Below are 72,089 nucleotides of genomic sequence, written 5' to 3'. Positions count from 1 at the left end.
AGTACTGTATCATTTTAATCATTTTAGTCAATAAGATTCTTGCTACGTAGCTTAACTTTCTGAACATTCGAGACGTGTAGTCCACTTGTCATTCCAATCTCCTTTGCATTAGCGTAGCCTCTTCTGTAGCCTGTCAACTATGTGTCTGTTTATCCCTGTTCTCTCCTCTCTGCACAGACCATACAAACGCTCCTCACCGCGTGGCCGCGGCCACCCTACTCTGGTGGTCCCAGCGCGCACGACCCACGTGGAGTTCCAGGTCTCCGGTAGCCTCTGGAACTGCCAATCTGCGGTCAACAAGGCAGAGTTCATCTCAGCCTATGCCTCCCTCCAGTCCCTCGACTTCTTGGCACTGACGGAAACATGGATCACCACAGACAACACTGCTACTCCTACTGCTCTCTCTTCGTCCGCCCACGTGTTCTCGCACACCCCGAGAGCGTCTGGTCAGCGGGGTGGTGGCACCGGGATCCTCATCTCTCCCAAGTGGTCATTCTCTCTTTCTCCCTTACCCATCTGTCTATCGCCTCCTTTGAATTCCATGCTGTCACAGTTACTAGCCCTTTCAAGCTTAACATCCTTATCATTTATCGCCCTCCAGGTTCCCTCGGAGAGTTCATCAATGAGCTTGATGCCTTGATAAGCTCCTTTCCTGAGGACGGCTCACCTCTCACAGTTCTGGGCGACTTTAACCTCCCCACGTCTACCTTTGACTCTTTCCTCTCTGCCTCCTTCTTTCCACTCCTCTCCTCTTTTGACCTCACCCTCTCACCTTCCCCCTACTCACAAGGCAGGCAATACGCTCGACCTCATCTTTACTAGATGCTGTTCTTCCACTAACCTCATTGCAACTCCCCTCCAAGTCTCCGACCACTGCCTTGTATCCTTTTCCCTCTCGCTCTCATCCAACACCTCCCACACTGCCCCTACTCGGATGGTATCGCGCCGTCCCAACCTTCGCTCTCTCTCCCCCGCTACTCTCTCCTCTTCCATCCTATCATCTCTTCCCTCCGCTCAAACCTTCTCCCACCTATCTCCTGATTCTGCCTCCTCAACCCTCCTCTCCTCCCTCTCTGCATCCCTTGACTCTCTATGTCCCCTATCCTCCAGGCCGGCTCGGTCCTCCCCTCCCGCTCCGTGGCTCGATGACTCATTGCGAGCTCACAGAACAGGGCTCCGGGCAGCCGAGCGGAAATGGAGGAAAACTCGCCTCCCTGCGGACCTGGCATCCTTTCACTCCCTCCTCTCTACATTTTCCTCCTCTGTCTCTGCTGCTAAAGCCACTTTCTACCACGCTAAATTCCAAGCATCTGCCTCTAACCCTAGGAAGCTCTTTGCCACCTTCTCCTCCCTCCTGAATCCTCCGCCCCCTCCCCCCTCCTCCCTCTCTGCAGATGACTTCGTCAACCATTTTGAAAAGAAGGTCGACGACATCCGCTGGTTCTGCTCACACTGCCCTACCCTGTGCTCTGACCTCTTTCTCCCCTCTCTCTCCAGATGAAATCTCGCGTCTTGTGACGGCCGGCCGCCCAACAACCTGCCCGCTTGACCCTATCCCCTCCTCTCTTCTCCAGACCATTTCCGGAGACCTCCTCCCTTACCTCACCTCGCTCATCAACTCATCCCTGACCGTTGGCTACGTCCCTTCCGTCTTCAAGAGAGCGAGAGTTGCACCCCTTCTGAAAAAACCTACACTCGATCCCTCCGATGTCAACAATTACAGACCAGTATCCCTTCTTTCTTTTCTCTCCAAAACTCTTGAACGTGCCGTCCTTGGCCAGCTCTCCCGCTATCTCTCTCTGAATGACCTTCTTGATCCAAATCAGTCAGGTTTCAAGACTAGTCATTCAACTGAGACTGCTCTCCTCTGTATCACGGAGGCGCTCCGCACTGCTAAAGCTAACTCTCTCTCCTCTGCTCTCATCCTTCTAGATCTATCGGCTGCCTTCGATACTGTGAACCATCAGATCCTCCTCTCCACCCTCTCCGAGTTGGGCATCTCCGGCGCGGCCCACGCTTGGATTGCGTCCTACCTGACAGGTCGCTCCTACCAGGTGGCGTGGCGAGAATCTATCTCCTCACCACGCGCTCTCACCACTGGTGTCCCCCAGGGCTCTGTTCTTGGCCCTCTCCTATTCTCGCTATACACCAAGTCACTTGGCTCTGTCATAACCTCACATGGTCTCTCTTATCATTGCTATGCAGACGACACACAATTAATCTTCTCCTTTCCCCCTTCTGATGACCAGGTGGCGAATCGCATCTCTGCATGTCTGGCAGACATATCAGTGTGGATGACGGATCACCACCTCAAGCTGAACCTCGGCAAGACGGAGCTGCTCTTCCTCCCGGGGAAGGACTGCCCGTTCCATGATCTCGCCATCACGGTTGACAACTCCATTGTGTCCTCCTCCCAGAGCGCCAAGAACCTTGGCGTGATCCTGGACAACACCCTGTCGTTCTCAACTAACATCAAGGCGGTGGCCCGTTCCTGTAGGTTCATGCTCTACAACATCCGCAGAGTACGACCCTGCCTCACACAGGAAGCGGCGCAGGTCCTAATCCAGGCACTTGTCATCTCCCGTCTGGATTACTGCAACTCGCTGTTGGCTGGGCTCCCTGCCTGTGCCATTAAACCCCTTCAACTCATCCAGAACGCCGCAGCCCGTCTGGTGTTCAACCTTCCCAAGTTCTCTCACGTCACCCCGCTCCTCCGTTCTCTCCACTGGCTTCCAGTTGAAGCTCGCATCCGCTACAAGACCATGGTGCTTGCCTACGGAGCTGTGAGGGGAACAGCACCTCAGTACCTCCAGGCTCTGATCAGGCCCTACACCCAAACAAGGGCACTGCGTTCATCCACCTCTGGCCTGCTCGCCTCCCTACCACTGAGGAAGTACAGCTCCCGCTCAGCCCAGTCAAAACTGTTCGCTGCCCTGGCCCCCCCAATGGTGGAACAAACTCCCTCACGACGCCAGGACAGCGGAGTCAATCACCACCTTCCGGAGACACCTGAAACCCCACCTCTTTAAGGAATACCTAGGATAGGTTAAGTAATCCCTCTCACCCCACCCCCCCCTAAGTTTTAGATGCACTATTGTTAAGTGACTGTCCCACTGGATGTCATAAGGTGAATGCACCAATTTGTAAGTAGCTCTGGATAAGAGCGTCTGCTAAATGACTTAAATGTAAATGTAAATGTAAATGGAGAACGCTACCTGCCCTAATGAGTAGTGCCAACTGTAACGTTTGGGGGAGGATGAATAATGGTCTAGGGCTATTTTTCATGCTTTTGGCTAGGCCCCTTCGTTACAGTGAAGGGACATCTTAATGCTACAGCATACAATTACATTTTAGATGATTCTGTGCTTCCAACTTTGTGGCAAAAGTTTGGGGAAGGCCCTTTCCTGTTTCAACATGTCAATGTGCACAAAGCGAGGTCCATACAGAAATGTTTGTCGAGATCGGTGTGGAAGAACTTGACCTGCTTGCACAGAGCCCTGACCTCAACCCCATCAAACACCATTGGGATGATTTGGAACGCCGACTACGAGCCAGGGCTTATCGCCCACCATCAGTGCCCGACCTCACTAACACCGAGTGGCTGCTGCCAACACACTGTCATTGACACTGACCCAACTCCAGCCATTTTAATAATGGGAATTGATGGGAAATGATGTAAATATATCACTAGCCACTTTAAACAATGCTACCTTATATAATGTTACTTACCCTACATTATTCATCTCATATGCATATGTATATACTGTACTCTACATCATCGACTGCATCCTTATGTAACACATGTATCACTAGCCACTTTAACTATGCCACTTTGTTTACTTTGTCTACACACTCATCTCATATGTATATACTGTACTCGATACCATCTACTGTATGCTGCTCTGTACCATCACTCATTCATATATCCTTATGTACATGTTCCTTATCCCCTTACACTGTGTATAAGACAGTAGTTTTGGAATTGTTAGTTAGATTACTTGTTGGTTATCACTGCATTGTCGGAACTAGAAGCACAAGCATTTCGCTACACTCGCATTAACATCTGCTAACCATGTGTATGTGACAAATAAAATTTGATTTGATTTGATTTTGATTTGATTTAATGCTCATGGCTGAATGGAAGCAAGTCCCCGCAGCAATGTTCCAACATCTAGTGGAAAGCCTTCCCAGAAGAGTGGAGGCTGTTATATAAGCAAAGGGGGGACCAACTTCTATTAATGCCCACGATTTTGGAATGAGATCTTTGACTTGTAGGTGTTTGCATACTTTTGATAATGTAGTGTATATTTCACAGATTTTTAGATGGTACAATAATTCTCTACACTATACTTGCCTGTGTTCTCACATAAACTGAAATTAGACAACTATTAGAATTTTATCAACCAGGAAATGGCAGAGCCATTTCTGTATAGCGCATCTTTAAATTTGGTAAGAGAATAAGACATTGCCTTTGGTGTATTAAAATGAGCTGCTTATTGTGGTTTCACATACATCCCCAATATGCTGGCTTCCTGGATTCAAGTGTTTCACGATTTTCTGTTGACTTCAAAATAGCTTGCTACCTCCTTAGTTGTGATACTGAACACTCATGGCCATTGCGTCAATAAGGTGTAGGGTGAAGTTTACCCAAAACACTAGTCATGGGTCAGTTTTGCATTATCCCAATTCATGGTTAAGGTTAGGATTGTGGGAAGGGAAGCTGATCCTAGATATATGCCTGGGTCAACTTCAGCCCAGAGCAGTGATATGGTCCACTATCACATAGTGTTATCAAGATAACATGAGGACATTGAATACATTTAAATGCACACTAATAATTTGATATTAAACTGATTATGGCAGTAGGCAGATTATGCAATAGCCATGTAAACATCTTACTCTGCTTATCTTAATCGGCATAAGGTAAAAATTGAAGTAAGCGTACATTGAGTAAAACACCTGGGTTTCTGAGCAATATTTTGAATTAATAGGTAAACACCTTAATTGCTGTTCCAGTGGTGTATTTGATCTGTGGATGTCCTAGCACCAGCCAAGCGAGCCTTCCACTTTACCATGAGTGAAGGGTGTTCGGAACACTGAATGTATGCATCTTAGAAGTGGTTTTCACATACAAACTGTATACATCCGAACTCAGAATCAAATATGCTCCCCAAAAGTAACATGTTCGCTGTGGTGGAATGTTTATTTTGATTGACGATTTTCAGTCATCAGGTAGCCTGATTTCAGATGTGTCCATGTAAACAGGATCATTTTTTATTCTTGCAAAACATGTCAATGTTTTAATCAAACTATTATGCTAATCAGACTATCCACAATAATCAAATTATTGTGTGCATGTAACCACACTCACTGAGAATCCCAGAGTAGAAGTCTACATTACACATTGTCACATTATACAGTGGTTAATAAACACCTCAGCTACCCTGTAAGTATCAGAAGTGTAATTATACCAGTGGAGGCTCCTCGGAGGTGGAAGGGGAGGACCATCCTCCTCAATGAATTTATTAAAAATGAAAGTAGTGAAACATTAAAAAAGTGATCCTTTTGAGATAAAACTATACAAAATATATTCACGTCACCAAATAATTGATTAAAACACGCTGTTTTGCAATTAAGGTCTACAGTAGCCTCAACAGCACTCTAGGGTAGCACCATGGTGTAGCCGTAAGACAGCTAGCTTCCATCCTCCTCTTGATACTTTGACTTCAATATAAAACCGAGGAGGCTCTTGGTTCTCACCCCCTTCAATAGGCTCACAGAGTAATTATGAAAACTTCTGGAGGACATCCTTCAACCTATCAGAGCTCTTGCTGCATGAACTGACATGTTGACCACCAAATCAAAATATCAGAGAATGAATCTAGTACTGAAAGCATAAACTACAGCTAACTAGCACTACAGTGTATACAATATGGTGAGTAGTTGACTCAAAGAGAGGGAAAGTTTTTTCACCTGGTCACAGACAGCTGGTGTGTTGTGCACTGAAGTCCACATGCAACGGGGAAAAGGGAGAGGATGAGAGCGCGTAGTTGCGAGAAGGATTTATACAACGATTTGGCTGCTATGAAAGTGAACTGTGTTTGTGTGTGATCATTCTGTTGAAAAACATTTCTTAAACGGAAACAAACAGAACCAAACATGTATAAACATACCTGAATTTGTCCAATAGAAACTCTTGTTTGCAAATGTTGGAGTAATGATTACACCCTAGATCAGCTAGATGCAGGGAAGATTGTGCAAGACGGTATTGAATGGGGCAACGTCTGTCACCTTGATTACTCAAATTTCTCTCGACCTGTGCACCTACGTTGTAAACTTTCATTCATAGGCTTTGTTGTAGCAATCTCACAATGGGTATAGGGAACCTATCGATGTTACATTGAGCTGGGTGAATGGATTATGAATAACAGTCATCCAATATGTGTAATAGAAATAAGGCCATGCGCATAAAAAAATGACTAGCAAAGAACCATGGGATATTGCCGTTTACCTCTGCTCATTGGCTATCTACCCAGCTAGATTTCAAGACAGTCAGTGGTCATTGGGTTAAAATACAGTCAATCAACGAGACAGCGGTCATATAATTAGTGCACAATGAGCTCGTCACTTGTTGTCTTCCAATCGTTTTTTCCGGGTCAATACATCCCGCAAAATGACCCATCTTTTTGGTTGTGTTACAAACAAACAGTTGATTGCAAACATGACTGGATAAAGTCATGGAAAGTCTGTCTATTTTACGTTGGATGTTACGTCGAAAATTGAATGACACGAAATTCAACAAGATAAGCGTTCACAAAATGTTTCGTGTTAGGCTATAAAAATGGATTTAACCGAACAAAAGACCATTAATTGTGTAACAATGAGCCTTAGGGTTTGCAACCAGGGCAAGATCTTCAAAGATAAACAATTTATTTCAATGCAATCTATGATTTTGTTACGCAAGTGCTGGTTGAATAAGTAGTTTGATATGGGGTCTGTGCTCAGATAATCGCAGCGTATTCTTTCGCAATGAATCATTTTAAAAATCTGACAACGCAGTTGGATTAGCAAGATTCTAGGCTTTCGAAACCATGTGATACACTTGTATTTTCATGAATGTTTAATATGACTATTTATTTCGCAATCACCGTATGTTGTCGAATTTAATCCCGCTAACGGGTTCGGTGCACAGAGAGGTTAAATGACCTGTTCAACCTTCAACAAAGTACCTGTTCGTGTATCAGGTATTACCTATCCTAACTGCCATTGACAATAGATGATTGACTATCTGTGTATGGGTTCACAGAAACATGTATGGAGCCAGTACATGGAGACTTGCAAGATGATGTGATGAAGTCCAGGCTGACAGACAGCTTGATACTGATGTCTTTGAATGGAGAGAGACCTGGCACTCTGCATATCTTTTACAAATTGTATCAATCAAGCACGGAGGGTCTTGCGTTGTTTGTGTTGTTTGTGCTATTCAACGCAAATATATAATATGATGTGATTGGCCTATAGTAATTACACTACGATGACTCAGCTTGTCAGCCAGACATTGCCTCAACAACTAATTTTGTTAAATCACTCTAATAAACCAGTACATGTCACGTTCTGACCATCGTTCGAATGTGTTTTCCTCGTTTTAGTGTTGGTCAGGACGTGAGCTGGGTGGGCATTCTATGTTGTGTGTCTGGTTTGTCTATTTCTATGTTTGGCCTGATATGGTTCTCAATCAGAGGCAGGTGTTAGTCATTGTCTCTGATTGGGAACCATATTTAGGTAGCCTGTTTTTTGTTGGGTTTGGTGGGTGATTGTTCCTGTCTCGGTGTTTGCACCAGATAGGACTGTTTTTGGTTTTCGCACATTTATTGTTTTGTTAGTTATTTCATGTATAGTTCCTTCATTAAAGAACATTAATAGCCGCCACGCTGCATTTTGGTCCGCCTCTACTTCACCACAGGAAAACCCTTCAAGTACATTCTATTTTGTTACAATCACAGTAATAAATGACGTTATTTGAACCAGTAACACCTGTTTTGTTACTATCTACTATTAGTGATTTATTACAGTATGCCACATGATAGTATTTTGTATGTAATAAAGCAGTCAGATCAATGTATCCGTAACATTTGAATACTGAAGTTATATTGGTAAAACCCCAAACATCAGAGTATACCTATGTAATGACAACAATCGATGAACTGGCAAAGACCGCTATAGATTTTTTACAACACAGACTTGGGGTCTGTATAATGAACAATACATAGTGTAGACAAGGCATTCTCAAAATTCATATCAATATAATGTCAAATATACAATAAAATAGACAGTATAAATTAGATATGCTTTTATGTACAGTAGTAGCCTACATTGAATGATTTTTTTTTCAAATGCTATAGATGCAGAGTGATAAGGACCAGAAGCTAACAAATTACGTTACAATATAATGTGTTTGTATTAGGTTGTCGTGCAAGGAGGACCATGTTGGGATGGGGGCCATGTTGTTAACCAGACCACAGCCTTTTCCAACGGATTTTGGCTCCTAGTATTTCAATTATTTGTCCATGAGTCTCTGTAAGACACGCTCCATCAGGTCATTCCTGAATTTTTGAGTGATGGGCGATATATTGGCTAGGCAACCCATTGTTTTAATTGTTTAGGGTAAACAATGCATCTTGGAGTGCCTGAAATTAGGAAAGAAAGGAACATAAACCAGTGAATACAATATAAACACAAGGACACTTCTTGGTTTCCTACATTGCACTCGGGCTGGATGCAAATGATCAGATAAGTGTAGTGATTAGTGTAGTGGAGATAGTCAGGCCCCCGTATCCCCATCAGAGGAAAAAAGGGTGCCCCTGAACACAATTGAAAGGGAGCACCATCCCCCAAGGAAACCCCCCACTTTCCCCAAGCCAAGCCATGTTAGACTAGATCTGTCTGGACAGGCCAATGATTGAATTCCCATGCCAATATGACTGGTGCCAAATAGACATTAAGTATTTTGCTTTTGAACACCTACACACAAATCAGAGCACAATAATAATAGGATTCTAAGAAAGAATTTCTCATCAGTGAAAAGGAAAGGTTATATGTGTGTTTCATTTGATATACATGCTAATTCAATGAGGAAGCCACCTGTGTGTTTAAACAGTGCCATCTGATCAAGATCCTTCTGCAGGTGTTTGTCCATGACCAGAGAGTACAGTGTTTTGTAGGTTGATGAATCTTCCTGTAGCCACCTCTACTTCCTCTGCTGATCCTCTGTTAGCTATCCATTGTAACAGTGGCATTCCACTCCGTCCTCTTACCAGCGATGGACCCAACAGATCTGATGGAGCATTGACTTGAACTCCAGTGTCATGTTTGTCATTTATTATCATGTCTTGTCCCTGTGCTCCCCATTCTATTCGTTTCCCTCTGCTGGTCTTATTTGGTTCTATCCCTCTCTCTCCCCCTCCCTCTCTCACTCTCTCGCTCTCTCTTCTCTCTATCGTTCCGTTCCTGCTCCCAGCTGTTCCTATTCCCCTAATCATCATTTAGTCTTCCCACACCTGTTCCCGATCCTTTCCCCTGATTAGAGTCCCTATTTATTCCTTTGTGTTCCGTTCCTGTCCCGTCGGTTCCTTGTATTGTATTCACCATGCTGTGATTGCGTTTCGCCCTGTCCTGTCGTGTTTTTGCTGTGATTGTGTATCGCCCTGTCCTGTCGTGTTTTTTTTGCCTTCATCAGATGCTGCGTGTGAGCAGGTGTCTCTGTCGACTACGGCCTGCGCCTACCCGAAGCGACCTGCAGTCTGTGGCCGCTTCTCCAGTTATTTCCCCTCTACAAGTCTAGAGGATTTCTGTTATTCCCTGTTTGGACTTTAATAAACTCTGTTTCTGTTAAGTCGCTTTTGGGTCCTCTTTCACCTGCATGACAGAAGGAACCGACCAAGTAATGGACCCAGCGACTTCAGACGCTCGTTACACTGCCGTCAAGATCCAAGGAGCCATGCTCGGCAGACACGAGCAGGAATTGTCTGCTGCTCGCCATGCCGTGGAGAACCTGGCCGCTCAGGTTTCCGACCTCTCTGGACAGTTCCAGAGTCTACGTCTCGTGCCACCTGTTACTTCCTGGCCTGCCGAGCCTCCAGAACCTAGGGTTAATAACCCACCTTGCTACTCCGGGCAGCCCACTGAGTGCCGCTCCTTTCTCACGCAGTGTGAGATTGTGTTCTCTCTCCAACCCAACACATACTCTAGAGAGAGAGCTCGGGTTGCTTACGTCATTTCACTCCTTACTGGCCGGGCTCGAGAATGGGGCACAGCTATCTGGGAGGCAAGGGCTGATTGCTCTAACAAGTTCCAGAACTTTAAAGAGGAGATGATTCGGGTTTTTGACCGTTCAGTTTTTGGTAGGGAGGCTTCTAGGGCCCTGGCTTCCTTATGCCAAGGTGAACGGTCCATAACGGATTATTCTATTGAGTTTCGCACTCTTGCTGCCTCTAGTGAGTGGAACGAGCCGGCGCTGCTCGCTCGTTTTCTGGAGGGACTCCACGCAGTGGTTAAGGATGAGATTCTCTCCCGGGAGGTTCCTTCAGATGTGGACTCTTTGATTGCTCTCGCCATCCGCATAGAACGACGGGTAGATCTTCGTCACCGGGCTCGTGGAGGAGAGCTCGCATCAACGGTGTTTCCCTGCTCCGCATCGCAACCATCTCCCTCCTCTGGCTTTGAGACTGAGCCCATGCAGCTGGGAGGGATTCGCATCTCGACTAAGGAGAGGGAACGGAGGATCACCAACCGCCTGTGCCTCTATTGCGGAGTTGCTGGACATTTTGTTAATTCATGTCCAGTAAGAGGCCAGAGTCCATCAGTAAGCGGAGGGCTACTGGTGAGCGCTACTACTCTGGTCTCTTCATCTAGATCTTGTACTACTATGTCGGTCCATCTACGCTGGACCGGTTCGGGTGCTACATGCAGTGCCTTGATTGACTCTGGGGCTGAGGGTTGTTTCATGGACGAAGCATGGGTTCGGAAACATAACATTCCTTTCAGACCGTTAGACAAGCCTACGCCCATGTTTGCCTTAGATGGTAGTCATCTTCCCAGTATCAGATTTGAGACACTACCTTTAACCCTCACAGTATCTGGTAACCACAGTGAGACTATTTCTTTTTTGATTTTCCGTTCACCGTTTACACCTGTTGTTTTGGGTCATCCCTGGCTAGTATGTCATAATCCTTCTATTAATTGGTCTAGTAATTCTATCCTATCCTGGAACGTTTCTTGTCATGTGAAGTGTTTAATGTCTGCCATCCCTCCCGTTTCTTCTGTCCCTACTTCCCAGGAGGAACCTGGCGATTTGACAGGAGTGCCGGAGGAATATCATGATCTGCGCACGGTCTTCAGTCGGTCCCGAGCCAACTCCCTTCCTCCTCACCGGTCGTATGATTGTAGTATTGATCTCCTTCCGGGGACCACTCCTCCTCGAGGTAGACTATACTCTCTGTCGGCTCCCGAACGTAAGGCTCTCGAGGATTATTTGTCTGTGTCTCTTGACGCCGGTACCATAGTGCCTTCTTCTTCTCCGGCCGGGGCGGGGTTCTTTTTGTTAAGAAGAAGGACGGTACTCTGCGCCCCTGCGTGGATTATCGAGGGCTGAATGACATAACGGTTAAGAATCGTTATCCGCTTCCCCTTATGTCATCAGCCTTCGAGATTCTGCAGGGAGCCAGGTGCTTTACTAAGTTGGACCTTCGTAACGCTTACCATCTCGTGCGCATCAGAGAGGGGGACGAGTGGAAAACGGCGTTTAACACTCCGTTAGGGCATTTTGAGTACCGGGTTCTGCCGTTCGGTCTCGCCAATGCGCCAGCTGTTTTTCAGGCATTAGTTAATGATGTTCTGAGAGACATGCTGAACATTTTTGTTTTTGTCTATCTTGACGATATCCTGATTTTTTCTCCGTCACTCGAGATTCATGTTCAGCACGTTCGACGTGTTCTACAGCGCCTTTTAGAGAATTGTCTCTACGTAAAGGCTGAGAAGTGCTCTTTTCATGTCTCCTCCGTTACTTTTCTCGGTTCCGTTATTTCCGCTGAAGGCATTCAGATGGATTCCGCTAAGGTCCAAGCTGTCAGTGATTGGCCCGTTCCAAGGTCACGTGTCGAGTTGCAGCGCTTTTTAGGTTTCGCTAATTTCTATCGGCGTTTCATTCGTAATTTCGGTCAAGTTGCTGCCCCTCTCACAGCTCTTACTTCTGTCAAGACGTGTTTTAAGTGGTCCGGTTCCGCCCAGGGAGCTTTTGATCTTCTAAAAGAACGTTTTACGTCCGCTCCTATCCTCGTTACTCCTGACGTCACTAGACAATTCATTGTCGAGGTTGACGCTTCAGAGGTAGGCGTGGGAGCCATTCTATCCCAGCGCTTCCAGTCTGACGATAAGGTTCATCCTTGCGCTTATTTTTCTCATCGCCTGTCGCCATCTGAGCGCAACTATGATGTGGGTAACCGTGAACTGCTCGCCATCCGCTTAGCCCTAGGCGAATGGCGACAGTGGTTGGAGGGGGCGACCGTTCCTTTTGTCGTTTGGACAGACCATAAGAACCTTGAGTACATCCGTTCTGCCAAACGACTTAATGCCCGTCAAGCTCGTTGGGCGTTGTTTTTCGCTCGTTTCGAGTTTGTGATTTCTTACCGTCCGGGTAGCAAGAACACCAAGCCTGATGCCTTATCCCGTCTGTTTAGTTCTTCTGTGGCTTCTACTGATCTCGAGGGGATTCTTCCTTATGGGCGTGTTGTCGGGTTGACAGTCTGGGGAATTGAAAGACAGGTTAAGCAAGCACTCACGCACACTGCGTCGCCGCGCGCTTGTCCTAGTAACCTCCTTTTCGTTCCTGTTTCCACTCGTCTGGCTGTTCTTCAGTGGGCTCACTCTGCCAAGTTAGCTGGTCATCCCGGTGTTCGAGGCACTCTTGCGTCTATTCGCCAGCACTTTTGGTGGCCGACTCAGGAGCGTGACACGCGCCGTTTCGTGGCTGCGTGTTCAGACTGCGCGCAGAAGAAGTCTGGTAATTTTTTTTCTGCTTCTGCTCCTGGTCTTGCTGGGTCTCAGTCTGTTCCCTGCCATCGCATCTCTCCTGTTCTTGTTCCTGCCCTTGCTGTGTCTCAGTCTGTCCCTAGTTCTCATTTTTTTTTTTTAGAGTAGTACCCTAGTTTCCCTTTTTATCGTTTTTCGTTACGGTCCTGAGGAGAGGAGTTGGGTTCTTTCTCGGGACGTGCTGGACCGTTTGATCTATGATTTCCTCCGTTGCCGCCAGTGTTCCTCCTCGAGAGCGCCAGGAGGCGCTCGGTGAGTGGGGGTACTGTCATGTTTGTCATTTATTATCATGTCTTGTCCCTGTGCTCCCCATTCTATTCGTTTCCCTCTGCTGGTCTTATTTGGTTCTATCCCTCTCTCTCCCCCTCCCTCTCTCACTCTCTCGCTCTCTCTTCTCTCTATCGTTCCGTTCCTGCTCCCAGCTGTTCCTATTCCCTAATCATCATTTAGTCTTCCCACACCTGTTCCCGATCCTTTCCCCTGATTAGAGTCCCTATTTATTCCTTTGTGTTCCGTTCCTGTCCCGTCGGTTCCTTGTATTGTATTCACCATGCTGTGATTGCGTTTCGCCCTGTCCTGTCGTGTTTTTGCTGTGATTGTGTATCGCCCTGTCCTGTCGTGTTTTTTTTGCCTTCATCAGATGCTGCGTGTGAGCAGGTGTCTCTGTCGACTACGGCCTGCGCCTACCCGAAGCGACCTGCAGTCTGTGGCCGCTTCTCCAGTTATTTCCCCTCTACAAGTCTAGAGGATTTCTGTTATTCCCTGTTTGGACTTTAATAAACTCTGTTTCTGTTAAGTCGCTTTTGGGTCCTCTTTCACCTGCATGACATCCAGAAAATGACATTTGATCACAAACAGGCATGAGTTCAAAAGACAAGCATTGCTGATATCTGCACACTGTTCTGGGGAATTAAGTGGTGAAAGAGTGGGGACTCTCACTCTCATCTCAGTTTTTGGCTCCTGATATACAGGGCAGATTTATGTCCCTAGACCTGTCACAAACACTTCAACGTGGTCTGAGACCAACTGAGGGGAGTGAGACATGGGTGGGGTTGTTTTTCTACAGTTACACTATTGATTTATGTATTTACCTCCATCTCCTCCACATGAGCTACAACTCCACCACAGATGAATGCATATATTCTTCACCCAAGGCATAAGGTCTTTGTGTTTGGCCAGAGCCACCAATTTCCTCTTCAGTCCTATTTTTCAACAGAGAAAAATGGCATGGCAGAGTAAATTGAGACTAATCAACTAATTCAATACGCTCTAGCTGGAAGACAAAGGTTGTATGTTGAATAAACATAAGACATTGACAGTATTGACTATTAACCTTTATGTGAACAAGCTTAAAGGCTTGCCATTTTTTTCCGTTACAGCCTTACTCTGAAATTCATTACATTGTTTTCCCCCCTAATCAATCTACACACAATATCCCATAATGACAAAGCAAAAACAGGTATTTAGAAATGTAAAAAACGGAAATATCACATTTATATAAGTATTCAGAACCTTTACTCAGCACTTTTTTTAAATCACCTTTGGCAGCAATTACAGCCTCGAGTCTTCTAGGGTATGATGCTACAAGCCTGGCACACCTGTATTTGGGCAGTTTCTCTCATTCTTCTCTGCAGATACTCTCAAGATATGTCTGGTTGGATGGGGAGCGTCAGCTCCATAGATGTTGTATTGGGTTCAAGTCTGGGCTCTGGCTGAGCCACTCAAGGACATTCAGAGACTTGTCTTGAAGCAACTCCTTTGTTGTCTTGGCTGTGTGCTTAGGGTTGTTGTCCTGTTGGAAGGTGAATCTTTGCACCAGTCTGAGGTCCTGAGCACTCTGGAACAGGATCTCTCTGTACTTCGCTCCGTTCATCTTTCCCTTGACCTTGAGTAGTCTCACAGTCCCTGCCACTGAAAAACAAGCATGCTGCCACCACCATGCTTCACCGTAGGGATGTTGCCAGGTTTCATCCAGAAATGACGCTTGGCATTCAGGCCAAAGAGTTCAATCTTGGTTTCATCAGACCAGAGAAAATATTGTTTCTTATGGTAGGAGAGTCCTTTAGGTGCATTTTGGCAAACTCCAAGCGGGCTCTCATGTGCCTTTTACCGAGGAGTGGCTTCCGTCTGGTCACTCTACCATTAAGGCCTGATTTATGGAGTGCTGCAGAGATGGTTGTTCTTCTGGAAGGTTCTCCCATCTCCACAGAGGAACTCTGGAGCTCTGTCAGAATGACCATTGGGTTGTTGGTCACCGCCCACACCAAGGATCTTCTATAATAATAATAATAATATATGCCATTTAGCAGACGCTTTTATCCAAAGCGACTTACAGTCATGTGTGCATACATTCTACGTATGGGTGGTCCCCATGATTGCTCAGTTTGGTCAGGCAGCCAGCTCCAGGAAGTGTCTTGGTGATTCCAAACGGGTTCCATTTAAGAATGATGATGCCACTGTGTTCTTGGGGACCATCAATGCTGCAGAAATGTTTTAGTACCCTTTCCCAGATCTGTGCCTCGGCACAATCTGGTCTTGGAACTCTACGGACAATTGTTTCGACCTCATGGCTTGATGTTTGCTCTGACATGCACTGTCAACTGTGGGACCTTATATAGACAGATTTGTGCCATTAGATAAAATAACAATTTATGAACCAAGATGTGTTGTATGACAGGATTGGATGATGCAAGCAATTTCAATTGCATTTGAGTTGCTTCTTTTATCAGAAATTTGCATGAGATGGTGTGACTTGCAATTTGAATCTGCAACAGAAACTGCATCCAAATAGACACACACTGTATGACATGGACAGCCTATCCACAAGAAAATTGACAGTCCTACCACATTTTATCATGAGAACAGCTGCTATTCAATCAATCAATCAGATAATGTTAGATCAACTTCACACTTATTCCCAGTATTTGTTCTCACGTGTATAGAATGCCCACTGCTTTTGGACAACACTGTGTACTGGTTGGACTTGTGCATTGATCTGGTGGGTGGCGACAGAAAATAACCATGCCACAATATAGCAGGCTTCAACCCCAAAACCTTTCCTGTCCACAAAGGCATATTTATAATCTCTAGGAACTGTACTTGCCAGACATAATGTGAAATGTGTCCCTCGCTATCAAATAAACATATGAATCCAACTTGTCCAAACCGCACCATATTCCCGCTGTGTATATAGGGATAGATTTCGTGGTAGGAACTCTCGCTTGAAGTGCGTGGTCGCCAACCCGCTGTCTAACTCGGTCTAACTACGTGAGCTAGCTAGCTAGCTACTTTCTAACGTAAGCTAACAAATAGCTTGAAAATACTTCCAGGAGTGACAAATCTTCAGTCAAAGTTGCAAGGTAAAAATATTGCTTTGGATGAGCAATGGCAGCAATGTTGATGTACTCTTCCCACACTTTGCTTACTTGATATCTAGCGAACTCAGTCAAAACTGTCTTAGCTGGCCAACTATGTTAACACTCCAGCACAGCCTAACCTTGTGTCCACTGTCTCAGCGAATGAATAAAGTGTGTAGTTCCGATTAAAAAATGTAAAAATAAATGATTTCAAAATAACCATAATCAAAACATTAGGAGTTTAGATATACTTGTAAATAATACTTAGTGTACAAAGTGCTAGCCACAAAGCTTTGGAGTAGTTAGAAGGTCTATTGCTCTTCTTTTGAGAGGAGGTGGCAAGTACACACCAATTGACTTTCAGCAATTACACTAAGCTAACGATACAGTGAGGGAAAAAAGTATTTAGTCAGCCACCAATTGTGCAAGTTCTCCAACTTAAAAAGATGAGAGGCCTGTAATTTTCATCATAGGTACACTTCAACTATGACAGACAAAATTATTTAAAAATCTAGAAAATCACATTGTAGGATTTTTAATGAATTTATTTGCAAATTATGGTGGAAAATAAGTATTTGGTCAACTACAAACAAGCAAGATTTCTGGCTCTCACAGACCTGTAACTTCTTCTTTAAGAGGATAATCTGTCCTCCACTCGTTACCTGTATTAATGGCACCTGTTTGACCTTGTTGTCAGTATAAAAGACACATGTCCACAACCTCAAACAGTCACACTCCAAACTCCACTATGGCCAAAACCAAAGAGCTGTCAAAGGACACCAGAAACAAAATTGTAGACCTGCACCAGGCTGGGAAGACTGAATCTGCAATAGGTAATCAGCTTGGTTTGAAATCAACTGTGGGAGCAATTATTAGGAAATGGAAGACATACAAGACCACTGATAATCTACCTCGATCTGGGGCTCCACGCAAGATCTCACCCTGTGGGGTCAAAATGATCACAAGAACGGTGAGCAAAAATCCCAGAACCACACGGGGGGACCTAGTGAATGACCTGCAGAGAGCTGGGACCAAAGTAACAAAGCCTACCATCAGTAACACACTACGCCACCAGGGACTCAAATCCTGCAGTGCCAGATGTGTCCCCCTGCTTAAGCCAGTACATGTCCAGGCCCGTCTGAAGTTGACTAGAGAGCATTTGGATGATCCAGAAGAAGATTGGGAGAATGTCATATGGTCAGAGGAAACCAAAATATAACTTTTTGGTAAAAACTCAACTCGTCGTGTTTGGAGGACAAAGAATGCCGAGTTGCATCCAAAGAGCACCATACCTACTGTGAAGCATCAGTGGAAACATCATGCTTTGGGGCTGTTTTTCTGCAAAGGGACCAGGACAACTGATCCGTGTAAAGGAAAGAATGAATGGGGCCATGTATCGTGAGATTTTGAGTGAAAACCTCCTTCCATCAGCAAGGGCATTGAAGATGAAACGTGGCTGGGTCTTTCAGCATGACAATGATCCCAAACACACCGCCCGGGCAACGAAGGAGTGGCTTCATAAGAAGCATTTCAAGGTCCTGGAGTGGCCTAGCCAGTCTCCAGATCTCAACCCCGTAGAAAATCTTTGGAGGGAGTTGAAAGTCTGTGTTGCCCAGCAACAGCCCCAAAACAGCACCGCTCTAGAGGAGATCTGCATGGAGGAATGGGTCAAAATACCACCAACAGTGTGTGAAAACCTTGTGAAGACTTACAGAAAACATTTGACCTCTGTCATTGCCAACAAAGGGTATATAACAAAGTATTGAGATCAACTTTTGTTATTGACCAAATACTTATTTTCCACCATAATTTGCAAATAAATTCATTAAATATCCTACAATGTGATTTTCTGGATTTTTTTCTCTCATTTTGTCTGTCATAGTTGAAGTGTACCAATGATGAAAATTACAGGCCTCTCTCATCTTTTTAAATGGGAGAACTTGCACAATTGGTGGCTGACTAAATACTTTTTTGCCCCACTGTATGTTACATTCAACTTCCTTCAAACTGCATGCAAAGACATACGAATGGTGTCAATGACTTTGTCTGACTCTGGGTAAGTAGGAAATTACCCAAAAATCACAAAATCACAAATTATCCCTTTAAAACAAATCCAATTTTAATGGTCACACACATTTTTAACAGATATTATCTTCAGAAATGACTGTCAAAGCAACAACAAACATGGGCTTTATAGGGCTGGGCGGTATATAATATACCGGTATTGATGGACAGACTTTGGGTTTTTACTTTACATTGTATAACGGTATTTCAATGTCTGTTTTGTTAACCCATTAAGGGTCTATCAGAGTACAAAACGTGCACACGTATGCACAGCAGTGTTCTAGAATATTGGACCGTTGACTTTCATACTTTTCGAATTCTCAGCGCAGCCCAAGCAATTTCTCCAACTGTTAACACATTCAAATTAAATAAAAGATGCATTGGTTGGGAATTTAATCGCAGCATTTGTTTTTTTTACAAGTGTACTCTGTTCCTTCCTTGTCAAAGAGAACTCCATCACTCCATCACTCCATCACTCCATCAAATTTAGCTAAAACATTGCTCTTTCCTTGGCTCTAATGTTAATGTTTGTGATGCATCCTTGGCTGCAACAAGACACTGCAATTCCTTGAAGGCTTCATCATTTAGCCTACTGACATACAGTTGGCATCAGCCTAGTGACTGGCAACAACTGGAGCAAGGCGTGAGTGAGCCAACAGGAGGAGGGAAATGTCCTTTTAATTTTTTTATGATATTAGGCCTAGCCTACACACATATTTTTTAATACTCCTCACATTACATATTTCCAGCAAAATAACTATTCCTATACTGCCCATTCCTGTAACCTGTTTGTCTTGTCCCAGAGTTGACTCCATAACTTCCCTCATGTCAACCTCTAGTCCACACACGCGCACCCTGCCGTGAAGAAGCCGCGACAGAGGCTGAAAAGGTTTGGCATGGGCCCTCAAATCCTCAAAAAGTTCTACAGCTGTCCCAATGAGAGCATTTTGACCGGCAGCATCAATGCTTGGTATGGCAATAGCAACGCCCTCGATTGCATTGTCGACAACAGAAAGAGGATTGAACACGCCCCCATTATCATCGACGGGGCTGTAGTGGAGCAAGTTGAGAGCTTCAAGTTCCTTGGTGTCCACATCACCAACAAACTATCATGGTCCAAACACACCAAGAAAGTGTTGAAGAGGGCTCGACAACGCCTATTCCCCCTCAGGAGACTGAAAAGATTTGGCATGGGTCCTCAGATACTCAAAAAGTTCTACAGCTGCACCATCGAGAGCATCCTGACAGGGTGCATCACTGCCTGGTATGACAACTGCTCGGCCTCTTAGCGCAAGGCGCTACAGAAGGTAGTGCGTAAGTGTCACGCCCTGGCCTTAGTTATCTTTGTTTTCTTTATTATTTTGGTTAGGCCAGGGTGTGACATGGGTGATTTGTGTTTCGTCTTGTCCAGGGGTTTATTAGATTAATGGGGTTGTGTTCAGTTTAGTTGTCTAGGTAAGTCTATGGATGCCTAGAGTGGTTCTCAATCAGAGGCAGGTGTTATTCGTTGTCTCTGATTGGGAACCATATTTAGGCAGCCATATTCTTTGGGTATTTTGTGGGTGATTGTTTCCTGTGTCAGTGTTTGTGCCACATGGGACTGTTTCGGGTTTTTACGTTTCTTGTTTTGTAGTTGTGTTCATGTTGAGATTTTCTTATTAAAAGAACCATGGACACTTACCACGCCACATATTGGTCCTCCGATCCTTCTCGCCTCTCCTCTTAAGATGAAGAGGAGGTAAACCGTGACAGTAAGTCTCAGTACATCACTGGGGCTGAGCTCTCTGCCACCCAGGACCTCTATATCAGGCGGTGTGAAAGGAAGGCCCGGAAAGCCATTAAATAGTCCAGATACCCAAGCCATAGACTGGTCCCTCTGCTTCCGCACGGCAAGCAGTACCGGTTCATCAAGTCTGACACCAACACGGTCCTGAACAGCTTCTATCCCCAAGACAAAAGACTGCTAAATAGCTAACAAAATGGCTACACAGACTGAGTTGACCCTTGTAATTTATTTGTGCACTGTCTCTATGCACACTCACAGGGCCCTACACACACATTTTTTTTACATTTACTTAGAGCAAACGTAGCTAGCTAATACAGACTGATTCTAGTACTGGTGTAAGCTTAGATCGGCATGTTGTTTATGCAATGGTATATACTAAATCAGAGAGGAATAGGCGAAGCATCAATATTTTAACTACATCAAAGCTACATTAGGTAAGATAAAACCTTTAATATAACATCTAATTAGGGTCCACACTGAACAACAGCCTGTCATAATAATCCCTCCTTGTCTTTTTCATTTGTTTACATGTCAAACAAAAAACACTATATTCCAACGTTTGGTTGAAGTTCAATTGAACTGTATAAATGATTGACAATAATAAACAATCAGAATTGTTAAAAACACTTAGAATATACGGTGCCTTCAGAAAGTATTCACACCCTTGAGTTTTTCCAGATTTTTCCCCCCACTGAATCTCCTTTTGGATACTTGGTAACAATTAGGATGGGAAAATGTTAGCTAAGTTGAAGTGAGTGCTCATGATCATCTTTATCCTAGTTTGTTCATACAAATCTCACTAGAGCTAAACACAGACAAAATCCTAGAGGAAAACATAGTTCAGTCTGCTTTCCAACACTGTATTCAAAGTGCCCACTATATTCACCTTTCAACATGACAATAACCTAAAACACAAGGCCAAATATACACTGGAGTTGCTTACCAAGAAGAGATTGATTGTTCCCGAGTGGCCGAGTTACAGTGTTGACTTGAAAATCGTCTTGAAAATCTAGGGAAAAACTTGAAAATGGCTGTCTAGCAATGATCAACAACCAACTTGACAGCGCTTGAAGATTTTTTAAAACAATAATGTGCAATTATTGTACAATCCAGGTGTGCAAAGCTCTTAGAGACTTAACCAGAAAACCTCACTGCGAATGGTGATTCTAACATGTATCGACTCAGTGGTGTGAAACTTGTGTAAATTAGATATATTTCTGTATTTCCTTTTCAAATCTCTAAAAACGTGTTTTCACTTTGTCATTTATGGGATATTGTGTGTAGATGGCTGATAAAAAAATTCAGGCTGTAACACAACAAAATGTGGAATAAGTCTAGGGTTATGGATACTTTCTGAAGGCACTGTATATGTTGCTACCCTAGTGTCATGCACTGCTCATAAAGCATATTTAGAACTATGTCGCCCAGCCCTAGGGCTTTACAATGATTGTGACATTTTGAAACATTTGGGGATTAAGAGGTTTGAAATCTTCCTAGAAGTGACACAGGTTTGGAGGGACATGTCAAAATGCAGAATTTTAGCACTTTAGCAAGCCTTTATTCATATACAACAAGTGTATTTCTTGAATTCTCCATGTGGTATATATTAAATGGCAATTCATGTATTATGACAGGCTTTAAAATACAATAATTGGTCCACAATTTTCTACTTAAAATATCTAAAAGGCACTATTATTGTGGAACAACCCAGAAGGTAACACTGGACCAAAGTCTCTATGGTTATTGCTGTACTGTAGGGCCTTCTCTACTATGTGGGACACTATCTTCTGTTTCTAAGGCTGTCCCAGACAATAATTGTGCGACCAAAAGCTGTCTGTTCTTTTGAGCCATCAATTGGTAAAAAAATTTAAACAAGTATTTTTCGATATATAGACACACCCTATGTATTTGAATTAAATCAACTATAGGCACTGAGTTTGTTGGATGCTTTAAGCACACTGTTTGATCAAATAAGACATACAAATGACTCAAGAGGGAGACAGATCAAGATAATGAAAAGTATTAATATTTTAGGCTCCATTCTCTTCTCTGTGCTGGAGTTCTTTTGCAAATTGTTGCTTACTGGAACACCCAAAATCATCCATTTGCTATAATAGGATTTGAAGCAATAGCCTACCCGCGTGTGGTCAACTATTTCAGCACCATTCGTGCTGCTCTGAGACAAGCATGGGGACTGGTCTTGATAAATCAATGAGATGTTTTATTATCACTGAATCTTCATATTGGTTAGCCTACAATTAGGGTGTGGAAATGTTAGGATTATTTAGCTCTTCACTCGCAGTCACTTAGTAGCCTACTCCCGACCGGTCATGTTGCACAGTGCCATATTGTCCTGACGGAAACCCTGAGGGTTTAGTTTTTTGTTTTTCTTGAAATAGAAACACCATAATATTAATCAAATTAATCCCATATACTGTGTGTGCTCTTCTGGACTTAATGAAAACATTTATAGGGCTTTCTATTCTTCTTTGCTTCTTTGTGCAATAGTGCGATAAGCTGTTTGCACATATTCCAATCCAGTGCTGAGCTGGTGTCCGGACGATGCGCTTACCATGGTCCTGAATACACCTGGTGTGCCAGTACTGTAGATCACTCATTTGAGTGGTAGATCTGATGATTATTTCATGAGCTCACAACATGACAGACTGGATACTTCATCCATTTGTGACAGTACAATTTTATCACTGCACTTGTCTGCTGCTGAATAATCTCCCTCTCTCTTTCTCTTTGAAAATGTAGGTGATAGACATGTTGTGTATTTCATTGTTTGTTTACTGTCTGACTTGGACTGTCAGCCTGTTTTGTCAGCGGTGTTGTTGTAAGCGGTTGTCTAGTTGCACACTTCCGCTGCCTACTTAATAATAATGGCGAAATTGGTTGTTTTTTGGTCATATTTCTCGTGTTGTGTTAAATGATGCAATATTATTGCCCAAACTTAATGCTCACTGATGCTGTTACGAATCCCTTTTGGCCCGACAGTCTAGGGGGGATGGTAATGAGACCCGTAACATAACTCATGCAAATTATTATTGTGACAAAGTAAAAGTGTGCACGAAATAACCACGACAACAGAAATATACCGTCAAACTCCAGGTTTATTTATAAACACACGGTAATGGGGGGAGCAGGAAAAGGGGCTGAGCTGGACCCAAGGAAAGAAACAATAAATATACAAAAACACACCCCTAAGCTAGACTAGCCTACTTTAACAGCTAACTAACTAACCAAAAATACAGTGGGTGGTCCGCCCAGTTTTACCTAGTGTATTTAACAAAGTTCACCTACGGGTAGTGTATGCCCATGGGCGACTTGTCTTGGTTTCCCCCTTTTCCCACGAGCAACAAACAAACACCATAACCAAAAACAATACTCACAGGTGATGACAAAGTGCTATGGAGGTGCTTTAAACAAAAGAGAGGTTTAAGACACAAAGCGAGAGTGAAACACAGAGACCTACAGACATGGCATTTACAGAGAGATTGAGCTAGAGATTGAGCTGAGCTGAGCTCTAGAACAAACGATGGGGTTTTTAAACCATGGGGAAGGAACTGTGATAGGTCAGGAAATAGGAGGAGGTGTGTCTTCTGATTGATGATTGATTGTTGACTGATTGGGGAGTGATGATTTTCACCTGTGAGGGGAGAAGGAGAGAAAAGAAACACACACACACAGGATACACACACACACAGGATAACTGTATCCGTAACAGATGCATAACAAGGTAGTTTAGTGGAAGTATATGACGTATCAATTATGCAATACAATAGAGAAATCATGCACAAAGTAGCCTACACAAAAACAAATCACGTGAAATATTTAAGCAATAAGGCCAGAGCGGGTGTGGTATATGGCCAATATACCACGTCTAAGGGTTGTTCTTAGGCACGACGCAAAGCAGACGCAGCCCTTGGCCGTGGTATATTGGCCATATATCACAAATCCCTGAGGTGCCTTATTGCTATTATAAACTGGTTACCAATGTAGTTATGTTTTGTCATACCCATTGTATACGGTCTGATATACCCCGTCTTTCAGCCAATCAGGATGCAGGTCTCGAACCACCCAGTTTATAATTGCCAATATAGCATATGCCTATATTATTCTGTACCAGGGGCAGGTAATGCGGCTTGGCAGGCGCTGGCTGAGCCCGTGAATATCATATCAAAGATTTCAGCAATGGACAGTTCCGCACTCCGCTCTATACTCTGACTCTTGATATTCGCAGTAACAACAAGAATTGTGAATTTATTCCCATGTCATCTCATGAGTTCTACAGTTTAGCCTCTTTATTTTGCTTCTCGATAGAAGAGCTTTAGGGACAGGCTATGAGGTTTATGCCAGGGCACTGACTTGATTGGTGGCGATCACTAGCCTCGGTCTACAGAAATCAGACTACAGCCTAGAAAAGTTAGGGTAGAAATATCTGGAAACCATGGAGTATGGAACTGAATGTAGTATAGGCCTTTTTTGTAACCCATAAACCTCCTGTAGCAAAACACACAATTCAGAGATCAGCAGCAACTGGCATCCAACTGGCATTCAGCTGCTGGCAAAGTGTAGGAACCCCTTGAGTACCCCGTTCTCATGTAACACACCACCACGGAAATCTGTTCAATTTCTTACGTCCGTGTTTATCTGGTCCCTTAGCTTAACATATCAGCCATGACTTAAATGTAAATGTAAATAAGTGCTAGGTCTATTATTTAATTCTGGATATAATGGTGGATGTATTTCTCATTGCCATGATTTTAGGTCATTCAGAGTAGCCTACATCTGTTTCTCATAGAATTTTTCACACAAGTCGCCTTTCATTTTGCCAGGCAGGCAGGTTGGAAAATGATTGGCAAAATTACAGTATACCCACTTCTCCATGCACCATGACTACACCACTGATGTTTGGGTATTTTTGCTGGAAAATGTTGGCAGTCACTTTTAATCAGCCCCAGCCACACGGCTATGTCTGCCTACGCCTCTGACTCAAAAAGGGCAAACAATTCACATAATGAAATATAAGAAACTGGCATTTAGCTCAACAGACCACTGCTGAGGGTCTGCCACACATACGCACACAAACAAAGTGTGAGGAAGGAGATTAAGAGAATCGAGAGACTAATAGTCTGTGTTTGAGCATGTGTGTGTGTGCATGCATGTGTGTGTGTTGGTGGGTTGAAGGGTCAAGTCCAGCTCTCAAATTAATTGGATATTCGTGTCTGGCAGAGAAAGCAAACTGCCCACCATCCACTGTAGTCAGCAACATCCTACTTATGCTCTCACACAACTAATGTGCGTAAAGAACACTCACTTAACTTGCACACACCCACTCAGTCACTCAAACAAGATAACTCATACAGAGGTACACACTACATGACTAACAAGTTCCCCCACACACACACTGTCTTTTTTCCCAAACCCCTTTCTTTCTCACATGTAGAATGAAGTACACACTTTCCTAAAACAATGCATAAACACATGCTATACAAAAAAACTACCACCTTGCACTGTTTTCAGTCTTTCCACAAGGCATGTCTCTTTGTTAGCCTTTAGGGTGTGATAGGCCTATGTGTTATAGGCACAGAGAGTGTGTCATGCGCCTGAAAAGCATTAAGATAGGAGAGTGTGAGTATTGGTTTAAGCTCTAATACACCATGAAGAGGAAACAGGAGGACAAATAGGGTGCACGTGACATTTGCAGGTTATCCAGTAATTTCATAGAGGTAGATGGACACAAGGAAGAGTAGAACCCCCTTCCTATAGAAACATTTGTCACACAGTTGTGAACTGATTTTCTCGTTGTTGTCATGGTCTCTATAACAACAAGGTAAAGAAGTCATGGGCAAGTAACATTCTGGGTATTATCTGGTCAGATTACCAAACGGGATACTCAACAAGGGGCTATGCGTTCCATGGAAAAAAATTAATGGCGTCAAAGGTGTGTTGAACGATGCGCTAGAGCAGTACTGTACTCCTTCAAACATTCAACCTCCAGCTGTGTACCTCCTCTAGCACCAGGGTCAGCGCACTCTCAAATGTTGTTTTTTTTGCCATCATTGTAAGCCTGCCACACACACAGGAACTACAGGAACTCCACCCCCCGTTCAGCTGAAAAGGTGGCGCAAGGAATGCAAAAATATTCTTTAGAAATATTTAACCTCCACACATTAACACCTCAAATGAAAGATAAACACCTTGTTCATCTACCCAGCGTATCAGATTTTTTAAATGTTTTACGGCGAAAACACAACATATATTTATGTTAGACCACCACCAAACCAAAGATGAAACGTAGCCATTTTTTCCAGCAAAAGATAAAAATCACAAAAGCAGGATTTTTTTTTAAATCAATCACTAACCTCTTGAAAATCTTCATCGGATGACAGTCATATGACATGTTACACAGTACATTTATGTTTTGTTCGATAATATGCATTTTATATCCATAAATCTCGGTTTACATTGACGCCATGTTCAGAAAATCCTCCAAAATATCCGGAGGAATTATAGAAAGCTACGCCAGATAACAGAAATACTCATCATAAACTTTGACTAAAGATACATGTTCTACGTATAATTAAAGATACACTGGTTCTTAATGCAACCGCTGTGTCACATTCTTTTTTAACGTTACGGTTAAAGCCTAACATTGCAATAATCTGAGACGGCGCTCAGACGTAACAATATTTCTCCGCCATGTTGGAGTCAACAGAAATACAAAATTACAACATAAATATTCCCTTACCTTTGATGATCTTTCATCAGAATGTAGTGCAAGGAGTCCTAGTTCAACAATAAATCGTTTTGTTTCATAATGTTCAATTATAGTGTCCAAGTAGCAGCATTTGCTACCACTTTCAGCTCACATGCCCAAAAAATGACTTCTGGTCCAGGATAACTTTGCATGAAAACTTCCAAAACAGCCGAAGCACTCAAAGGCAACGCGCCACAACAAAATGGAATTATTTTGCGACACCAACTACTTTCCTTCCCATTAGGTCAAAGTTCACAGCAAATGCTCCATTACACTTTCTACTGAATGAGGACATCCAGTGGAAGACGTATGAAGTGTTTCCAGATCCATAACTTGTTGGAAAGGGAGGGGGCGATGACGTCAAAGTTGCCCCAACTTTCAGGATTTCAAAACTTGTTTGGAAGATTGCCTGCCCTGTGAGTTCTTTAAACTCACAGAGTGTTTTCTATCCAATATTAATATTAATAATAATATGCATATATTAGCAATTTAGGACAGATTTTGATGCAGTTCACTATGGGCACGCAATTCGTCCAAAGTGAAAATACTGCCTCCTATCTGTAAGTGGTTTAATGGCAGCCTGTTTGAACTTGTTATCAGTATAAAAGACACCTGTCCACAACCTCAAACAGTCACACTCCAAACTCCACTATGACCAAGACCAAAGAGCTGTCAAAGGACACCAGAAACAAAATTGTAGACCTGCACCAGGCTGGGAAGACTGAATCTGCAATAGATAAGCAGCTTGGTTTGAAGAAATCAACTGTGGGAGCAATTATTAGGAAATGGAAGACATACAAGACCACTGATAATCTCCCTCGATCTGGGGCTCCACGCAAGATCTCACCCTGTGGGGTCAAAATGATCAAAAGACGGGTGAGCAAAAATCCCAGAACCACACGGGGGGACCTAGTGAATGACCTGCAGAGAGCTGGGATCAAAGTAACAAAGCCTACCATCAGAAACACACTACGCCACCAGGGACTCAAATCCTGCAGTGCCAGACGTGTCCCCTTGCTTAAGCCAGTACATGTCCAGGCCCATCTGAAATTTGCTAGAGAGCATTTGGATGATCCAGAAGAAGATTTGGAGAATGTCATATGGTCAGATGAAACCAAAACAGAACTTTTTAGTAAAAACTCAACTCGTCGTGTTTGGAGGACAAAGAATGCTGAGTTGCATCCAAAGAACACCATACCTACTGTAAAGCATGGGGGTGGAAACATCATGCTCTGGGGCTGTTTTTCTGCAAAGAGACCAGGGCCATGTATCGTGAGATTTTGAGTAAAAACCTCCTTCCATCAGCAAGGGCATTGAAGATTAAACGTGGCTGGGTCTTTCAGCATGACAATGATCCCAAACACACCATCCGGGCAACAAAGGAGTGGCTTCGTAAGAAGCATTTCAAGGTCCTGGAGTGGCCTAGCCAGTCTCCAGATCTCAACCGCATAGAAAATCTTTGGAGGGAGTTGAAAGTCTGTGTTGCCCAGCAACAGCCCCAAAACATCCCTTTTTTGCCCCACTCTATGTCTAGTTGTTTCATCTCATCTCTCTTTATGCTCGCTGTTAGATCTTTCCCATGAGACAAATCCTAGAACTGCTAATATCCCTACAAAAGGTGTATAGGCTACATGTGAAAATTGCACAAACGTCAGCCAGCTTGAGTGTAGATGCATTTATCAACAACAAAAATCGATGATTGTGTTGTGTTACAAAGACAACACATTTAAAGCTGTAAATATCACATTGGTGTGCTTATGAAGACAGCATGCATACACTTATCTAATAAATAAAAATAAGTTGTGTGTAGACAAGTACCATCCTTAATTTACTTTTGCCCTAGAAAATACTAGAAAATACACGTACAACTTAAATGAGAACAGGCAAGCTAGCTACCTAACTTGCAAATCTGGGTTAGATATATCTTTGTCAGAGTTTAAATCAGTTGGCTAGCTAGCTAACGTTAGCTAGCCAGTTTGCTTGAAACATTATTCAAAGCTAGCTGGCTACATCCTATGATTAGCTAGCAGGCTAGTATCCAAGTGCCTGCCCTGGATTGACCCTAAATGGAAATGGGCTACAGTTAGCTAGATACCTTGCTAACAAAAGCTAACGTGAGCTATGCACATCTTCCTCCAGGGCCGATCCTGGCCCTTGTGCCACCCTAGGCAAGACCAAAAATGTTTTTGTAGAATAGTCCCAGTAAGCAGAATGATGTCAAAGACCAGGTATTTTTCCAGGCGTTGAAGTTAGGTTCACTCTGGGTTCTGAATGAAAGGTAAAAAGATGTTTTCAACATTTGGACAAGACAGGTTCATTTTTGGTTCTGAATGACAGTTGAGGTATTTTCTGGACGTTGAAAATACGTATTATCCTGATGTTGAAATTTGGTTCATTTTCAGTTCTGGATGAACGTTGAAAAGACGTAATTTATAGACATCAATGTTTGGGCCAAATCAAGGCTGGTCCAAACCGGACAAAATACTGAACCAAACATAGACATCATGGATCGTTTCAGATTTCATCCAAATCGGACCAAAAACCAACATCTGTGGATGGAAATTAAGACCAAAAAAAGATGTCCGAAAGATATCAGCCCATGCTTACTTGGATGTAGCCTACCATGCCGGCCAGCAATGGAATTTTATGAATGCCCATGCATGTGGTAAGCCTACCGCTTGTAAAAATAAATAGATATAAATAAATACAATTTTAAAAAGGCCATTGCATTCGCTTTATTTGTCCTGATTCCTGTGACTAATCAATTTGGCTATTAAAGCTCTGAATATCAGTTACCCAACTTTATCAGGAGGAGTTATCCTGAGCCGATTTGCAATGTGTTCACACAGCGGGAAGTGCAGAAGTATTTTATTTTTCGCTGTGATCAGCTCATAAACATTGTAAGGATACAAACTTGAAATCACTGATCATGACAAATTAGCCCACGGGAATAAACTCCTGGACAGCAGCTGTGATTAGCCTGATTGTCCATTCCATATTGTCCATTTTACTTTGGCCTGTCCTGTTTAATGATATGTTGTTTGATAATGTGTAAGAGCATTTTTTATTTGATTGGGCACCAATTAGGTTAGGCCATTTGATCTGAGAAACCTGATGTAAAAGGTTTATATCTCATTATATTGTCATACATTTTATCTCCAGCCTGTAGGCTATAAAAAAGGTCACATAGGCTACTCTTTCTACCATATGCTTTTTCTGCAGCATGATTTCTTGACGTTGGTGGAGCGCTGCAGCGATACATATAAATATTTGGTGTCCCTGCCTTTGACAAAGTGGGCCTTGCTTATCACAGGGCGGAAACAGCGCTCACCTAAAAAGCCCATATGCCACTGATGAGAGAAATTGGCATTGTTTATGGGCAGAATTACATTTGAGGTTTTATGTGTTGTTGGAGGTGCGTCTTGATGCATTAAGCTAGCTACAGTATCATCCCCCTTTCATCTATGGTATCATATAGCTAGCCTGGCTAACTAGCATTATCAAATAATGTTGTATAAGCAAAAATAGCTACTAGCTAGCTAATACCAGCTATCTACTTAGCTAACGTACTCACCAACACCAGTGGTTTGACAGTTGACAGACAGCAGAAGTGATCATGTCGGATGTAATCCATTCCTGGCCATCTGGCAATATTGTTGAAATGCATTGGAAGTTTGTACCGACTTTATGGAAGCCCATTTTCACTCCTATTTGCAGAGGGAAACGTGTACGTTGCACCCATATGCAGACTGGACAACAATGGCAGCTGGGGTGGACCACAACGTGTTGTCTCTGAGCAATTGAGCATCATTGGCAAAAGTGGGTAAGTAAGTAATCCATAGCAAACCCTTCAGTAAGTAGTGATGAACTCACTTACAAAGCTCAGTTTTAAACCAGACTGACTTTATGGAAAAAATGATCCTATTTACACTTTGATGTAAATTCTGAAACAATGATGAATATTTCTGGCTTATTTCGATGCCACATAGAACCAACATCTTTGGTTTTTAAAACAGCCTAAGGGGCAGTTGACCTTTAAAGGCAAATAATACAGGCAAACATACACACACACACACACAGCAGTCCGTCAAATCCTATTTAGTGTATTTGTTTCTTTAATAGACTCAGGTATGGAGATCAGTAGCTAATCTGCATCTATTGCTTCACCACAGAAAGCTGATATACATAAAACACGTCTCAACAGATACCATTAAAACACACCACATTACTGTCTACCAGCACTGTCCTTATAGGCTTTAGCTCAGCAGGCTAGCACATTTGTGTGGCATGCAGAGGACACAGGTTCCATTTTTCAGTTACTAATTCCTAAAAGCCCATCTAGGGACTGGTGTTAAACGTGTTAAACATGTGCATAGACCCTGTGTTGCAGTGCATCATGATAGGTCTAGTTGTGTTGTCAATACATCAATGTACTGTATATGCAATATGTCAAAAATCATATTAATCATTGGCTGGAAGAATGACAGCTCATACTCTACATGTGTGTGTGTCAGGCAGCCAGTGCAAGGCTTGCCTCTTGTATAGTAACAATGTGTTTGGGCACAATGCTATCATTTTAATCTGTCAACTAGCACTAAACAGACAAATGGTGTTTCATGGTACTCTGTCAAACGTCACAAACAGCATCTAATTACATATCTTAATAACATCTAGCAACAACACTGACTTAATGGAACTAAGGAAGACAGCTCAGGCACACACGCACTTTCACATATTGTCCATTAATTATGGACCAATAATATTATTGTCTGCAGTTCCTCTGCTGTGCTCCGTTTAAATGATTTATATTTGGTTTTACTGACATTCTGCACACACACACCAAATTCGGTATTTGTTTTTCATTGAAAATGTCTTGACATTTAGCTCCATCTGCATGACATTCTAAAATCCTGATGGACACACACATTAGCAAAGGCACGTGGCAAAAACCAATCGCACAAGAAACTCGTTGTGCAGCACACTAAATGTAGAATCCAAGATAATTCAGTCCAAAACGATTTAGCAAAACAGTCCTATAAAGGAGAAAGCACATACATGTTGGATCGTGTGATTCGAAAATGCACATTTTCACTAATATGGCTCGTTTAATTGTAGGCTATATCACCAGGACTTCAGGCCAGCACCAACGTCACTAATCCAGATGTGCTTTGGGCATCTCAACATGACAGCCAATGGACTCCTGTAGAAAAGCCAAGTCAGCAAAACTCCGCGCCTCGCACACATTCCATCGCCATGCAATCATACGTGGCTGAGCAGCTTCAGCTCCGAGCATCACCAGTTCGCGCCCAGTGTTGGGCAAGCATTTTTAATAAAGAATAATTGTGAACACTGAGGAAGGCAAATGTCAACCTTCTAATGACCTTTTCAAACATCATAAATTTCCAGTGATCAGGCTGCAGACGTCGCACATCAACATGCACGCAAATACTAGCAATAAAATATGCAATATGACATATATACATTCATATATTGTGTGATAAGACATGATTACTATCGGCTGCTCGCTTTTTAAAACGATATAGCCCTACATTATCTAATGTAACACTATTTACAACAGGTCTTGCATGACTTGAGAATTGTGAAGCATCTTAAGTAGCCTAAGCTTCACAAACAATTGTATAGGCAACAGTTTTAAGCTATATTGGCTAACCAACTATTTCACTTTTTCAAGTCATACGGCATCTTTAACCGGTCTAATAAAGCCGGGGCTGCGAAAAGCCCATCACTCACCACCAGTCAGCTGGTCATACGATCCATCCAATTCTCTGGAATCAGACAAGCTTTGCTCAAGGTTTTTAGTCTTCATCTTTCCACGCGCTGGAACGGTAAACTATGGATAATAAATCAATCTCTGTTGTGTTTTTCGTTTTGTCTCCTTTAACGATGTGTCATTTACGGTTGATATGATGTTAAGGAAATGACAATCCCTTTGGTAGTTAATTCGTTATTTCCGTTTTAGTCTCGACTGCGCTAGTGGTGTGCGCTCTCCGCTATCCAAGCTGGCTCCCCGATCTCTCCACCCGCCTGTTGCCTGCTAACACACATTTACACACAGTCACTCACACTAGGATTGTCGAGCGATTGAGAACCAGACTGATTCAAGCAAGCGCACTAAAGCCAATCTATCTCGTACCAGTTCGGAATGTTGGTGTATTCTTGAGCTGAGGGAGTGAGTGGCTGGAGCGCGTGGTTACCGTGGTGGCTGAATCATCTCGATGTGAGAATGCGCGGTGCACGTGGTGGTGACCTCATTAACTCAGGTGTGTACTAGTGATAGTAGTGGACACATAACGCAGTGGAGGCAGAGACTCTGACTGTCTGATCTATAAATTCCAGCCTGTATTCTACCATTCCCGTGTTTAATTGCTATATTGTAATTACTTCACCACCATGGCCTATTTATTGCCTTGCATCCCTTAACTTACCTCATTTGCACACAATGTATATAGACTTTTTCCCCTACTGTATTATTGACTGTATGTGTGTTTATCCCATGTGTAACTCTGTGCTGTTGTATGTGTCGAACTGCTTTGCTTTATCTTGGCCAGGTTGCAGTTGTAAATGAGATCTTGTTCTCAACTAGCTTGTTCTCTACATTGTTAAATGAAGGTGAAAAAAAACACATGATACAGATCTCTCTCTCTGTCAACACACTGAGTTTTGACAGTTGACAGAGAGCTATACATCAATAGGCTAAAGTGAGTTCCTTGTCCCTTCCTGATTGTGTCCATTCTACTTCTTGCAATGAATCTCAAGATGGAGCAGTAACCAGGGTGTTGGTGGTTCAGACTCCAGGTGCTGTTCTCTGCCGTTGAACAAGGCACTGCTCAAGGGGCACTGCATTGTGACTGACCCTGTGCTTCTAACTTTTAGAAATATTTGCAAATGTATTTATATCTCCTTCACACAAGTATTCACACCCCTGAGTAAATACATGTTATAATCACATTTGGCAGATATTACAGCTGTGAATATTTCTTGGTACATCTAAGAGCGTTGTACACCTGAACTGTACATTACTTGCACATTATTCTTTAAAACATTCTTCAAGCTCTGTCAAGTTGGTTGTTGATTATTGCTAGACAGACATTTAAGTCTTGCCATAGATTTCCAAGACAATTTAAGTCAAAACTGTAACTCGGCCACTGACGAAACATTTGGTGTCATCTTGGTAAGCAACTACAATGTATATTTGGCCTTGTGTTATAGGTTATTGTCCTGCTGTAAGGTGAATTTGTCCCCCAGTGCCTGTAGGAAAGCAGACTGAACCAGGTTTTCTAGGATTTTGCATGTGCTTAGCTCTATTCTGTTTATTTTTATTTTTAAAAACTCACTTGTCCTTGCTGTTGACAAGCACACCCATAACATGATGCAACCACCACCATGCTTGAAAATATTAAGAGTGGTACTCAGTGATGTGTTTTGTTGGATTTGCGCCAAACGTAATGCTTTGTATTCAGGACATGACGTTAATTTCTTTGCCACATTTTTTTGCTACCTCATGTTGAGATTCAAAGTTCAACCCACTTTAAACGTGTAGCTGCAGCTTCACGCATTTCTGGACTGCTATGTTAATTTCTTACCCATCATTTATACAGTTTGCAGGAAAGGGGCAGTTCCAGCAGGCTGACACGCTCTCTGACCTCTCTCAGAGCATGACTTGTCACTTGTACAAAGTTAACAACTCATTGCCCATATCCATTACAATACTTTTTTTGTCCGACTCCTCAGCACACCTCTTAAGGTTGATCACTTGTAACGGCCGTTGTTGGTGGAAGAAGAGGGGGACCAATGCGCAGCGTGGTAAGTGTCCATATTGATAATTTATTATCATGAACACAAAACAAAATAACGAGAACGAAACAAAACAGTCCTGAACGGGGAATACAAAAAACACTGAACAGAAAATAATCAACCACAACCCAAAGGTGAAACCAGGCTACCTACGTTTGGTTCTCAATCAGGGACAACGTTTGACAGCTGCTTCTGATTGAGAACCATACCAGCCCAAACACAGAACTCCCAAATTATAGAAAAAAGAACAGACTGCCCACCCCAACTTACGCACTGACCATACTAAAACAAAGACAAAACAAAGGAACTAAGGTCAGAACGTGACAAAGGGTGATGTTGAAATACTTGTGATGAAAGGAAAGCGTTATTGAATCTGTTTAAAGGTTTAAACATACATTTTATAATGTGTCTTAATTGAGGAGAAATGTGCATTAGGTATTTAGAGGATATTCATAAATGAAAATAACATTGATGCTTACAAGTAAACTAACCATTTTCTTTATTTTGTCAAACTTCATAATTGAAAATAAATACAGAGGTTTTATAAATAACATTGAGTTGTTAACCTGGAGTAGGGGTGGAGTAGGGGTTTCTCACCTATTCTGTAAGATCTAATGAGGGATGGGTCACTAATTGCAAAAATCGCTGAAGTTGGAGACTTTTATCTCCCTCACCAACTTGAAACATCTGCTATCTGAGCAGCTAACCGATCGCTGCAGCTGTACATAGTCTATCGGTAAATAGCCCACCCATTTTTACCTACCTCATCCCCATACTGTTTTTATTCATTTACTTTTCTGCTCTTTTGCACACCAATATCTCTACCTGTACATGACCATCTGCTCATTTATCACTCCAGTGTTAATCTGCAAAATTGAAATTATTCGCCTACCTCATGCCTTTTGCACACAATGTATATAGACTCCCCTTTTTTTCCCTACTGTGTTATTGACTTGTTAATTGTTTACTCCATGTGTAACTCTGTGTTGTCTGTTCACACTGCTATGCTTTATCTTGGCCAGGTCGCAGTTGCAAATGAGAACTTGTTCTCAACTAGCCTACCTGGTTAAATAAAGGTGAAATAAAAATAATTTAAAAAAATAGTACACACACTATCTTACTTCAGGCTGTCACTGTGATAGCTAAAAATCGTGAAGCCTTCCTCACTACATCTAAGTCACACGTACAGAATAGATTTAGGTGGTGTTGGGGGCAGGGACCAAGAGCCCTTTGCTATCTCAACCATCCAGGGCAATAGAGTATTGAGAGGAACTGCTAAAAGGCAAGCTAGTTTTACCACCCACTACAATTGCAGGTTGAGTAATACTGTGAAGGCTTAGAGGAACTTCAACTGTTCCAGTTGCCATTAGGCACAGGTCTTGAATCAGCTTAACCTCCAAAACAGATCTTAGATAGGTGTCTAAGTGCAACTTCATCTTTATTTTATTTCACCTTTATTTAACTAGGTAGGCAAGTTGGGAACAAGTTCTCATTTGCAACTGTGACCTGGCCAAGACAAAGCAAAGCAGTGTGACACAGACAACAACACAGAGTTACACATGGAGTAAACAATAAACAAGCCAATAACACAATAAACAAGTCAATGACACAGTAGAAAAAATAAAGTCTATATACAGTGTGCGCAAAGGCATGAGGTAGGGAGGCAATAAATAGGCCATAGGAGCGAATAATTACAATTTAGCAGATCAACAATGGAGTGATAAATGAGCAGATGATGATGTGCATGTAGAGATACTGGTGTACAAAAGTGCAGAAAAGTAAATAAAATAAAAACAGTATGGGAATGAGGTAGGTAGATTGGGTGGTGTCACGTTCTGACCTTAGGTCCTTTTTTATGTCTTCGTGTTAGGTTGGTCAGGGCGTGAGTTGGGGTGGGTAGTCTATGTACTTTTTTCTATGTTGTTATATTTCTATGTGTTTGGTTTAGTATGGCTCTCAATCAGAGGCAGGTGACGTTCATTGTCTCTGATTGAGAGGTAGCCTGTTTTCCCCATTTTGGTTGTGGGTGTTTAATTTCTGTTTAGTCTGTTCACCTGGCAGAACTGTTTTGTTTTCTCTTCGTTATTATTTTGTCATTATTTTGTGTATTCCGTTATTATTTTGTGTAGTGTTCAGTTTGTTCTATTAAAACATGACGAACACTTACCACGCTGCATTTTGGTCCTCCTCTCCTTCCACCAACGTGAACCATTACAGGTGGGCTATTTACAGATGGACTAAGTACAGCTGCAGTGATCGGTTAGCTGCTCAGATAGTTGATGTTTAAAGTTGGTGAGGGAAATAAATGCGATTTTTTTTTTTTTTTACAATTCGTTCCAGTCACTGGCAGCAGAGAACTGGAAGGAAAGGTGGCCAAATGAGGTGTTGGTTTGGGGATGATCAGTGAGATATACCTGCTGGAACGTGTGCAACGGGTGGGTGTTGTTATCGTGAACTGAGATAATGCAGAGCTTTACCTAGCATAGACTTATAGATGACCTGGAGCCAGTGGGTCTGGCGACGAATATGTAGCGAGGGCAGCCGACGAGAGCATACAGGTCGCAGTGGTGGGTGACATATGGTAACAAAACGGATGGCACTGTGCTAGACTGCATCTAGTTTGCTGAGTAGAGTATTGGAAGCTGTTTTGTAGATAACATCGCCGAAGTCGAGGATCAGTAGGATAGTCAGTTTTACGTGGATAAGTTTGGCGGCGTGAGGGAAGGAGGCTTTGTTGCGAAATAGAAAGCCAATTCTAGATTTGGATTGGAGATCATTAATATGAGTCTGTAAGGAGGGTTTACAGTCTAGACCAGGGGTCCCCAAACTTTTTCCTGTGAGGGCCACATAACTTTTCCCTTCTCTGATGGGGGGCCGGTGTCAGTTTGTAACAGAAAAAGTGTGACGATCGTAGGGGGAGCTTAAAAAATTTATTGTTTTCCAGAAAGCCACACATAACCAAATAACCCTTTCCAGGTTCTTTACAGAAAAAAAGTCAGGAAACAAATAATAACCCTATTAATGAAATAAATAATAACTAAATAACCCTCTCTGAGTTCTTCACAGAAAAAAAAGCCATGGAACATTAACTTTCTGTCGTGCCATGCACAATCTTAACAGATAAAAGTTCAGCTCAGTTGTCAGAGCAGAATCTCTCTGACACATATGAGCAGTCTCTTAAAGTTCTTGTGTTCCTTCCTTATAATCCTTTTGTAGGTTCCAGTAGGCTTGTAGACACCGCTGTTTGCAGCTCTCTCTCATCAACTTCCCTGTGAAAACCACAAAATAAGCAGGTTGAGAAACTGAACTAAGTGATACAGCACCTACACAGCACAATACATTTCACTACCAGTATGGTTGTAAAGATGGATTTTATCCCAGTAGATTTTATTATGATTATATTTGTTTATGCTCAGAATGACTCATTCAAGTCAGAAAAGTGAGCTTACCTATGTATGTTCATCAGTGTGAACTGTGGGCCTGCATCTGGCTGGTGAGAAGTTGAATATCAGGTTCCATTCTAGTTACAGCCAGTCTCAAGCACTGATGCAAATGTTCACTGTCAATCTTGATCTCATCGGGGTTTTCAGCAGTTTCATGCGAGAAAAGGTTTTCTCGCAGATATACATGCTGCCAAAAACTGTGGACATTTTCATTGCGTGTTTTTTGATGTTTGGATATGTGTCGTTTGGGAGGGCGGCATAGAAGTCAATGAGACTGTTGGGCTTGAATGAGTATTTCAGAACATCACAGTTCTGTAACTCAGCCAACTCAAACTGATATGAAGGCTGGGCTTCATCAATGTCGGCAACAAAGGGGTTCTGAAAAAGACAGATTTCTTTTGCATGAACATGTAGTTCACTGAATTGCACACCGAACTCCGCCTTCAGCATTTCCAGTGCTTCCACGCACTTTTCAGCTGGGAACGGGACCGCTGGGTTCTCTGTCGACAGGTTTTGGGTAGCAGGAAGATGGACGAAGTTGCCCTTTTTCACTTGTTCCAAAAGCAGCGCTAATTTCACCTCAAATGCTTTTATGTGTGAATACATGTCGCAAATGAGTTTCCCCTCGCCTTGTAGCTGCAAGTTAAGGCTGTTAAGTATTTCTGTCACGTCTGTTAAAAATGCGAGGTGCCATTTCCATTCTGGGTCGATCAGCTCTGGGACCGTTTTGTCTTTTAAATGAAGAAATGCGTTAATTTCGGGTAGCAGCTCGTAAAAACGCCTCAAAACTCTGCCCCGGCTCAGCCATCGGACCTCTGTGTAGTACAGCACATCTCCGTGCGTAGACTCCAGTTCAGACAGGAATTCTTGGAACTGCCTGTGTTTAAGTCCCTTTGCTCTGATGAAGTTTATGCATGACACCACAACCTTCATTGCAGAATCCCACGTCAACACTTTGCAGCACAGTGCTTGCTGGTGAATTAGGCAGTGGACTCGTAGCGGGGCGGTGAGACCCCTTTTTCCAACTCCCGGTTCATGCGTCCTATTAGACCGCGAGTTTCGCCCACCATGCTAGGAGCCCCGTCAGTCGTGATGCTAGCTAGCTTTGACCAGTCCAGGTCCAACTTCTCCATGGTTTGGCACACTTTGTCAAAAATATCCTCTCCCGTTGTAGTCTTTGGAGGGCTGCCAGCTCCTCGCATATCTCAAAGTTTGCGCTAACTCCACGAATAAAAATGAGCAGTTGCGCTGTGTCTTGCACGTCCGTGCTCTCATCCAGTGCTAATGAAAAAAAGTCAAATTCTTTCGTCTTCTGCTGCAGCTGGGCATATACATTACTCCCGATTTCTTCAACGCGTCTGGTGATTGTACTCGCCGACAGACTTACGGCATTAAATGCATCTTTCTTCTCGGGACACACCTCCTCCGCGACAGCATCCATACATTTCTTAACAAACTCTCCGTCAGTGAAAGCCTTACCGCTTCTTGCTATCAGTTTAGCAACCCGAAACCTGGCCCGAACGGATGCCTGGTTCAGCTGAGCTTGGCGTACAAATGTATTCTGCTGAGATAGTAGTCCACTTTTTAAATAATCGTTTGTCCACTGCAGGTTAAATACCCTGCATTCTGAATAAATTTTTCTCTTACCTAACCTTTTCGCCATTATTCCGTTCTCTCTTTGACAGGGCCGGGCCTAGGATTTTTTTTCTGGAAGCCAAATAGGAAAAAAATTCGATAGCGTCTCTGGTATTGTTCAGAGGGCCGGGCCAAATGTGCTGACGGGCCGTATCCGGCCCGCGGGCCATAGTTTGGTGACCACTGGTCTAGACAGACACCTAGGTATTTATAGTTGTCCACATATTAGAGGTCAAAACCGTCCAGGGTAGTGTTGCTAGTCAGGCGAGCGGGTGTGGGCAGCGAATGGTTGAAAAGCATGCATTTGGTTTTACTAATGTTTAAAGAGCAGTTGGAGGCCACGGAAGGAGTGTTGTATGGCATTGAAGCTTGTTAGGAGGTTAGTTAACACAGTGTCCAAAGAAGGGCCAGATGGACACAGAATGGTGTCGTCTGCGTAGAGGTGGATCAGGGAATCACCCGCAGCAAGAGCGACATCATTGATATATATACAGAGAAAAGCATCAGCTTGAGAATTGAACCCTGTGGTATCCCCATAGAGACTGCCAGAGGTCCAGACAACAGGCTCTCCGATTTGACACACTGTACTCTGTCTGCGAAGTAGTTGGTGAACCAGGAGAGGCAGTCATTTGAGAAAATAAGGCTACTGAGTCTGCCGATAAGAATACGGTGATTGACAGAGTTGAAAGACTTGGCCAGATCGATGAAGACGGCTGCACAGTACTGACTTTTATGGATGGCGGTTATGATATAAATGAAGGAACTCATGTAAACAAAATCTATTAAGAATTGTATGTAAGGATTTCGTGGCTTTATATGATAGGAGATTACTACAGATGGTTCATGTCTGGACTATACATTGAAACTTTGAATCCAAAATGGATGGTTTATAAAATAAGGAGGGAGTTTTCAATACTTTGTAGCATGATTTAAGGTTTAGGTTAAGTTTAGACATTAGGATTAAGTTTATACATTCATTTCTACTGGTTACGGTTAAAACAGAAAACTTTACACACAAAAATGAGTGCCTAGCACTGCAATTGAACCTGTGATGTTCAGAGCTGTAGCTCGCGGTTTTAGCCTATCCTCACCTCCATCTGCAACGCCCTAGTGGACGGTTGGAAATTGCAACAGAAATTAAACGACAATCCATTCTAATAACGCCTGGTCAGAACATAATCCACTGGAGTTTATGCCGCAAACGATTACTCGTTTGGCAATGGACTGCCAACAGGGTAACACATTGTCAAAACTGTCTGTTTGAATTATTCTGACAGCTTTATAACTCAGAGCTACACTATAACAATGTCAGTCATCTGTGACTATATACACTGAATTCAATATAGCTAATAGTCAATCAGTTTTATTGTCACTCACATGGTGGTAGTCTATTACTCTCAGATAATATACAGGTGATGTGGGATCAATGTTTTGTCATTGTCCCTTCTGCTGTGAACATATAGACTGACAGAGAAGGTCACATTGGGTCATGAGTCTGAGTGTGCGTGTAGTAGTGTGAAATCCCCTTCCTATCCCAGGCTTCTCTGAACTGTCTGCTCTGATACCTACTCAGTTAAGCTAAGCTTACCTCTCATCGATCCCACTCCGCTCTCTTTTCTCTTTCATTACACCTTCTCTTTCTCCTGGTCATTATTTCATTCCACTCTCCTCTATCATTTAAAATCCCTATGTTATCTCTTCTTAATCTCTCATTCCTCATCTTTCTCTCTTTAGTCTCTCTTATTCGCTCTCCCTTTCTTTCATTAAGATATCCCTCTCCTCCCTCTCTCATTTACCACACTCAGAAATACAATCTTTATCCACTCGGCCGAATCGGATAAATATTTGGTTGGTATTAGAGTCTTCAGCGTAGTACTTTGAGTATTAACTCACTCAGTGTGAATCCTATTATATATTGTTTTATATTAGGGCTGTGAGTAAATAAGTCAGACCCCAGCTCCAAGATGGCATAGCAGTGCAGACGTGTTTTGTTCGTCCTGTTGTATTTTTTCGTCTTTTTGTATATATTTCAATTTTATTTTCCATCTCTTCTCCATTTTAGTTAAATTAAACCTTCGGGTAACCTGCCTCACCCAATGTAATACAGAACCGCTATTATTTGTAACTTTTTAGACCTTATAGCAAGAACCACATAGCCATCAGAAGCTAACCAGCTAATTAGCTATGAACTATTTAGTCATTGTTAGCCACTGCTAGCGGCCTTAACCTTCTGCACAGGTACCAGTACGATTTTTTTTATTTTTAGCCTGGATAATACTCGCCAGCCTACCAGTAACGGACTGTCTCTCCCTGGACCATTCTCCTGATCTTCACAGCTAGCTAGCACCCACCAAGTTACCCAGTATCGAAGCTATCCCCGAGGCCCACCTCCCGGCCTACTCAGTTGTTCACCCGGACTCCACCCAAACACGGCTAGAACACACTACTCCACCGGATCCTTGCCGTAAGCTCTGGACCTTGGCACTGGATCACCGCTGCTACCGAGTGGCTATAGTGGCTAACGCCCCTGCCCCGAAGCTAGCACCAGTTAGCCGTGAGCCAGGCGCATCTCCCAGATAGAAAAGTAAATTACTACAATACCTCTTTCGCCACCTGCCTTGGCTCCTTAGTCGACACGGCGCCCCGCCGCACCACCACGACAGGTCTGCCAACGAATACTCCATCCGCTGTGACTTCAACCGGCCTCCGTCGGACGGCAGAGCAGACGCTTCTACTAGCCCCGGGCTACTAACTTTATACGCTGTCCATTAATCACAGTACTCCATTCTGTTTATTTATTTATTTTTCATCTGCCGGCCCCAGCCGCAAACTCAGGCTCTGTGTGTTGTTAACCGACCCTCTGCCCATTCTTCGCCATTTTACCTGTTGTTGTTTTAGCTGATTAGCTGTTGTCTTAGCCAGCTCTCCAAATCAACACCGGTGATTACTTTATGCCTCACTGTATGTCTCTCTCATATGTCAATATGTCTTGTATACTGTTGTTTAGGTTAGTTATCATTGTTTTAGTTTACAATGGAGCCCCTAGTTCCACTCATTACACCTCTGATACCTCCTTTGTCCCACCTCCCACACATGCGGTGACCTCACCCATTATATCCAGCTTATCCAGAGATACAACCTCTCTTGTCACTCAGTGCCTGGGCTTACCTCCGCTGTACCCGCATTCCACCATACCCCTGTCTGCACATTATGCCCTGAATCTATTCTACCAAGCCCAGAAATCTGCTCCTTTTATTCTTTATTCTCCTTAAAAGTAATTTCAAAGCCTCCCCAGCTCCAAAACCTGGACCCATACAAATCAGCTGGGCTAGACAATCTGGACCCTCTCTTTCTAAAACTATCCGCCGCCATTGTTGCAACCCCTATTACCTGTTTAACCTCTCTTTTGTATCGTCCGAGATCCCTAAAGATTGAAAAGCTGCTGCGGTCATCCCCCTCTTCAAAGGAGGTAACACTCTAGACCCAAAATGTTACAGACCTTTATCCATCCTGCACTGCCTATCTAAAGTATTCGAAAGCCAAGTTAATAAACAGATCACTGACCATTTCGAATCCCACCGAACCTACGCCGCTGTGCAATCCGACTTCCGAGCCGGTCGTGGGTGCACCTCAGCCACGCTCAAGGTACTAGACGATATCATAACCGCCATTGATAAAAGACAGTACTGTGCAGCCGTCTTCATCGACCTGGCCAAGGCCTTCGACTCTGTCAATCACCGCCTTTTTGGATAACCCTTCGTGGGAGGTTTTTGACAAATGTCGTAGAGTTGATTTAATGACCTTGGCTGACCATTATTCAGTATTGATTCCGCAGAGTTTAGTTAAGGCGGAGGTTAAACACCTAGTGTTAAATATATTGTTGGAAGAGCAGGTGCTTGTGTTACCGCTGCCTGAGTCTACTACCCCTGTAAGGGATGTTGCTGCTCCTGTAAGCCCATTGGTGTCTGATAATGAGGGCGAGGCTAAAACACCAGCCACATTGTCCCGTTTTGATCCACTCTCCCCACTGTCAAATGGTGATGCCAGGAGGGATGTCCGTTTAGCACAGTTCCAACTGGAGGTGGAAGAGAGAGCCCAAATTAGGCAAGAGACTCTCCAGTTGGAGATGTGTAAAATAGAAGCAGAAAAAGAACGAGAACAACGGCATTTGGAGATCTGTAAAATTGAGGCAGACAGAGAACAAAGGCAGTTGGAGTTCAAAATGCGCCAGATGGAACTGGAGGCAGAGACAGCGAGGCTAGCCTCCGGTCCTACTGTGCCTGTTTGTGAGCCGTCCTCACCTGCTGTGTCCTCAAACACGTTTGACATTAGTAGGCAGATTGCCTTAGTACCTTTGTTCAGAGCGTCAGAGGTTGACTCCTATTTTTGTGTATTTGAGCGTATAGCCGTAGCATTGAAATGGCCTGAAGAGGTATGGTGCCTATTACTTCAGTGTAAATTAACTGGTAAAGCCCAAGAGGTTTTGTCAGCGTTACCTCTGGAGGACAGTTTGAATTACGAAGTGGTCAAAGCTACTGTTCTTCGTGCCTATGAGCTTGTGCCTGAGGCATACCGACAGAGATTTAGGTCTCATAGAAAGTCTTCTAGTAAGACTTATGTGGAATTTGCTAGAGACAAGGGAAATCTGTTTGATAAATGGCATGCTGCTAGTAAGGTAACTGATTTCAACTCTCTCCGGGAGTTAATCTTGTTGGAAGAGTTAAAAAATTGCTTACCCGAACGCATTGTAGTTTACCTAAACGAACAGAAAGTATCCTGTCTGGCAGAAGCGTCTGTGTTGGCAGACGAGTTTGTGTTGACGCACAAGAGTGTGTTTTCGGCTCCAACTGAGAGTAGAGCCACTGAGTTTCCTACCTTTAGCCCTAGTCGGCCAGCAGTAGTATATCAAGCACGCCAGAAGAATGAGCGTCCCTGTTTCTATTGTCATAAAGTAGGACATATGATTAATGATTGCTTCCTGCTTAAACGCAAACAAGGGATGCCTCTTCATGCCAAGCCACCAACAGGTGTTGCTCTAATTCGTACGGTTAAGAGGTCGGCAACAAAACAGGTGCCTCAGGGTAACTGTAGTTTGAAAGACCCAGTCCCCGACCGCCATTATGAACCATTCATTTTCGAGGGGTTTGTGTCCCTAACGAATGACGAAGCGTCTCAACGACCGGTTAAAATCCTTAGAGATACTGGTGCGGCACAGTCGTTTATATTGTCTGATGTGTTGCCCTTATCTGACGATACATACTGTGGTTCCAGTGTGTTAGTGCAGGGTATTGAAATGGGTTTTGTCCCAGTGCCATTGCACTTTGTGAAAGTACGCTCTGAGTTAATCAGTGGAATATTCAGAGTGGGGGTACGTCCTATGTTGCCAGTGAAAGGTGTGACCTTTATAATGGGTAACGATATTGCCTGAGGAAAGGTATTACCCGTATTGGAAGTATTGGATAAAAGTGACCACTCTCTCTCGAATGAGCTGGCACAGAGTTATCCACATGTGTTCCCCGCTTGTGCTGTCACTCGTGCTCAGGCACTACAAGAGGGTGACGAGATAGATTTGTCGAACACTGTACTGTTCAAAGAGGTTGATCAAGAAGATGGATTGTGTGATACCTCTGAGAAGCTGATCACCTCTGACAAACAGCCCAGGAAAGAATCAAAGAACGTTGAACTTATTGCTGATGCAATACAGTTACCAGTCACTCGTGAGCAGCTGATTGCTAACCAAAAGGTTGACAACAAGCTTGCTAAATGTTTTTCTAGTGTTGTCTCATTGGAAGATGTGAAGAAGAAGAACGTGGCTTACTTCATTGATGGTAATCTCCTCATGCGTAAATGGAAATCCCATGTTGACGCGGATGGAGATTGGAATGCTGTTTACCAAATAGTGATTCCTACTGCCTTTCGACAAAATGTGTTATCCCTTGCTCATGATCACCAGTGGTCTGGTCATTTAGGAATCACAAAAACTTATGATCGGATCCTTCGACATTTCTTTTGGACGGGTTTAAAACAAGATGTGGCTCAGTTCTGTCGGACATGCCACACATGTCAGATAACAGGAAAACCAAATCAGGTTATTCCTCCATTTCCTCTTTGTCCCATACCTGTCATAGGTGAACCATTCGAGCATGTGGTGGTTGATTGTGTCGGACCGTTACCGAAGACAAAATCGGGTAACCAGTTTTTGTTAACGATAATGTGTATGGCTACAAGATACCCCGAGGCCATTCCTCTGAGAAGGATTACAGCCCCGGTAGTGAGTAAAGCCTTAATAAAATTCTTCACGACATTCGGGTTACCTAGGGTGGTACAAAGCGATCAAGGAACCAATTTCCTATCCAAGCTCTTCAGGCAGGTGTTAAAATCCTTGTCAATTACGCACCGTGTGTCAAGCGCCTATCACCCAGAGTCTCAGGGTGCACTTGAAAGATGGCATCAGACACTGAAGTCTATGCTACGTAAATATTGTTTGGAATCTGAGAAAGATTGGGATGAGGGAGTTCCTCTAGTTTTGTTTGCTGCTCGTGAAACTGTGCAGGAGTCCCTAGGTTTCAGCCCGGCTGAACTGGTGTTTGGTCACACAGTGAGAGGACCAATGAAAGTCCTTAAAGAACAGTTCTTGTCCCAAGAGTTGTGTACCAGAGATGAGAATGTGTTGGACTACGTTAGTCGCTTTCGTGAGTGCCTACACCAAGCTTGTGCTCTCGCAAAGGAAGCTTTGTCTTCCTCACAGAGGAGCATGAAAAGACACTATGATAAAGAGGCTGTTTCTCGTCCACTACAGCCAGGTGACCAAGTACTGACTGGTGTTATTACCTGTTCCAGGATCTTCACTGTGAGCTCATTTCTCGGGTCCTTATTTAATTGAAAAGAAAATAAGTGAAACTGACTATGTGCTTCAAACTCCTGATAGACAACGCCAATCTCGTGTGTGTCACATTAACATGTTGAAAGCTTACCACACCCGACCCATCACACAGTTAGAGAGTTCAAAAACAGAGGAAGGTACTGCTGTCCCCTCTGCTACTACTGCTATGATAGTGGACTGTCATATTGATGATGTTGATGGCTTGGAGTTGCGCAATACTCAGCAGCAGTGTGTTAGATTGCCCAACTCAGAAATGCTGCTTTCTATCCAATCCAGTCTGGTTCATTTAACGGATGGACAGGCCAATGATATTGTGAGGCTACTTCACAGTTTTCCATGTCTCTTTAATGACGTTCCTACTCGCACAAATGTGTTGGAACATGACATTAATGTTGGAAATGCTACACCTATCAAGCAACACCCATATCGTATCAACGCTTCCAAGAGGAAGATAATGAGGGATGAGGTGAGATATTTGTTGGAGAATGACCTGGCTAAGCCAAGTTCAAGCCCTTGGAGTTCTCCTTGCATTCTGGTTCCTAAACCTGATGGTACGTCCAGGTTATGTACGGATTATCGAAAGGTAAATTCTGTCACAATGCCAGATTCGTTCCCGTTACCCAGACTGGACGACTGTATCGACACTATTGGTGCTGCTAAGTATGTAACTAAGTTAGACCTCTTAAAAGGTTACTGGCAGGTTCCGTTAACTTCACGTGCTTCTGAGATTTCTGCCTTTGTGACCCCAGACAACTTCCTACAGTACTCGGTCATGGCTTTTGGGATGCGAAATGCACCAGCCACCTTCCAACGACTGGTTAACTCCGTATTAGCTGGCATTCCTAATTGTAGTGCATACCTTGATGACCTAGTGATATATTCGTCTGAGTGGTCAGATCATGTTGACTCGCTAAGGGTAGTATGTGAACGGTTGGCAGCTGCTTCTCTAACCCTGAACTTGGCAAAGTGCGAGTTTGGGAAGGCTACTGTTACCTATCTCTGTAAAGAGGTTGGCCATGGACAGGTGCGCCCTGTTGGTGCCAAGGTCTTGGCTATAACTGCATTCCCTGCACCTACCACCAGACGAGAGCTACGCCACTTTCTAGAGATGGTTGGCTACTACCGTAGCTTCTGTAAAAATTTCTCTGCGGTAGTTGCTCCATTGACCGATTTGCTTAGTCCGGCTAGATCATTTGTGTGGTCCGCTGATTGTAAGAGAGCTTTTGAATCAGCAAAAGCACTCTTATGTAGTACACCTGTACTTGCTGCTCCAGATTTTGAACAACCGTTCAAACTTGAGGTAGATGCTAGTGCCAGAGGTGCTGGTGCTGTTCTACTGCAGCAGGACAAGAGTGGAGTGGATCATCCCGTTTGTTATTTTTCACATACATTTAATAAATGTCAAACAAACTATGCGACAATAGAACAAGAAGCGCTTTCTTTGTTGTTGGCTCTGCAATACTTTGAAGTATATATTGGTTCCAGTGCCCTACCCGTGATTGTATATACTGACCATAACCCCTTAGTTTTTCTCCACCGAATGTACAACCAGAACCAGCGCCTTATGCGTTGGGCGCTGATTGTACAAAATTATAATTTGGAGATCCGCCACAAAAAGGGTTCTGATAATGTGTTGGCAGATGCTTTGTCTCGTGTGTGAAAATTATTTCTGTATGTTTTGCAAGGTTGTTGCTTTGTTGTGAGTATTCACTGAAATACTGTAGTCGCAACCCCTAGGGTTGCTCTTTTAAGGGTGGGAGTGTTACGGATACAGTTATCCTGTGTGTGTGTATCCTGTGTGTGTGTTTCTTTTCTCTCCTTCTCCCCTCACAGGTGATAATCATCACTCCCCAATCAGTCAACAATCAATCATCAATCAGAAGACACACCTCCTCCTATTTCCTGACCTATCACAGTTCCTTCCCCATGGTTTAAAAACCCCATCGTTTGTTCAAGAGCTCAGCTCAGCTCAATCTCTAGCTCAGCTCAATCTCTCTGTAAATGCCATGTCTGTAGGTCTCTGTGTTTCACTCTCGCTTTGTGTCTTAACCTCTCTTTTGTTTAAAGCACCTCCATAGCACTTTGTCATCACCTGTGAGTATTGTTTTTGGTTATGGTGTTTCTTTGTTGCTGGTGGGAAAAAGGGGAAACCAAGACAAGTCGCCCATGGGCATACACTACCCATAGGTGAACTTTGTTAAATACACTAGGTAGAACTGGGCGGACCACCCACTGTATTTTTGGTTAGTTAGTTAGCTGTTAAAGTAGGCTAGTCTAGCTTAGGGGTGTGTTTTTGTATATTTATTGTTTCTTTCCTTGGGTCCAGCTCAGCCCCTTTTCCTGCTCCCCCCATTACCGTGTGTTTATAAATAAACCTAGAGTTTGACGCTAGATTTCTGTTGTGGTTATTTCATGCACACTTTTACTTTGTCACAATAATAATTTGCATGAGTTATGTTACGGGTCTCATTACCATCCCCCCCTAGACTGTCGGGCCAAAAGGGATTCGTAACAACCGCATTCTTATCAGCAGACTTGATAGCCTTGGTTTTTCAAATGACTGCCTCGCCTGGTTCACCAACTACTTTGCAGACAGAGTTCAGTGTGTCAAATCGAAGGGCATGTTGTCTGGACCACTGGCAGTCTATGGGGATGCCACAGGGTTCAATTCTCAGGCCGACTCTTTTCTCTGTATATATAAATGATGTTGCTCTTGCTGCGGGCGATTCCCTGATCCACCTCTACGCAGACGACACCATTCCGTATACTTCTGGCTCTTCCTTGGACACTGTGCTAACTAACCTCCAAATGAGCTTCAATGCCATACAACACTCCTGTGGCCTCCAACTGCTCTTAAACGCTAGTAAAACCAAATGCATGCTTTTCAACTGTTCGCTGCCCGCACTATAAATTATAAATACCTAGGTGTCTGGCTAGACTGTAAACTCTCCTTCCAGACTCATATTAAACATCTCCAATTCAAAATCAAATCTAGAATCGGCTTTCTATTTCGCAACAAAGCCTCCTTCACCCACGTCGCCAAACTTACACTAGTAAAACTGACTATCCTACCGATCCTCGACTTTGGCGGTGTCATCTACAAAATAGCCTGCAACACTCTACTCAGCAAACTGGATGCAGTCTATCACAGGGCCATCTGTTTTGTTACCAAATCACATTATACCACCCACCACTGCGACCTGTATGCTCTAGTCTGCTGGCCCTCGCTACATATTCATCGCCAGACCCACTGGCTCCTGGTCATCTATAAGTCTGTGCTAGGTAAAGCTCTGCTTTATCTCAGTTCACTGGTCACGATAACACCCACCCGTAGCACAAGTTCCAGCAGGTATATCTCACTGATCATCCCCAAAGCCAACACCTCATGTGTAACTCTGTTGTTGTTTGTGTCACACTGGTTTGCTTTATCTTGGCCAGGTCGCAGTTGTAAATGAGAACTTGTTCTCAACTAGCTTACCTAGCCAACGTGTCAGATTTCAAAAAGGCTTTACGGCGAATACAAACCACGCGATTATCTGAGGATAGCACCCCACCAAACAAACACATGACATTCATATTTCAACCCGCCAGGCGTGACTCAATGCAGAAATAATGATATAATTCATGTCTTACCTTTGAAGATCTTCTTTTGTTGGCACTCCAATATGTCCCATAAACATCAAATGGTCCTTTTGTTCAATTCTATCATTATAGCTCCGAAATGTCAATTTATTTGATCCAGAAACTCATCGGTTCCAACTCTCGCAAAATGACTACAAAATATCGAAAAAGTTACCTGTGAACTTGTACCAAACATTTCAAACAACTTTAGGTATTCTGTTTACGTAAATAATCAATACAATTTAAGACGGAATATACTGTGTTCAATATCAGATAAAAACAAAGTGGAGCAAGCTTTCAGGTCGCCCCTAACAAACAGTACACTTCACTCGACCCTCGTTCTGAACTGCCCTACTTCTTCATTTCTCAAAGGAAAAACATCAACCAATTTCTAAAGACTGGTGACATCCAGTGGAAGCGATAGGAACTGCAAGCAAGTGCCACAAATCTAGATCCTCATAGAAAATCATTGAAAAGAGAGTGACCTCAATTTTGTTTTCCTGGATGGATTTTCCCAGGTTTTCGCCTGCCATATCAGTTCTGTTAAATTCACAGACATTATTCAAACGGGTTCAGAATTTTCTATCCAAATCTAGCAATTATATGCATATCCTAGCTTCTGGGCCTGAGTAGCAGGCAGTTTACTTTGGGCACGCTTTTCATCCAGATGTGAAAATACTGCCCCCTAGCCCGAAAAGGTTAACCTCCACATCTCCTGAGGAACAGAGGAGTAGGATGAGGGTATGGCTAAAAGCTATCAAAACTGGTCTTCTAGAGCATTGGAGACAGAGAATATAAGAAGCAGATTTCTGGAAGTGGTAGGTTAGATTCAGGGCATAATGTACTGACGGGTATGGTAGGGTGCGGATACAGTGGAGGTAAACCTAGGCATTGAGTGACGATAAGAGGTTGCATCTCTGGACGCACTAGTTAAGCTGGGTGAGGTCACTGCATGTGTGGGAGGTGGGAAAAGAGGTATCTGAGGCATGTTGTATGGGAGTAGGGGCTCTGCAGTAAACTAAAACATTGATAACTATGCTAAACAACAGTATGCAAGGCATATTGACATTAGAGTGAGACATAATGCTGATAATAATGTTGATTGCGAGAGCTATCTAAGATAACAACGGGTAAGAGAACAACAGCTAGCTGAAAACAAACCATGCGATTATCTGAGGACAGCGCCCCGCATACAAGCACATGAAAAACACATTTCCACCAGGCAGTTGCGACACGAAAGTCAGCAATAGCGATATAAAAAATAACTTACCTTTGATCTTCTGTTGGCACTATAAAAGGTCCCAGTTACATCACAAATGGTGCGTTTGTTCGATAATGTCCTTTATGTCCATAAAAACTCAGTTTAGCTGGCGCACTTCAGTCAATAATCCACCCAGTTTCCCTCCATCAAAATGCATGCAAAATGAATCCCAAACGTTACTAATAAACTTTTCCAAACAAGTCAAACAACGTTTATAATCAAACCTTAGGTACACATACGTAAATAAACAATAAAATGTAAGACGGAGAATCGTTATTTTCTTTACCGGAGAAAAATGCCAAAGAACGCGCTCTCTTCCACGTGCTTGGAAACACTACAGCCAAAATCGGAGCCACTAGAAAAACTACAATTACTGTCAAATTTTTCCAAAAACCAGCCTGAAACTCTTTCTAAAGACTGCAGTTCCTAGGGCTTCCACTAGATGTCAACAATTTGGGAGGACTTGAATTTATAATTAACTTCATAGTGATCCCTTCCCGCTCGAATCCCATTAACGGGATTGATTTGAAAATATCCAGTGAAATTTCAGTGTCATATTCAAAAAAAGAAATACTCATAAAAATTCATAAAACATACAAGTGTTATACATCAAAACAAAGCTTTACTTCTTGTTAATCCAGCCGCCGTGTCAGATTTAAAGGCTTTACGGCGAAAGCAGACCATGCAATTATGAGGACAGCGCCCCACATACAATCACATGAAAATCAGATTTCAACCAGGCAGGTGCGTGACAAAAGTCAGAAATAGCGATATAATTAATGCCTTACCTTTGAAGATCTTCTTCTGTTGGCACTCCAATGTCCAAGAAACATAACAAATGGTCTTTTTGTTCAATAATGTCCTTCTTTATGTCCCAAAAATGTCCATTTATTTGGTGCGTTTGATTCAGAAATACACTCGCCCAACATGTCTACAAATTATCTAATAAATTACCTGTAAACTTGGTCCAAACATTTCAAATAACGTTCCTAATCCAACCGTAGGTATCCTAAAACGTAAATAATCGATACAATTTAAGAATATACTGTGTTCAATACCGGATAAATACAACGTGAAGCGCATTCCAGTTCACACGCACCAAACAGAGGAGTCCACTTGGCTTGACACTCACAAAGAACAGCCATACTTCCTCATTTCTCGAAAGAAAAACATCAACCAACTTCTAAAGACTGTTGACATCTAGTGGAAGCCATAGGAACTGCAACCAGGTTCCTATTAAATAGAGCTTCCCATAGAAAACCAATTGAAAACACAATGAGCTCATTTTTCTTTTTCCTTGGATGGTTTGTCCTCAGGGTTTCGCTTACCAAATCAGTGCTCTTATACACAGACATTATTTTATGTTTTAGAAACTTTAGTGTTTTCTATCCAAATCTATCAATTATATGCATATCCTAGCTTCTGGGCCTGAGTAACAGGCAGTTTACTTTGGGCGTGCATTTTATCCGGACATCAAAATACTGCCCCCTACCCAAGAGAGGTTAATGAACAGTCCAGCAGGTATCCGCTATGTAACCAAGTGATCATAAGGTCCAGTGAACAGCAATAGATGAAACAAGGAAGCCGTTGGGTAGTCGCTACTACAGTAGCAAGCAGGAGACACAGCATTCAAAAAAAGAGTTAGCAAGCCGGGGCTAATAGAAGCGTCTGCTCCGATGTCCGGCAAAGGCCGGTTGAGGGCACAACGGATGGAATTATGTTGGCAGACCAGTCCTGATGGAACGGCGAGGCTCCGTGTCGACAAAGGGTCCAAGCCAGTTGGCAAAATAGTTGTTGCAGCTGGAGTAATTTAGTTTGCTATCCAGGAGATACGCCTGGCTTGCGGCTAACTAGTGCTAGCTTCGGGACCAGGGCATTAGCCACTCGGTAGCAGCTAGCTAGCAGTGATGATCCGATGCAAAGGTCCAGAGCTTACAGCAACAATCCGGTGGAGTAGTGGATTCTAGTCGTGTTAGTGAAGAGTCCAGGAGGCATCAGCTGTGTAGTCGAGTGATCATTGAGCAGGCCAGGAGGTGGGCCTGGCTCAAACTAGCTTCGGGGCTGGGCCACTCGGTAGCAGCTAGCTAGCTGTGATGATCAGGGGTAATGATCCAGGGATTACGGCAGGAATCAGGTGTTGTAGTGGAGAAAACAGTCCGATACTGGATGGTTTGCAAGTATTATCCAGGCTAAAAGCGTCTGGTGTCTGTGCAAAAGTTAAAGGCCGCTAGCAGTGCCAAACAATGACTAAATAGCTAGTAGCTAATTAGCTGCTTAGCTTCTGATGGCTAGCCTCTGATGGAGGTTCTGGCTATAAGGTCTAAAAATAGAAGATCCGTATCACATTGGGTGAGGCGGGTTGCTGGAAGGTATATTTAATTTTAAAAAATGGAAAACGAGATTTGAAATATACACAAAAAATACAGAATGTACCCGTGAGACCGACAAACAACGTCTGCACTGCTACGCCATCTTGGTTTAGTGTTCTTCGGCTTGCAAGACTTCCCCTTTTTCCTCCAAACATAACTATGGTCATTATGGCCAAACGGTTCTATTTTTGTTTCATCAGACCAGAGGAAATTTCTCAAAGTACGATCTTTGTCCGCCTGTGCAGTTGCACATGGCAGTTTTGGAGCAGTGGCTTCTTCCTTGCTGAACGGTCTTTCAGGTTATGTCGATATAGGACTTGTTTTACTGTGGATATAGATATTTTTGTACCTGTTTCTTCCAGCATCTTCACAAGGTCCTTTGCTATAGTTCTGGGCTTGATTTGCACTTTTCGCACCAAAGTACGTTCCTCTCTAGAAGACAGAAGGTGTCTCTTTCCTAAGCGGTATGATGGCTGCGTGGTCCCATGGTGTTTATACTTACGTACTATCGTTTGTACAGATGAAAGTTGTACCTTCAGGCATTTGGAAATTGCTCCCAAGGATGAACCGGACTTGTGGAGGTCTACATTCTTTTTCTGAGGTCTTGGCCGATTTCTTTTGATTTTCCCATGATGTCAAGCAAAGAAGCACTGAGTTTGAAGGTAAGCCTTGAAATACATCCACAGGTACACCCCCAATTGACTCAAATTATATCTATTAGCCTGTCAGAAGCTTCTAAAGCCATGACATAATTTTCTGGAATTTTCCAAGTTGTTTAAAGGCACAGTCAACTTAGTGTGTGTAAACGTCTGACCCACTGGAATTGTGATACAGTGAATGATAAGTGAAATAATCTGTCTGTAAACAATTGTTGGAAAAATTACTTTGTGTCATGCACAAAGTAGATGTCCTAACCGACTTAACTATAGTTCGTTAACATGACATTTGTGGAGTGGTTGACAAAGAAGTTTTAATGACTCCAACCTAAGTGGATGTAAACTTTCAACTTCAGTTTAATTTCTTTATTTCAATGTGTTTCTCTGGAAACCAAGTAACTGAGACTATCCTATCAACATGATCTGAAGAACTGTAATATCTTGTGTTTCTCAGAGTCGTGGAAGAATGAAGACATGGAACATTTTGCTGGACAGAACGGCAGTGTCGGGTGAACTCAGGGGGAGTGGTGTGTGTCTCTTTGTTAACAACAGCTGGTGTGCAATCTATAATATTAAAGAAGTTTAGAAGTCCTGCTCATCTGAGTTAGAATACCTTGTTTATGAATATCACATAAGTAGCCTTGTCAAGAACCAGGCTTCACTAAACGGGAAGCCTGGGGAAGTCAATTCAAATTGATTTGTCACATACACATGGTTAGCAGATGTTAATGCAAGTGTAGCGGAATGGCAAGTCCATGGAAAATCAGTGACGCAGCACAACACGTCAAACCTATCAAATGCCTTGCTTGGGCGGAGGTGTAGATTAGTGTCATAGGTGCAACAGTGCCTGAGGATAGCCGTGAAATCGCTAATTAAAATCCCATCAAAATATGTTGATATATGCTATGTTTGTGGTGAACCATACGACTATAACAGCCTTTTGCAAGTTAAATTGTCTTTATTGTGACCGGACTACACACTGGCTTTAGTAGAGATAACGAGACATGTCACGCTGTGTGATGTTTCCAAAAGCATTATGTGGCTCCTGTCGCAATCTTCTCCTCAAATATAAAAAAAGTGCCAATGACGTGGAAAGTATCGGCTGTTTTTTGAAGGAAATTCTAGATAGAACGGAAAGATGTACCGCGGATGTCTAGACCGCCAGACGTACCGAAAGAGTGTCTGTTCAGGAAAGCACCAAGAGTCTTGTGAAGAGAGGCCTATTCAGGGACCCAGCTCCAGATGACCAGCCGCCAGATATATGAATTCAACTGCTACAAGCACCGGGTTTTGGTGTATCATCGGCTGTAAGTGACAACAATGAAAGTGATCACTGCATAGTTAAGGTGCTCTACCTTCAAACAACACAGCTATCTACAGCTAAATTTTGTCAATGCAACAGGCCAGGGGTACTCAACTATTACCCTACGAGGTCCATAGCCTGCTGGTTTTCTGTTCTACCTGATAATTAATTGCACACACGGTGTCCCAGGTCTAAATCAGTCCTAGATTAGAGGGGAACAATGAAAAATGCAGTGGATCTGGCTTCGCGGTATGTCAATAGGCCATGCAGGTACAGGTGAACTTTTATTTGATTGTTTGTTTATTATCCCAGTATTAATCATTACACTCTTCATAGACTTATCAAGTCCTACATGCTCACATTTGTAGGCTACATTTAATATCATCAGTTGATCAGAGTGACAATTGTAGCCTAGATCATTTATACATACTGTAGTTAGTTTTTTCCCTTGACAATTAAGTAACTGATAAAGCCCATTTTATGTGGCACATACACAAAGTTGTTTGACGCCTGATGAAGACCTAAGGGTCGAAACGTTGTTATAAATAAATATCACCTGGGAGCATGAGCAGCAGTGCACAGCGTTTTCCTTTCTGTTTTACACACACACAAAGTTTATCATTGCAAATGTGTTGCATACTGTATGACCGCAGTCTCAGATATGTAAACCTTATTTTATTTTCATTTAAGGTCATTACTTCTGGTACAAAGTCATGGATACTAACAGGTCCATTTAAAAAAATTGGTATATGTCTTCAAGGTAAGAAGGCGGGGCGGCAGGGTAGCCTAGTGGTTAGGGCGTTGGACTAGTAACCGGAAGGTTGTAAGTTCAAATCCCCGAGCTGACAAGGCCCCTCAACATGCAGTTAACTGTTCCTAGGCTGTCATTGAAAATAAGAATTTGTTCTTAACTGATGTAAAATATATTTTAAAAAGCCCAGAAACAATACCAACGTATTTGATGCAAGAACTGTGAACAACATGTACGCCTCACAAAAGACCGCATCCAACATCAAGGGGCCCATGTCCAGTTTGACATTCCACAGAAAGTCAGCAGGACCATTGGATAGCAGACAGACCTCATGCAGTGATTTGATAAAGACTGAGCTGAAGGCAGTCTGGAAAGCACTCAATCTCAAGTGTGCTTCTTGATCAGAAGGTGTTCACTTCGACACCTGGCAGGCTCTACCCAAGCTTCCAGAGCTTCCAAATAAACCTGTTTCACAAATTGAACTATGAGTAACTAGTGTTGTGGATCAGCAACCACAAACTGAACTTACACCATGAGAAGAACAATCTCACGGAGACACAAACGTTGACAGTTCATTTTAGCTGCAGTACTGAGATCCTAGGATGGAAATTGTTATCTTAAATGCCATAGAAGTAAGGAAAGAAGTCAACAATGTACACAAAACATGTGTATTTACTTTTATAACGTTACATTCTTTGTTTCATTTATTTGTGAATTTTTTTAAACTGAAAAAATTCTATGTACAATTTTTTTTTGTGTAATTATGTGTTTGAATTAGAATTTTGTGTAACTGAATGCATTCAACCGAAATGTGTCTTCCGCGTTTAAGGTGTGGAGGCCTGCCTTAATCAACATCATCGGTGGTCGGGGAGCAGTTGTTGTTGGGGGTTAACTGCCTTGTCAAGGGCAGAACAGCAGCTGTTTCACTTTGCCGGCTCTTGGATTCAAACCAGCAACCTTTTGGTTAGTGGCCCCAGCCCTACTTACAATGTTATGTACTGTTAACATTCTTTGTCATGTTTGTCATTTATTATCATGTCTTGTCCCTGTGCTCCCCATTCTATTCGTTTCCCTCTGCTGGTCTTATTAGGTTCTTTCCCTCTTTCTATCCCTCTCTCTCCCCCTCCCTCTCTCACTCTCTCGCTCTCTCTTCTCTCTATCGTTCCGTTCCTGCTCCCAGCTGTTCCTATTCCCCTAATCATCATTTAGTCTTCCCACACCTGTTCCCGATCCTTTCCCCTGATTAGAGTCCCTATTTCTTCCTTTGTGTTCCGTTCCTGTCCTGTCGGTTCCATGTTTAGAATTCACCGTGCTGTGATTGTGTATCGCCCTGTCCTGTCGTGTTTTTGCCTTCATCAGATGCTGCGTGTGAGCAGGTGTCTCTGTCAGCTACGGCCTGCGCCTACCCGAAGCGACCTGCAGTCTGTGGCCGCTTCTCCTGTTATTCCCCTCTACAGACTAGAGGATTTCTGTTATTCCCTGTTTGGACATTTCCTGTTAAGGATTCAGGATTTGTCGTTTTCTGTTTGGACTTGAATAAACTCTGTTTCTGTTAAGTCGCTTTTGGGTCCTCTTTCACCTGCATGACAGAAGGAACCGACCGATAATGGACCCAGCGACTTCAGACGCTCGTTACACTGCCGTCGAGATCCAAGGAGCCATGCTCGGCAGACACGAGCAGGAATTGTCTGCTGCTCGCCATGCCGTGGAGAACCTGGCCGCTCAGGTTTCCGACCTCTCTGGACAGTTCCAGAGTCTACGTCTCGTGCCACCTGTTACTTCCTGGCCTGCCGAGCCTCCAGAACCTAGGGTTAATAACCCACCTTGCTACTCCGGGCAGCCCACTGAGTGCCGCTCCTTTCTCACGCAGTGTGAGATTGTGTTCTCTCTCCAACCCAACACATACTCTAGAGAGAGCTCGGGTTGCTTACGTCATTTCACTCCTTACTGGCCGGGCTCGAGAATGGGGCACAGCTATCTGGGAGGCAAGGGCTGATTGCTCTAACAAGTTCCAGAACTTTAAAGAGGAGATGATTTGGGTTTTTGACCGTTCAGTTTTTGGTGGGGAGGCTTCTAGGGCCCTGGCTTCCTTATGCCAAGGTGAACGGTCCATAACGGATTATTCTATTGAGTTTCGCACTCTTGCTGCCTCTAGTGAGTGGAACGAGCCGGCGCTGCTCGCTCGTTTTCTGGAGGGACTCCACGCAGTGGTTAAGGATGAGATTCTCTCCCGGGAGGTTCCTTCAGATGTGGACTCTTTGATTGCTCTCGCCATCCGCATAGAACGACGGGTAGATCTTCGTCACCGGGCTCGTGGAAGAGAGCTCGCATCAACGGTGTTTCCCTGCTCCGCATCGCAACCATCTCCCTCCTCTGGCTTTGAGACTGAGCCCATGCAGCTGGGAGGGATTCGCATCTCGACTAAGGAGAGGGAACGGAGGATCACCAACCGCCTGTGCCTCTATTGCGGAGTTGCTGGACATTTTGTTAATTCATGTCCAGTAAAAGCCAGAGCTCATCTGTAAGCGGAGGGCTACAGGTGAGCGCAACTACTCAAGTCTCTCCATCAAAATCCTGTACTACTTTGTCGGTCCATCTACGCTGGACCGGTTCGGGTGCTACATGTAGTGCCTTGATAGACTCTGGGGCTGAGGGTTGTTTCATGGACGAAGCATGGGTTCGGAAACATGACATTCCTTTCAGAGAGTTAGAGAAGCCTACGCCCATGTTCGCCTTAGATGGTAGTCATCTTCCCAGTATCAGATTTGAGACACTACCTTTAACCCTCACAGTATCTGGTAACCACAGTGAGACTATTTCTTTTTTGATTTTCCGTTCACCGTTTACACCTGTTGTTTTGGGTCATCCCTGGCTAGTATGTCATAATCCTTCTATTAATTGGTCTAGTAATTCTATCCTATCCTGGAACGTTTCTTGTCATGTGAAGTGTTTAATGTCTGCCATCCCTCCCGTTTCTTCTGTCCCTACTTCTCAGGAGGAACCTGGCGATTTGACAGGAGTGCCGGAGGAATATCATCTGCGCACGGTCTTCAGTCGGTCCCGAGCCAACTCCCTTCCTCCTCACCGGTCGTATGATTGTAGTATTGATCTCCTTCCGGGGACCACTCCTCCTCGAGGTAGACTATACTCTCTGTCGGCTCCCGAACGTAAGGCTCTCGAGGATTATTTGTCTGTGTCTCTTGACGCCGGTACCATAGTGCCTTCTTCCTCTCCGGCCGGGCGGGGTTCTTTTTGTTAAGAAGAAGGACGGTACTCTGCGCCCCTGCGTGGATTATCGAGGCTGAATGACATAACGGTTAAGAATCGTTATCCGCTTCCCCTTATGTCATCAGCCTTCGAGATTCTGCAGGGAGCCAGGTGCTTTACTAAGTTGGACCTTCGTAACGCTTACCATCTCGTGCGCATCAGAGAGGGGGACGAGTGGAAAACGGCGTTTAACACTCCGTTAGGGCATTTTGAGTACCGGGTTCTGCCGTTCGGTCTCGCCAATGCGCCAGCTGTTTTTCAGGCATTAGTTAATGATGTTCTGAGAGACATGCTGAACATCTTTGTTTTTGTCTATCTTGACGATATCCTGATTTTTTCTCCGTCACTCGAGATTCATGTTCAGCACGTTCGACGTGTTCTACAGCGCCTTTTAGAGAATTGTCTCTACGTAAAGGCTGAGAAGTGCTCTTTTCATGTCTCCTCCGTTACTTTTCTCGGTTCCGTTATTTCCGCTGAAGGCATTCAGATGGATTCCGCTAAGGTCCAAGCTGTCAGTGATTGGCCCGTTCCAAGGTCACGTGTCGAGTTGCAGCGCTTTTTAGGTTTCGCTAATTTCTATCGGCGTTTCATTCGTAATTTCGGTCAAGTTGCTGCCCCTCTCACAGCTCTTACTTCTGTCAAGACGTGTTTTAAGTGGTCCGGTTCCGCCCAGGGAGCTTTTGATCTTCTAAAAGAATGTTTTACGTCCGCTCCTATCCTCGTTACTCCTGACGTCACTAGACAATTCATTGTCGAGGTTGACGCTTCAGAGGTAGGCGTGGGAGCCATTCTATCCCAGCGCTTCCAGTCTGACGATAAGGTTCATCCTTGCGCTTATTTTTCTCATCGCCTGTCGCCATCTGAGCGCAACTATGATGTGGGTAACCGTGAACTGCTCGCCATCCGCTTAGCCCTAGGCGAATGGCGACAGTGGTTGGAGGGGGCGACCGTTCCTTTTGTCGTTTGGACAGACCATAAGAACCTTGAGTACATCCGTTCTGCCAAACGACTTAATGCCCGTCAAGCTCGTTGGGCGTTGTTTTTCGCTCGTTTCGAGTTTGTGATTTCTTACCGTCCGGGTAGCAAGAACACCAAGCCTGATGCCTTATCCCGTCTGTTTAGTTCTTCTGTGGCTTCTACTGATCCCGAGGGGATTCTTCCTTATGGGCGTGTTGTCGGGTTAACAGTCTGGGGAATTGAAAGACAGGTTAAGCAAGCACTCACGCACACTGCGTCGCCGCGCTTGTCCTAGTAACCTCCTTTTCGTTCCTGTTTCCACTCGTCTGGCTGTTCTTCAGTGGGCTCACTCTGCCAAGTTAGCTGGTCATCCCGGTGTTCGAGGCACTCTTGCGTCTATTCGCCAGCGCTTTTGGTGGCCGACTCAGGAGCGTGACACGCGCCGTTTCGTGGCTGCTTGTTCGGACTGCGCGCAGACTAAATCGGGTAACTCTCCTCCTGCCGGTCGTCTCAGACCGCTCCCCATTCCTTCTCGACCATGGTCTCACATCGCCCTAGACTTCATTACCGGTCTGCCTTTGTCTGCGGGGAAGACTGTGATTCTTACGGTTGTCGATAGGTTCTCTAAGGCGGCACATTTCATTCCCCTCGCTAAACTTCCTTCCGCTAAGGAGACGGCACAAATCATTATCGAGAATGTATTCAGAATTCATGGCCTCCCGTTAGACGCCGTTTCAGACAGAGGCCCGCAATTCACGTCACAGTTTTGGAGGGAGTTCTGTCGTTTGATTGGTGCGTCCGTCAGTCTCTCTTCCGGGTTTCATCCCCAGTCTAACGGTCAAGCAGAGAGGGCCAATCAGACGATTGGTCGCATACTACGCAGCCTTTCTTTCAGAAACCCTGCGTCTTGGGCAGAACAGCTCCCCTGGGCAGAATACGCTCACAATTCGCTTCCTTCGTCTGCTACCGGGTTATCTCCGTTTCAGAGTAGTCTGGGTTACCAGCCTCCTCTGTTCTCATCCCAGCTTGCCGAGTCCAGCGTTCCCTCCGCTCAAGCGTTTGTCCAACGTTGTGAGCGCACCTGGAGGAGGGTGAGGTCTGCACTTTGCCGTTACAGGGCACAGACGGTGAGAGCCGCCAATAAACGCAGGATTAAGAGTCCAAGGTATTGTTGCGGCCAGAGAGTGTGGCTTTCCACTCGCAACCTTCCTCTTACGACAGCTTCTCGTAAGTTGACTCCGCGGTTCATTGGTCCGTTCCGTGTCTCCCAGTTCGTCAATCCTGTCGCTGTGCGACTGCTTCTTCCGCGACATCTTCGTCGCGTCCATCCTGTCTTCCATGTCTCCTGTGTTAAGCCCTTTCTTCGCACCCCGTTCGTCTTCCCTCCCCCCTCCCGTCCTTGTCGAGAGCGCACCTATTTACAAGGTACATAAGATCATGGACATGCGTTCTCGGGGACGGGGTCACCAATACTTAGTGGATTGGGAGGGTTACGGTCCTGAGGAGAGGAGTTGGGTTCCGTCTCGGGACGTGCTGGACCGTTCACTCATCGATGATTTCCTCCGTTGCCGCCAGGATTCCTCCTCGAGTGCGCCAGGAGGCGCTCGGTGAGTGGGGGGTACTGTCATGTTTGTCATTTATTATCATGTCTTGTCCCTGTGCTCCCCATTCTATTCGTTTCCCTCTGCTGGTCTTATTAGGTTCTTTCCCTCTTTCTATCCCTCTCTCTCCCCCTCCCTCTCTCACTCTCTCGCTCTCTCTTCTCTCTATCGTTCCGTTCCTGCTCCCAGCTGTTCCTATTCCCCTAATCATCATTTAGTCTTCCCACACCTGTTCCCGATCCTTTCCCCTGATTAGAGTCCCTATTTCTTCCTTTGTGTTCCGTTCCTGTCCTGTCGGTTCCATGTTTAGAATTCACCGTGCTGTGATTGTGTATCGCCCTGTCCTGTCGTGTTTTTGCCTTCATCAGATGCTGCGTGTGAGCAGGTGTCTCTGTCAGCTACGGCCTGCGCCTACCCGAAGCGACCTGCAGTCTGTGGCCGCTTCTCCTGTTATTCCCCTCTACAGACTAGAGGATTTCTGTTATTCCCTGTTTGGACATTTCCTGTTAAGGATTCAGGATTTGTCGTTTTCTGTTTGGACTTGAATAAACTCTGTTTCTGTTAAGTCGCTTTTGGGTCCTCTTTCACCTGCATGACATTCTTCCTGTTTTTACTGTCTGAACTACAAGTTCATTTACAATAAAGTCAGACAATCCACTGAGCATTGACATTTCCAAATCTGGATAATGTATTGAAGTCAATTGACTATGAACAAGTAACTATGGGTGATAGGTCACATCTTGGCTCACTTTATACTTTAGATAACTGAAAATGACTATTAGAACAAAGCCTTTAAGCTAAATTATTTATTTACAGTGTGTATGGCAAACATTATACTATTCCAAACAGCTCAATGGTAAATAGGCCTGTTTCCACAACAATAATACTCTAGACTACATACCGTAAGTCTTTTGAAGTGTCAAGAAGATGAAACAGTATTAGTCAACACAGCATGTTAAAAGTCCTCATGTATACACGGTCATGTTTGCAAAAGCACCAAATTGTCCCAACACTGAATCATCATCCTAATCATCATCACTCAGGTTTTGGGGGATGATGAACACTATGTATGTTTACATGCAGACTAATAATTCTAATAATAAGAGAGTTGCACCCCTTCTGAAAAAACCTACACTCGATCCCTCCGATGTCAACAACTACAGACCAGTATCCCTTCTTTCTTTTCTCTCCAAAACTCTTGAACGTGCCGTCCTTGGTCAGCTCTCCCGCTATCTCTCTCAGAATGACCTTCTTGATCCAAATCAGTCAGGTTTCAAGACTAGTCATTCAACTGAGACTGCTCTTCTCTGTATCACGGAGGCGCTCTGCACCGCTAAAGCTAACTCTCTCTCCTCTGCTCTCATCCTTCTAGACCTATCGGCTGCCTTCGATACTGTGAACCATCAGATCCTCCTCTCCACCCTCTCCGAGTTGGGCATCTCCGGCGCGGCCCACGCTTGGATTGCGTCCTACCTGACAGGTCGCTCCTACCAGGTGGCGTGGCGAGAATCTGTCTCCTCACCACGCGCTCTCACCACTGGTGTCCCCCAGGGCTCTGTTCTAGGCCCTCTCCTATTCTCGCTATACACCAAGTCACTTGGCTCTGTCATAACCTCACATGGTCTCTCCTATCATTGCTATGCAGACGACACACAATTAATCTTCTCCTTTCCCCCTTCTGATGACCAGGTGGCGAATCACATCTCTGCATGTCTGGCAGACATATCAGTGTGGATGACGGATCACCACCTCAAGCTGAACTTCGGCAAGACGGAGCTGCTCTTCCTCCCGGGGAAGGACTGCCCGTTCCATGATCTCGCCATCACGGTTGACAACTCCTGTCATGCAGGTGAAAGAGGACCCAAAAGCGACTTGGCGAAAACAGAGTCTTTAATCCAGTAAAGTAAATACAATCAAAAAAACACAACTTTCACTCGAAATGACGAGGACAACTGGAGACTCGATCTTGAACAGCAGGTGAACAGCAGGTTGCCTCGGGAAGGCACTTGAACCAGACAGACTCAGACACCTGCTCACCACGCAGCATCTGAGGAAAACACGACACGACAGGGCGATACACAAACACAGCACGGTGAATTCTAGACAAGGAACCGACAGGGCAGAAACGAATAACAAGGAGAGAAATAGGGACTCTAATCAGGGAAAGGATCGGGAACAGGTGTGGGAAGACTAAATGATTGATTAGGGGAATAGGAACAGCTGGGAGCAGGAACGGAACGATAGAGAGAAGAGAGAGCGAGAGAGTGAGAGAGGGAGGGGAGAGAGAGGGATAGAAAGAGGGAACGAACCTAATAAGACCAGCAGGGGAAACGAACAGAATGGGAAGCACAGGGACAAGACATGATAATAAATGACAAAACATGACAGTACCCCCCACTCACCGAGCGCCTCCTGGCGCACTCGAGGAGGAATCCTGGCGGCAACGGAGGAAATCATCAATGAGTGAACGGTCCAGCACGTCCCGAGACGGAACCCAACTCCTCTCCTCAGGACCGTAACCCTCCCAATCCACTAAGTATTGGTGACCCCGTCCCCGAGAACGCATGTCCATGATCTTATGTACCTTGTAAATAGGTGCGCTCGACAAGGACGGGAGGGGGAGGGAAGACGAACGGGAGTGCGAAGAAAGGGCTTGACACAGGAGACATGGAAGACAGGATGGATGCGACGAAGATGTCGCGGAAGAAGCAGTCGCACAGCGACAGGATTGACGACCTGGGAGACACGGAACGGACCAATGAACCGCGGAGTCAACTTACGAGAAGCTGTCGTAAGAGGAAGGTTGCGAGTGGAAAGCCACACTCTCTGGCCGCAACAATACCTTGGACTCTTAATCCTGCGTTTATTGGCGGCTCTCACAGTCTGTGCCCTGTAACGGCAAAGTGCAGACCTCACCCTCCTCCAGGTGCGCTCACAACGTTGGACAAACGCTTGAGCGGAGGGAACGCTGGACTCGGCAAGCTGGGATGAGAACAGAGGAGGCTGGTAACCCAGACTACTCTGAAACGGAGATAACCCGGTAGCAGACGAAGGAAGCGAATTGTGAGCGTATTCTGCCCAGGGAGCTGTTCTGCCCAAGACGCAGGGTTTCTGAAAGAAAGGCTGCGTAGTATGCGACCAATCGTCTGATTGGCCCTCTCTGCTTGACCGTTAGACTGGGGATGAAACCCGGAAGAGAGACTGACGGACGCACCAATCAAACGACAGAACTCCCTCCAAAACTGTGACGTGAATTGCGGGCCTCTGTCTGAAACGGCGTCTAACGGGAGGCCATGAATTCTGAATACATTCTCGATAATGATTTGTGCCGTCTCCTTAGCGGAAGGAAGTTTAGCGAGGGAATGAAATGTGCCGCCTTAGAGAACCTATCGACAACCGTAAGAATCACAGTCTTCCCCGCAGACAAAGGCAGACCGGTAATGAAGTCTAGGGCGATGTGAGACCATGGTCGAGAAGGAATGGGAGCGGTCTGAGACGACCGGCAGGAGGAGAGTTACCCGATTTAGTCTGCGCGCAGTCCGAACAAGCAGCCACGAAACGGCGCGTGTCACGCTCCTGAGTCGGCCACCAAAAGCGCTGGCGAATAGACGCAAGAGTGCCTCGAACACCGGGATGACCAGCTAACTTGGCAGAGTGAGCCCACTGAAGAACAGCCAGACGAGTGGAAACAGGAACGAAAAGGAGGTTACTAGGACAAGCGCGCGGCGACGCAGTGTGCGTGAGTGCTTGCTTAACCTGTCTTTCAATTCCCCAGACTGTTAACCCGACAACACGCCCATAAGGAAGAATCCCTCGGGATCAGTAGAAGCCACAGAAGAACTAAACAGACGGGATAAGGCATCAGGCTTGGTGTTCTTGCTACCCGGACGGTAAGAAATCACAAACTCGAAACGAGCGAAAAACAACGCCCAACGAGCTTGACGGGCATTAAGTCGTTTGGCAGAACGGATGTACTCAAGGTTCTTATGGTCTGTCCAAACGACAAAAGGAACGGTCGCCCCCTCCAACCACTGTCGCCATTCGCCTAGGGCTAAGCGGATGGCGAACAGTTCACGGTTACCCACATCATAGTTGCGCTCAGATGGCGACAGGCGATGAGAAAAATAAGCGCAAGGATGAACCTTATCGTCAGACTGGAAGCGCTGGGATAGAATGGCTCCCACGCCTACCTCTGAAGCGTCAACCTCGACAATGAATTGTCTAGTGACGTCAGGAGTAACGAGGATAGGAGCGGACGTAAACGTTCTTTTAGAAGATCAAAAGCTCCCTGGGCGGAACCGGACCACTTAAAACACGTCTTGACAGAAGTAAGAGCTGTGAGAGGGGCAGCAACTTGACCGAAATTACGAATGAAACGCCGATAGAAATTAGCGAAACCTAAAAAGCGCTGCAACTCGACACGTGACCTTGGAACGGGCCAATCACTGACAGCTTGGACCTTAGCGGAATCCATCTGAATGCCTTCAGCGGAAATAACGGAACCGAGAAAAGTAACGGAGGAGACATGAAAAGAGCACTTCTCAGCCTTTACGTAGAGACAATTCTCTAAAAGGCGCTGTAGAACACGTCGAACGTGCTGAACATGAATCTCGAGTGACGGAGAAAAAATCAGGATATCGTCAAGATAGACAAAAACAAAGATGTTCAGCATGTCTCTCAGAACATCATTAACTAATGCCTGAAAAACAGCTGGCGCATTGGCGAGACCGAACGGCAGAACCCGGTACTCAAAATGCCCTAACGGAGTGTTAAACGCCGTTTTCCACTCGTCCCCCTCTCTGATGCGCACGAGATGGTAAGCGTTACGAAGGTCCAACTTAGTAAAGCACCTGGCTCCCTGCAGAATCTCGAAGGCTGATGACATAAGGGGAAGCGGATAACGATTCTTAACCGTTATGTCATTCAGCCCTCGATAATCCACGCAGGGGCGCAGAGTACCGTCCTTCTTCTTAACAAAAAGAACCCCGCCCCGGCCGGAGAGGAAGAAGGCACTATGGTACCGGCGTCAAGAGACACAGACAAATAATCCTCGAGAGCCTTACGTTCGGGAGCCGACAGAGAGTATAGTCTACCCCGAGGAGGAGTGGTCCCCGGAAGGAGATCAATACTACAATCATACGACCGGTGAGGAGGAAGGGAGTTGGCTCGGGACCGACTGAAGACCGTGCGCAGATCATGATATTCCTCCGGCACTCCTGTCAAATCGCCAGGTTCCTCCTGAGAAGTAGGGACAGAAGAAACGGGAGGGATGGCAGACATTAAACACTTCACATGACAAGAAACGTTCCAGGATAGGATAGAATTACTAGACCAATTAATAGAAGGATTATGACATACTAGCCAGGGATGACCCAAAACAACAGGTGTAAACGGTGAACGGAAAATCAAAAAAGAAATAGTCTCCCTGTGGTTACCAGATACTGTGAGGGTTAAAGGTAGTGTCTCAAATCTGATACTGGGAAGATGACTACCATCTAAGGCGAACATGGGCGTAGGCTTCTCTAACTCTCTGAAAGGAATGTCATGTTTCCGAACCCATGCTTCGTCCATGAAACAACCCTCAGCCCCAGAGTCTATCAAGGCACTACATGTAGCACCCGAACCGGTCCAGCGTAGATGGACCGACAAAGTAGTACAGGATTTTGATGGAGAGACTTGAGTAGTTGCGCTCACCTGTAGCCCTCCGCTTACAGATGAGCTCTGGCTTTTACTGGACATGAATTAACAAAATGTCCAGCAACTCCGCAATAGAGGCACAGGCGGTTGGTGATCCTCCGTTCCCTCTCCTTAGTCGAGATGCGAATCCCTCCCAGCTGCATGGGTTCAGTCTCTGAGCCAGAGGAGGGAGATGGTTGCGATGCGGAGCAGGGAAACACCGTTGATGCGAGCTCTCTTCCACGAGCCCGGTGACGAAGATCTACCCGTCGTTCTATGCGGATGGCGAGAGCAATCAAAGAGTCCACATCTGAAGGAACCTCCCGGGAGAGAATCTCATCCTTAACCACTGCGTGGAGTCCCTCAGAAAACGAGCGAGCAGCGCCGGCTCGTTCCACTCACTAGAGGCAACAAGAGTGCGAAACTCAATAGAATAATCCGTTATGGACCGTTCACCTTGGCATAAGGAAGCCAGGGCCCTAGAAGCCTCCCTACCAAAAACTGAACGGTCAAAAACCCGAATCATCTCCTCTTTAAAGTTCTGGAACTTGTTAGAGCAATCAGCCCTTGCCTCCCAGATAGCTGTGCCCCATTCTCGAGCCCGGCCAGTAAGGAGTGAAATGACGTAAGCAACCCGAGCTCTCTCTCTAGAGTATGTGTTGGGTTGGAGAGAGAACACAATCTCACACTGCGTGAGAAAGGAGCGGCACTCAGTGGGCTGCCCGGAGTAGCAAGGTGGGTTATTAACCCTAGGTTCTGGAGGCTCGGCAGGCCAGGAAGTAACAGGTGGCACGAGACGTAGACTCTGGAACTGTCCAGAGAGGTCGGAAACCTGAGCGGCCAGGTTCTCCACGGCATGGCGAGCAGCAGACAATTCCTGCTCGTGTCTGCCGAGCATGGCTCCTTGGATCTCGACGGCAGTGTAACGAGCGTCTGAAGTCGCTGGGTCCATTCCTTGGTCGGTTCCTTCTGTCATGCAGGTGAAAGAGGACCCAAAAGCGACTTGGCGAAAACAGAGTCTTTAATCCAGTAAAGTAAATACAATAAAAAAAACACAACTTTCACTCGAAATGACGAGGACAACTGGAGACTCGATCTTGAACAGCAGGTGAACAGCAGGTTGCCTCGGGAAGGCACTTGAACCAGACAGACTCAGACACCTGCTCACCACGCAGCATCTGAGGAAAACACGACACGACAGGGCGATACACAAACACAGCACGGTGAATTCTAGACAAGGAACCGACAGGGCAGAAACGAATAACAAGGAGAGAAATAGGGACTCTAATCAGGGAAAGGATCGGGAACAGGTGTGGGAAGACTAAATGATTGATTAGGGGAATAGGAACAGCTGGGAGCAGGAACGGAACGATAGAGAGAAGAGAGAGCGAGAGAGTGAGAGAGGGAGGGGGAGAGAGAGGGATAGAAAGAGGGAACGAACCTAATAAGACCAGCAGGGGGAAACGAACAGAATGGGAAGCACAGGGACAAGACATGATAATAAATGACAAAACATGACAACTCCATTGTGTCCTCCTCCCAGAGCGCTAAGAACCTTGGCGTGATCCTGGACAACAAACTGTCGTTCTCAACTAACATCAAGGCGGTGGCCCGTTCCTGTAGGTTCATGCTCTACAACATCCGCAGAGTACGACCCTGCCTCACACAGGAAGCGGCGCAGGTCCTAATCCAGGCACTTGTCATCTCCCGTCTGGATTACTGCAACTCGCTGTTGGCTGGGCTCCCTGCCTGTGCCATTAAACCCCTACAACTCATCCAGAACGCCGCAGCCCGTCTAGTGTTCAACCTTCCCAAGTTATCTCACGTCACCCCGCTCCTCCGCTCTCTTCACTGGCTTCCAGTTGAAGCTCGCATCCGCTACAAGACCATGGTGCTTGCCTACGGAGCTGTGAGGGGAACGGCACCTCAGTACCTCCAGGCTCTGATCAGGCCCTACACCCAAATAAGGGCACTGCGTTCATCCACCTCTGGCCTGCTCGCCTCCCTACCACTGAGGAAGTACAGTTCCCGCTCAGCTCAGTCAAAACTGTTCGCTGCTCTGGCTCCCCAATGGTGGAACAAACTCCCTCACGACGCCAGGACAGCGGAGTCAATCACCACCTTCCGGAGACACCTGAAACCCCACCTCTTTAAGGAATACCTAGGATAGGATAAAGTAATCCTTCTCACCCCCTCCCCCCTTAAAATATTTAGATGCACTATTGTAAAGTGGTTGTTCCACTGGATGTCATAAGGTGAATGCACCAATTTGTAAGTCGCTCTGGATAAGAGCGTCTGCTAAATGACTTAAATGTAATGTAAATGTAATTCAATTTAAACTGATTATGGTAGAAGGATGAGTATGGTATTAATCATACAAACACCTTACTCTACTTATCTTAATCGCCTTGCGGCGAATAATTTTGCACGCCCAATTTTTCAGTTTTTGATTTGTTAAAAAAGTTCGAAATATCCAATAAATGTTGTTTCCACTTCATGATTGTGTCCCACTTGTTGTTGATTCTTTAAAAAAATACAGTTTTATATCTTTATGTTTGAAGCCTGAAATGTGGCAAAAGGTCGCAAAGTTCAAGGGGGCCGAATACTTTCGCAAGGCACTGTATGTCTCATGTCAGTAATGGGCAGAGCAGAAAAAATGTCCTCAATTCAGAAAAGTAAGGGAATTGCCCTCTGAATGTTTTGGATGATTTTTTTAGGGTTACCCTCATTGGCTGATGTGCAATAAACAGAGACATTCCCATGAACACCTGTGTGCACCTTCTCAAGTGCAAAGTAATGTAATTTCTCTCTCAGGTATTGCCTATGCTCTTCACTGACCAGCCTATGTCTTGGTTGTAATAGTTGTCCTGCATGCTTCTTCATATGACTTTAATTGCCCTAACATACGTCCATGCAGTTGCATGAGGTAGCACAATAGTCACAGCAGTCGTGTTTGGGTGATATTGGTTGCGTGAACTCATCAAAGAGCTGTAACAGTTTCATCCGCCTGCAGCTGGTACTGTTTGACACATACAGTCTCATTTTATATGAAATTCCAACAAGCTATCTTCTATTGTACAGTATAAGTAAGATTGTTCCATCCCTCCCCGCTCTTCCATATGCCTGCATGTAGGACTCAAGGTCTTGTGGTGGTCCATAGTTTTGTGTAACTGAATGCATACATGATGGACACCCATAAAGTCTACCACCATTCCCAGTGCTGAAGGAGTCATCACAACTCTGAGATTAGATGACTCGTCTTTCAAGGCTGCAATGATGTGCAGTTTTATGTGCCCGGGTGTCTCTGAGTGATACATGTCGAAAAGCATGTTTTCCCCTGTGTCCTCTGCTCCTGCTCGATGCACAGATTTCACTACGTGATTTTGGAGGTATGGCAATGCGAGACTAGGCCATGCTCACCCAGTGGAGGTGCTCCAATTGGGCGATGATTTAAATGCAGGAAAACTGAAATCTGTCTCACCTCATTTCTAGTAGCATGTCACCTGTGAAACTAATGTAAAGAAAATATTGATCACCATTACTCCACACACAGACACGCACATACATAGCTCTCCCTCTCCCTTCATTTGGAAATTCTGACCATAACTCCTGATTCCTGCTTACAAGCAAAAACTCAAACAGGAAGTACCGGTGAAGCACTCAATATGGAAGTGGTCCGATAAAGGGCATGTTAAGCTACAGGACTGTTTCGCTAGCACAGACTGGAATTTGTCCCGGGATTCATCCGATGGCATTGATGAGTTTAACACACCAGTGACCGGCTGCATTAATA

The sequence above is a fragment of the Oncorhynchus gorbuscha genome, linkage group LG06 (genome assembly GCF_021184085.1).
Source record: "Oncorhynchus gorbuscha isolate QuinsamMale2020 ecotype Even-year linkage group LG06, OgorEven_v1.0, whole genome shotgun sequence".
In the NCBI taxonomy this organism is placed as follows: Eukaryota; Metazoa; Chordata; class Actinopteri; order Salmoniformes; family Salmonidae; genus Oncorhynchus; species Oncorhynchus gorbuscha.
Note: the sequence above shows the minus strand (reverse complement) of the source record.